Below are 71,697 nucleotides of genomic sequence, written 5' to 3'. Positions count from 1 at the left end.
AAATTTGTAAGCGTTGAGGAGCAAGTGTCTATGCTCTTAAGCATCCTCGCTCATCACAAAAAGAATCGGATAATAGGGTTTGAGTATTTGCGATCCGGACAGACTATTTCTCGATATATTCATGAGGTGTTAAGAGGGGTGATTGGTCTTCATGAGGTATTCATGGCTAAACCCACGCCCGTGGACGACGATTGCGACGACCCCCGGTGGAAATGGTTCAAGGTATTTTCATCAAAACGTCACTGAATTTATTTTCCAGAAATGCATTTCATAACTAAATTTAGATTGACTTGGCTGTTCGTATTTTATTAGGGTTGTCTAGGGGCATTGGATGGAACATATATCGATGTCCGTGTTAATGTTGGTGATGCACCACGGTATAGAACACGAAAGGGCCACATCGCTACTAATACTTTGGCTGTCTGTGATCGTTTTATGCGATTTGTCTACGTCCTAACTGGTTGGGAGGGATCAGCAGGTGACTCTCGTGTTCTACGCGATGCTGTCACACGGGAAGTTGACAAACTACGAGTCCCTAAAGGTACGACATCTATGCTGCACTCTGCGATCTTTATGCGGTAATGGACAATTGTTAGTAACTGATATCTCTCATTTTTTCACGCGCAGGCTGTTATTACTTGTGTGATAATGGATATGCAAACAGCGAAGGATTCCTCACACCATTCAAAGGGGTGCGGTATCACTTGAAGGAGTGGGGACCTTCTGCGCATAAGTCCCAAAACCCTACAGAAATGTTTAACATGAGGCACACCATGGCGCGGAATATCATCGAACGTGCTTTTGCAGTATTGAAGATGAGGTGGGGGATATTACGCAGTGCCAGCTTCTACCCGATCACAATACAAACGCGTCTCATAATGGCATGCTTCATTCTGCACAATTTCATTCGGAGCCAAATGCAAGTTGATCCAGTTGAGTTGGAACTTAGTGATGCAAATGTGAACCTTGAAGACCTTGAAGATATAAATGGGGACATTTCAGCAGGGGCGGAAGGAGATGCCGTGGAGTATGTAGATGCAGTTGAATCTACTCCATCGTGGAACCAGACCAGGACAGAGATAGCCGAGTTTATGTGGAATAATGCGTAGCTTAGCTAGTAGTTTAGTACTCTGCAAGGTTGTGCAATTTGTTTTATCTTCAAACCATTAGTACTTGGTAATCGCTGATTACGAGCTTTCATTTCATTATTTTATAAATGACTTTGATGAACCATGTCCATCATTTTCTTGCCTATGTTATTTTTATTTTGATCACTAAAATATAATTATATATAGTTGGAAGTGTTATGCAAATAAGATATACTACCAAAACAGATCTACTTACAGTGTAATAATGGAAAATTATAGTTAAAATTATAGTTGATGATGTGTATAAGATGTAAGGCAAAAATTAAATTCAAGAAGCTTGATGTTTCATAGAGTTAGTTACTTTGTTAGATGAATGTTAATACAAACTTTGAAATTTTTTTAGGGAATGGATGAAAGAATCATTATATATTTTCTGGACATATTGATGAGTGGATCGTACATGTAAGCATAAATTGTAAAGCTATTGAATAGATTTACTACTTTAAAATAAGTAATCTACATAATAAATAATAATATATATAATGCAAAATAAGTAATACCATATCTAAACTCACGGCTAATCAAATCAAATAATAAAATAAACTAAAACTACAACTAACACAAAATATTATAAGCTGAAAGAAATAGCATATAAGCTGAAAAATGATACTTTAACGTGACAAAATGACATAAAACTGATAAAATGATACTTTTGCCCGATAAAATGATACTTTCAGCCTATAGAATGATACTTTCAGCCGATAGAATTGTAACAACCCGCTAAACCAATTTTATTAGAAATAATATTATTAGCTTGATTATCTATATAAGTAACTTTTATGCGATTAAATCCGAGCTACGATAGATTTTCGGCGTTGTTTGTTTTGATGTTAGGCAAGTAAATAGAACACGTAAATATATTACACCTATATGAAGATAATAAATTTAAATAAATAAATAAAGTCCCGTAATCAAAATTTTAATGTCCGATACATCCAACAAAAGTCCAACAAAATTTAATTTACACAGCGTATGTTTTAAGAAAACGAGTACTTTAACGCGGACAGTCACGAGCTGGAATCGAGTTCCTTCCTGCACCAAATTAAATAATAAATATACAAATAATATAACAAAAGAGATTAAACATAAAGAAAGGATTAGATAAACTCGATCAGATTTTTTTCGACAGCAGCAATTAATGCTGCATTAAGTGAGATGTCAGGGTAATCTTCATTTTCTCTCACAAAAGAATATTTGGGTGATTTTGTCAGACCACTTGTTATACTCCTATACACACACACGTATTTACCAACCAACCATCACTGTCAAACATCTCAAAATTTCTCTTCACACACACACACATATTTCGAATGGGAGATTAGGAGCGAGAGATGGGATATTGCAGTGCAGATAATTATAGAGAGTCCAACCCAACAATCCATCACCACTTTATTCCCAAGGTAAAAGTAAAGCCTTTCTTTTCCTTCGTATAGGTACAAGCATGCATGTATAATTTGAAAATAGAAAGCCTAATTGAAATTAACATCAAACAAAAGTTCAACATGATTTTACCATCAAATCTTTTTAGTAGCTAGACAATTGTTCAAATTCATCTAATTCATAAAATAGATAATATAAGCTCTACAACTATAGTAAGCACAAGTTAGGAACTTATCTCAAGAATGTGAATTTGCAAGAATTCCGGCGTCTGGTTTCGGCACGCCGTCGCCAACGGCGACAGCCCCACACCCCATGTGCGTCACTAATTTATCACCTTCACAAATCTACATGTTTGAAACACCATAACTTCTAAATCAAAAAAAAAATTAAATCTTAGAAAATAAAACAAACAGGAAATAGAAAAAAAAGAAGAGAAAGAAATTTAAATTTTTACCTTCCGGGAGTTCGGCGAGGAGGCGGAGGCCGGGGCTGGAGTGGCGCCGAGAAACTGCTCCGGCGGCTCGAGGCGTGGAGGAGGCCGAAGCCACCGCCTGTGCATGCACAGTGGCGGCGGCGGCGGAGGCAGATCCGAGAGAGAAAGAGGGAGCCGAGGGAGAGAAAGAAGGAAGAGGAGAGGAAGGAGGCAACGGAGGCAGATCCGCGGCGGCGGCGGATCGGGAGAGAGAGGGCGGCAGATCGGTAGAGAGAGGGCTAGAGAGAGGGAGAGAAGGGAGAAAGAGAGAAGGAGGAGGAGGAGGAGGAGGAGGAGGAGGAGGAAGGACCACCGCCAGAGGCGACGGCGGCGCGACGGCGGCACCGGATGAGGCTGGCAGCGGCGACAATGTGTGAGGGGGGGGGAGAGTGTTCATTTTGGTGAATGGGGGAGGAAGAAGAAGACTTGGGTATTATAACATAGGTTTTCTTTAAATGGGCTTAATGGTTGGGCTAGTGTTTTTATTTACTTATGCTAATTTTCATACTTGGGCTAGGGAGTGAGGAAATAAGATAAGCCCAAATTTGTTAATTCATGAAGGCTGTTTTAATAGAGGGAAGCCCAATTCCGAAATTATTTATGTTTGGGCTGAAAATAAAAGAGGGCCTTCATCTAGTAGAAAATAATATCTTTTGGGAGCAAATCTAGTATTTTTTAGCCATAGTTTTAAAATAAGATTTCATTAATGTTTACTTTAATTATTGTTTTATGATTTCTTCAAATGATGTAATTAAACTAAAATAATGGATCTTGGAATTAATTTTCAAAGTAAAAGATAAATAGATCCAATTTAGTCGATGCCCGAAAATAGTGGATGAACACGCATTAATTAATATGTGAGTTTGTGAAATTTCTTAAAGATAAGTGAAGTAAGAAAAATGAGATTTATTATGAGGCATGCATTCTAATTTAAGTAGTTTTGTCCTTGAGTCTAATTAGTGTATTATTATATTATGAACTTTTCAAAAAGGTTACCTTCGCAAGTAAAGTCGGAACAAAAGATTCAAGTTAAGGAAAACTAAACGATCAAGGTGAGCTTTCTTATACGAAAAATACAAATTGTATTTTGTGATAACACGAACACATGTTCGTGATTTTTTTTAAGATGTTGTCTTGCCATAAATGTTTTGTGTATGATGCCTATCTGTTTGGCTAAGGCCAAGTGACTTATGAATGATGATATATGTGAATCGATTCGATTTTGAGTCCTGGTAGGGTGGTGTCCCTACTGGGAACCTCTGACCGTGAACGGCAGAGAAGGTGACCGAGGAAGGTGGCCACCTTCCCGGCACATGGAATCCTCTGACATGATGGGCAGAGAAGGTGACCGTGCGAGAACACCATCTCGACGGCACAATGTGAGCAGATATGGCTAAGTACAGGAAAAAGGGCCCAATATGAATCTTTTTAGTAAGCTCGGGCCTTTTCAATAAACACCCCCGAGTGTTACTGTGATGATGGTTTGACAATATTTTCAAATGTATACTTGTATTTTCGGCAATGTGTTCACTGAGTACTTTTGTACTCAGCCCTGCATATATTTCTAAATATGCAGGTTGAGCAGCGAAGTGGTGGGGGAAGTGCTATTGAGACAAGACATTTAATTCGGTCAGATTTTGACTCTCGGAGGTTCATGTCTTCATACATGGAACCGCGTTCATTTGCTTCCGTTGTGCATCTTAAAAGACTCAAGTCTATTTTGTTCAAAACTCTGATTTTATTTCGAGCTTTTTCCCATTTGTTTGGAGCTATGGTCGAGTTGTGTTGCTTTTCCCCTTTCTTCCCCGCTTCTTTAAATCCTCCCCTAGTCGCGATCAACCGTGTTTTCTATCCTTAGAAAATGCGGTCGTGACAGAGTGGTATCAGAGCATTCTTTCTCGCTCTGAACCCGAGAGTCTTCTTTGAAAATCTTTGGTCTAGCCTTGTTCCACTAGACTGTCTAATCGATGAAAATGCTCTTAGCACTCCCACCAATCGCGCTCAACGAGGAAAAAGGTAACTTTTTTTTCAAAAGAAAGTCAAGATGTTTGAAAGTTTGAAATGGAGAAATAACTCATGCAGTTAATTTGAGTGAAAAGATGAAAATACGAGTTTAAAGAAAGAGTTGATGTTTCTTGATTTGGTAGTGTGCTTAAAGAAAGAGTTAGTATGTCTTTTCTTGGCTAAAGACTGTGAATGTATGAATAAAAGAAGTAACTTTCCTTAATGGAAAAATGTATTGAAATATGAAAGTATAGAGTATATGAGTCTGGTACCAATTGTTGAAAGGATGTCTCTTTTTGAGTTTGTGAAATGATATCTCTTTTTGAGTTAGGCATTGAATCATGTTGCTAGTATGAGGAAATCGAAAGTTCCAAGAACTTAGAATACTTAGTTATGCGTTCCTTTTAGAACACAATATGAACTCAAACTTAGAAGTACAGTATGAACATTTCTCGCTTTCCCGAGCGACGAAAAGAAAGCACGCGATAAGAAAGAAATTTCGTTACGAGAAAAGTAATCCAACATAGAACGAAACGATGTTTCTAGAAAAATGATAGAGGTTGGATGCCATTTTCTACGACCCAATGACGCAAATAATCTGGGTTAGCCATTGTCTTTCCTGACAATCCTATCACTCCAAATGATCATACCTTTGATCCAACTAAGCAATGTACACATACATAGTAAGAGAATATGATTACAATGTAAACAAACAATCTAGCTTTACAGGAGAAGTAAACAGAAACGACGTGTTACGAGGATGAGCGTTATGACGAACAGGGAGTACCAAAGAGTCATAATCCCCACATATGGTCATCTGATGTGATCATAAGGTGCAAGTAGCTTGTGACCAAAGTTTCCCATAACCCATTTACCATTCTCTATAAATAGTTAAACAAGGGAGTATCACCGTTGTAGTTAACCAAGAAGATTCATCAGCAGCGCTTACTTGGGTTCCTATGAATTCCATTTCCTCGCATCCCCCTGATCAAAATAGTTTTTGTTGAATTAAGATATTAAATGACTTCTTTTGCAAGGTAATGTGTCATTATTTTCCCTCTTCTATGTCAAGGTTGTGAATCACTTTCAGTTTTGAGCTTGCTCCCTCATGTTTTCTGATAACCTCCAGTGACTACGGTCCTTCTTTACTCATTCTGTTGACTCTCTGAATTCTTGCCACCAAACTCATATACTCGGAGCGGCTTTATTTATAGCCTTCAGAATGAACATGTTTCCCTGAATTATTATCTCTTCAATGATAATATTCTTCAAAGATCATTAGTAGACCTTTAGTGTTTTCAAATGTTCTTGCTGACACTCATTAATTTATAAAGAATAGTCACATCTTCTTAATCCCACTATAATTATTTCATCATGCTTTAAGCTCTTTAGCAACGTCAAGTCTAAAGTAATTTGCTCTCTCCCTGAACTAGTTGCTCTGATTGTCTTCTCTATTAGTTAATTTCTGTGATTTGGTTGTAAACTTTGTGAATTCGTTAACGTGATATAGTATCACGATATTGTTGACCCAAAAGGGTAGTTGCTTGTTATTCCTCTTCTCAAATCCACTTGAGACCAATCATTTTCAGTCTCATTATATTTGAGCAGCCATCTGGTGAGACCTTAAACCTTTGAATTTGACATTTTGTGTTTTCAGACATACTTATTGACAAGCTCTTTGTTTTACATGAGTACTCTCATCTTCTGAATTCAAATATGATTGTTGTCTCTTGATTGGAGCTTTTATGCAAACTCCGTGTTAAAGCTGGCACATTGCTTCTCCCTTGGCTAGTTTCCTCTTGTTGCCCTCTTTATTAGTTAGTTTCCCTGAACTGCTTATAAACTCTAAAAATTTCGTTGATATGATCTTTTATCACAGTGTTGTCGAGCAAATTGCAATTGTTTGTTTTTCCTATTCTTTTCAAATCCATTTGGAACCAACCATCTCAGGTCTTCCTATTATCATCTGAGGATACTTGAAACTTTTCTACTTCACTGTTTATTTTGATTATATTATTGGCAACCTATTATTGACATCTACATTCTATTCATCATACCCTCACTTTCACAATTGATTCCCACAATAAAATTCCCAAGCTCTATGGATATAGCTCAACCCCTTTGAAGTTGCATCTTTTCTTTTCTGGGAGTAAGCATAATGAGCCCAATTGAGCTTAGTTTTTGCACTTCATGAAAACCTTTGTTGCAAGCTACTGGTGAAAGTTTGTGGTGAACCAAACACTCACATAATTGAAATAATTATAATTCATGGTTACCTTGGAGCCTACCCAAAGCAAGAATGATTCGAATACTTCTCTTGGAATCCCAAATTCAGTTCCTATCAAAGGAAGAGGCAACATGGGATATAGAAGACAAAACGAAGGAGAAATATCCCAAGCTTTTTATCTAAATACTTCCTAAATTTCGGGACGAAATTTCTTTTAAGATGGGTAGTATGTAACAACCCGCTAAACCAATTTTATTAGAAATAATATTATTAGCTTGATTATCTATATAAGTAACTTTTATGCGATTAAATCCGAGCTACGATAGATTTTCGGCGTTGTTCGTTTTGATGTTAGGCAAGTAAATAGAACACGTAAATATATTACACCTATTTGAAGATAATAAATTTAAATAAATAAATAAAGTCCCGTAATCAAAATTTTAATGTCCGATACATCCAACAAAAGTCCAACAAAATTTAATTTACACAGCGTATGTTTTAAGAAAACGAGTACTTTAACGCGGACAGTCACGAGCTGGAATCGAGTTCCTTCCTGCACCAAATTAAATAATAAATATACAAATAATATAACAAAAGAGATTAAACATAAAGAAAGGATTAGATAAACTCGATCAGATTTTTTTCGACAGCGGCAATTAATGCTGCATTAAGTGAGATGTCAGGGTAATCTTCATTTTCTCTCACAGAAGAATATTTGGGTGATTTTGTCAGACCACTTGTTATACTCCTATACACACACACATATTTACCAACCAACCATCACTGTCAAACATCTCAAAATTTCTCTTCACACACACACACATATTTCGAATGGGAGATTAGGAGCGAGAGATGGGATATTGCAGTGCAGATAATTATAGAGAGTCCAACCCAACAATCCATCACCACTTTATTCCCAAGGTAAAAGTAAAGCCTTTCTTTTCCTTCGTATAGGTACAAGCATGCATGTATAATTTGAAAATAGAAAGCCTAATTGAAATTAACATCAAACAAAAGTTCAACATGATTTTACCATCAAATCTTTTTAGTAGCTAGACAACTGTTCAAATTCATCTAATTCATAAAATAGATAATATAAGCTCTACAACTATAGTAAGCACAAGTTAGGAACTTATCTCAAGAATATGAATTTGCAAGAATTCCGGCGTCTGGTTTCGGCACGCCGTCGCCAACTGCGACAGCCCCACACCCCCTGTGCGTCACTGATTTATCACCTTCACAAATCTACATGTTTGAAACACCATAACTTCTAAATCAAAAAAAAATTAAATCTTAGAAAATAAAACAAACAGGAAATAGAAAAAAAAAAGAGAAAGAAATTTAAATTTTTACCTTCCGGGAGTTCGGCGAGGAGGCGGAGGCCGGGGCTGGAGTGGAGCCGAGAAACTGCTCCGGCGGCTCGAGGCGTGGAGGAGGCCGAAGCCACCGCCTGTGCATGCACAGTGGCGGCGGCGGCGGTGGCAGATCCGAGAGAGAAAGAGGGAGCCGAGGGAGAGAAAGAAGGAAGAGGAGAGGAAGGAGGCAACGGAGGCAGATCCGCGGCGGCGGCGGATCGGGAGAGAGAGGGCGGCAGATCGGTAGAGAGAGGGCTAGAGAGAGGGAGAGAAGGGAGAAAGAGAGAAGGAGGAGGAGGAGGAGGAGGAGGAGGAGGAGGAAGGACCACCGCCAGAGGCGACGGCGGCGTGACGGCGGCACCGGATGAGGCTGGCAGCGGCGACAATGTGTGAGGGGGGGGGGAGAGTGTTCATTTTGGTGAATGGGGGAGGAAGAAGAAGACTTGGGTATTATAACATAGGTTTTCTTTAAATGGGCTTAATGGTTGGGCTAGTGTTTTTATTTACTTATGCTAATTTTCATACTTGGGCTAGGGAGTGAGGAAATAAGATAAGCCCAAATTTGTTAATTCATGAAGGCTGTTTTAATAGAGGGAAGCCCAATTCCGAAATTATTTATATTTGGGCTGAAAATGAAAGAGGGCCTTCATCTAGTAGAAAATAATATCTTTTGGGAGCAAATCTAGTATTTTTTAGCCATAGTTTTAAAATAAGATTTAATTAATGTTTACTTTAATTATTGTTTTATGATTTCTTCAAATGATGTAATTAAACTAAAATAATGGATCTTGGAATTAATTTTCAAAGTAAAAGATAAATAGATCCAATTTAGTCGATGCCCGAAAATAGTGGATGAACACGCATTAATTAATATGTGAGTTTATGAAATTTCTTAAAGATAAGTGAAGTAAGAAAAATGAGATTTATTATGAGGCATGCATTCTAATTTAAGTAGTTTTGTCCTTGAGTCTAATTAGTGTATTATTATATTATGAACTTTTCAAAAAGGTTACCTTCGCAAGTAAAGTCGGAACAAAAGATTCAAGTTAAGGAAAACCAAACGATCAAGGTGAGCTTTCTTATACGAAAAATACAAATTGTATTTTGTGATAACACGAACACATGTTCGTGATTTTTTTTAAGATGTTGTCTTGCCATAAATGTTTTGTGTATGATGCCTATCTGTTTGGCTATGGCCAAGTGACTTATGAATGATGATATATGTGAATCGATTCGATTTTGAGTCCTGGTAGGGTGGTGTCCCTACTGGGAACCTCTGACCGTGAACAGCAGAGAAGGTGACCGAGGAAGGTGGCCACCTTCCCGGCACATGGAATCCTCTGACATGATGGGCAGAGAAGGTGACCGGGCGAGAACACCATCTCGACGGCACAATGTGAGCAGATATGGCTAAGTACAGGAAAAATGGCCCAATATGAATCTTTTTAGTAAGCTCGGGCCTTTTCAATAAACACCCCCGAGTGTTACTGTGATGATGGTTTGACAATATTTTCAAATGTATACTTGTATTTTCGGCAATGTGTTCACTGAGTACTTTTGTACTCTGCCCTGCATATATTTCTAAATGTGCAGGTTGAGCAGCGAAGTGGTGGGGGAAGTGCTATTGAGACAAGACATTTAATTCGGTCAGATTTTGACTCTCGGAGGTTCATGTCTTCATACATGGAACCGCGTTCATTTGCTTCCGTTGTGCATCTTAAAAGACTCAAGTCTATTTTGTTCAAAACTCTGATTTTATTTCGAGCTTTTTCCCATTTGTTTGGAGCTATGGTCGAGTTGTGTTGCTTTTCCCCTTTCTTCCCCGCTTCTTTAAATCCTCCCCTAGTCACGATCAACCGTGTTTTCTATCCTTAGAAAATGCGGTCGTGACAAGAATGATACTTTCAGCCGATAGAATGATAGATATTTTTTGTGTATAAAATGACATTTTGTTTAATAAAATGATACTTTTACCTTATAAAATAATAATCTAAGCGGATAAAATGACAGTTAGCTTATAAAAATGATAGTTTAGCTGGAGAAATTGCATATAAGCTGAAAAATGATACTTTAACGTGACAAAATGACATAAAACTGATAAAATGATACTTTTGCCCGATAGAATGATACTTTCAGCCTATAGAATGATACTTTCAGCCGATAGAATGATACTTTCAGCCGATAGAATGATAGGTATTTTTGGTGTATAAAATGACCTTTTTGTTTAATAAAATGATACTTTTACCTTATAAAATGATAATCTAAGCGGATAAAATGACAGTTAGCTTATAAAAATGATAATTTAGCTGGAGAAATTGCATATAAGCTGAAAAATGATACTTTAACGTGACAAAATGACAAAAAACTGATAAAATGATACTTTTGCCCGATAGAATGATACTTTCAGCCTATAAAATGATACTTTCAGCAGATAGAATGATACTTTCAGCCGATAGAATGATTGATATTTTTGGTGTATAAAATGACATTTTTGTTTAATAAAATGATACTTTTACCTTATAAAATGATAATCTAAGCGGATAAAATGACAGTTAGCTTATAAAAATGATAATTTAGCTGGAGAAATTGCATATAAGACGAAAAATGATACTTTAACGTGACAAAATGACATAAAACTGATAAAATGATACTTTTGTCAGCCTATAGAATGACACTTTCAGCCGATAGAATGATACTTTCAGCAGATAGAATGATTGGTATTTTTGGTGTATAAAATGATATTTTTGTTTAATAAAATGATACTTTTACCTTATAAAATGATAATCTAAGCGGATAAAATGACAGTTAGCTTATAAAAATTTGAGTTTAGCTGGAGAAATTGCATATAAGCTGAAAAATGATACTTTAACGTGACAAAATGACATAAAACTGATAAAATGATACTTTTGCCCGATATAATGATACTTTCAGCCTATAGAATGATACTTTCAGCCGATAGAATGATACTTTCAACCGATAGAATGATAGGTATTTTTGGTGTATAAAATGACATTTTTGTTTAATAAAATGAAACTTTTACCTTATAAAATGATAATCTAAGCGGATAAAATGACAGTTAGCTTATAAAAATGATAGTTTAGCTGGAGAAATTGCATATAAGCTGAAAAATGATACTTTAACGTGAAAAATGACATAAAACTGATAAAATGATACTTTTGCCCGATAGAATGATACTTTCAGCCGATAGAATGATATTTTCAGCCGATAGAATGATAGGTATTTTTGGTGTATAAAATGACATTTTTGTTTAATAAAATGATACTTTTACCTTATAAAATGATAATCTAAGCGGATAAAATGACAGTTAGCTTATAAAAATGATAATTTAGCTGGAGAAATTGCATATAAGCTGAAAAATGATACTTTAACGTGACAAAATGACATAAAACTGATAAAATGATACTTTTGCCCGATAGAATGATACTTTCAGCCGATAGAATGATACTTTCAGCCGATAGAATGATAGGTATTTTTGGTGTATAAAATGACATTTTTGTTTAATAAAATGATACTTTTACCTTATAAAATGATAATCTAAGCGGATAAAATGACAGTTAGCTTATAAAAATGATAGTTTAGCTGGAGAAATTGCATATAAGCTGGAAAAATGATACTTTAACGTGACAAAATGACATAAAACTGATAAAATGATAATTTTGCCCGAAAGAATGATACTTTCAGCCTATAAAATGATACTTTCAGCCGATAGAATGATACTTTCAGCCGATAGAATGATAGGTATTTTTGGTGTATAAAATGACATTTTTGTTTAATAAAATGATACTTTTACCTTATAAAATAATAATCTAAGCGGATAAAATGACAGTTAGCTTATAAAAATGATAGTTTAGCTGGAGAAATTGCATATAAGCTGAAAAATGATACTTTAACGTGACAAAATGATATAAAACTGATAAAATGATACTTTTGCCCGATAGAATGATACTTTCAGCCTATAGAATGATACTTTCAGCCGATAGAGTGATACTTTCAGCCGATAGAATGATTGGTATTTTTGGTGTATAAAATGACATTTTTGTTTAATAAAATGATACTTTTACCTTATAAAATGATAATCTAAGCGGATAAAATGACAGTTAGCTTATAAAAATGATAATTTAGCTGGAGAAATTGCGTATAAGCTGAAAAATGATACTTTAACGTGACAAAATGACATAAAACTGATAAAATGATACTTTTGCCCCGATAGAATGATACTTTCAGCCTATAGAATGATACTTTCAGCCGATAGAATGATACTTTCAGCCGATAGAATGATATGTATTTTTGGTGTATAAAATGACATTTTTGTTTAATAAAATGAAACTTTTACCTTATAAAATGATAATCTAAGCGGATAAAATGACAGTTAGCTTATAAAAATGATAGTTTAGCTGGAGAAATTGCATATAAGCTGAAAAATGATACTTTAACGTGAAAAATGACATAAAACTGATAAAATGATACTTTTGCCCGATAGAATGATACTTTCAGCCGATAGAATGATATTTTCAGCCGATAGAATGATAGGTATTTTTGGTGTATAAAATGACATTTTTGTTTAATAAAATGATACTTTTACCTTATAAAATGATAATCTAAGCGGATAAAATCACAGTTAGCTTATAAAAATGATAATTTAGCTGGAGAAATTGCATATAAGCTGAAAAATGATACTTTAACGTGACAAAATGACATAAAACTGATAAAATGATACTTTTGCCCGATAGAATGATACTTTCAGCCTATAGAATGATACTTTCAGCCGATAGAATGATATTTTTAGCCCATAGAATGATAGGTATTTTTGGTGTATAAAATGACATTTTTGTTTAATAAAATGATACTTTTACCTTATAAAATGATAATCTAAACGGATAAAATCACAGTTAGCTTATAAAAATGATAATTTAGCTGGAGAAATTGCATATAAGCTGAAAAATGATACTTTAACGTGACAAAATGACATAAAACTGATAAAATGATACTTTTGCCCGATAGAATGATACTTTCAGCCTATAGAATGATACTTTCAGCCGATAGAATGATAGGTATTTTTGGTGTATAAAATGACATTTTTGTTTAATAAAATGATACTTTTACCTTATAAAATGATAATCTAAGCGGATAAAATGACAGTTAGCTTATAAAAATGATAGTTTAGCTGGAGAAATTGCATATAAGCTGGAAAAATGATACTTTAACGTGACAAAATGACATAAAACTGATAAAATGATACTTTTGCCCGATAGAATGATACTTTCAGCCTATAGAATGATACTTTCAGCCGATAGAATGATACTTTCAGCCGATAGAATGATAGGTATTTTTGGTGTATAAAATGACATTTTTGTTTAATAAAATGATACTTTTACCTTATAAAATAATAATCTAAGCGGATAAAATGACAGTTAGCTTATAAAAATGATAGTTTAGCTGGAGAAATTGCATATAAGCTGAAAAATGATACTTTAACGTGACAAAATGATATAAAACTGATAAAATGATACTTTTGCCCGATAGAATGATACTTTCAGCCTATAGAATGATACTTTCAGCCGATAGAGTGATACTTTCAGCCGATAGAATGATTGGTATTTTTGGTGTATAAAATGACATTTTTGTTTAATAAAATGATACTTTTACCTTATAAAATGATAATCTAAGCGGATAAAATGACAGTTAGCTTATAAAAATGATAATTTAGCTGGAGAAATTGCGTATAAGCTGAAAAATGATACTTTAACGTGACAAAATGACATAAAACTGATAAAATGATACTTTTGCCCCGATAGAATGATACTTTCAGCCTATAGAATGATACTTTCAGCCGATAGAATGATACTTTCAGCCGATAGAATGATATGTATTTTTGGTGTATAAAATGACATTTTTGTTTAATAAAATGATACTTTTACCTTATAAAATGATAATCTAAGCGGATAAATAGCTTTTTTCATCCTAAACTTCGATTAAAAATGATTTGACAAGTCATACATTACATACAATTAAGTTTCATACATTTCGCCAAAATATCAATGGACTTAGCCATTCAAATGTACTAATTCAGATCATAGTCATACATTACCACAAAAGCAGCTAAAACATGGCAACCTGTTCCTCGATTCCTAAACATCTCCCGATGTGAAGGCCACCCCATTCGACTTTTGCCATCCAATTCCTGATGCGGTTTTCGATGACATTTCAATTAGCACCATTTTGTCAATAAATGCTATTGCCTTATTTACGGAGTGAACAGTGCGGGCCTTAATAAAATGCAGGGCCATCCTCATTTATATCAAGACTAGTGAACACCCAAATATGAACATAAATGAAGCATAAACTGTCTATCTCTAAAGTAGTGAACACGTCCTTAGGACGGAGGGTGGAGGACCAAACCCACGGCCATACAAAAAATACAGACACCCCCTTGCCTATAGTTCTATTAGTCTGACATACATGCCTGATCAAAAGAGTAATATGAGTATCCAATAACAAAAGCTAGAGATCGAGGCTATTGCCGAGAGGTTCAGTTATAAGGCTTTTACATACAACCACTTAAATCAATGGATACTTGGAGCTACTAGGCTTTGGAAGTCAACCAAAACCATGTCGTCCCTTTGGTGTGTGATCACTTACCATTTTTTTCCTCAAGGATATGCATGAGGTAGTCGGCCTTCTCATCATCGTCGTATCCCATAAAAAGGTCAAGCCTCTCGGGCTCCTTCACAAGTATGTCGCTAGCAAGGAATTTTTGCTTTCTATCCAAACCTGGGACGGTGCGCAGCAGTGTTGAGACTTCAGTGCGCTTAGCACTTAGGTCAAACTCGTACCCGATACGGGTTGTTAAAGTGTCTAGACGCTGGTTCGTGTCTTCGTTCATCTTTGACATCGCCTCTAAGATTGATTCCAATGCAGACCCTGCCTTCCTTTTACGGTTAGGTTTGTTCGATGTAGTGTGGCTTTTGTAAGAGCTTTCACATCCGGTATCCGGATTGAGGCTTTCTTGGATCTCCTCTTGGGTGTACAAATCCTCCAGATTGACATTGTACACATCAGGATGAGGCTCACGCATGGGAGAAGGATCACCACCAGTTGGTGAAGAGACACCACCAGACGGAGAAGGGGCAGCTCCCATTTTAGCAAAAGCTTGAGTCATGCCCTCGCATCGCAAACCGGCTGCACGATCCTTCCCGTAGATGTACTTCCAGTCATTGTAAAATGGCCAAGACTTATACCTCATGTAGCGTGCATTAGAGTCAGCCTACAAGGTAAAACAACAACTTCAAATTAAAATAGAAAGTGATGGTCAACAATATGTAGAAGAGTTGGGGGGATGGGATCGATTAAACCTTAACGATTTGGGCCCACTGGTCGTCGTTGCATTCTATCTTCCAGTCGCCGTCTGAGTTGAACCCAACACCGCTACGGTCAAGCATCATATTCAATGAATTGTAGAATTTCTTCCAAGTGTTGATCTTGGAGGAAATATGAGGTTGGGCTCTCACAGTTGTTGTAGGGATTTCTCGACGGACAAATTCTTCAACGCGAGTGAGGAATCCTGCTCGGAACCCATTATCGGCCTTCCAACGGTTAGTCACAAGGTCCTTCAATGCTAGTATGAGGACTTCCTCCTCACGAGGAGACCATGAGCGCCTAGACCTGTCGGGCTTCAGTCCACCAGATTTACCACAAATAACACCACCTTCACAACAATAAAAGGTTCATCAATTACTAATCCTTAAAGTTCATGTTAATTGCAGTGCATAAACTAACCATTTGGGTTGTGGCTTTTTGATTCCGGCAGTATGTGAGAGTCAGACATCATTCACACAAGAATATTTGATCTAAGACTACAAAATCTCCAACAAAAAACAAAAATAATGTGACAAAATTGAAGTAATAGCAGAGGGAGCACAAGGTAATCAGTAGTCGACAATGAATCATAAACGACTTTGGAAGGCGTGACGATTTATGAACATACGCCGGAGCCGACGATGACTGATTAAGCAATACAAAAATGCAACGAGAATTAGTAAGCAAATTTACCTTGGTTGTGTGCCCAGTCAAAGACGTCGGCTTGTGCTCGACGGTAATTATTTGTCGGCCAAGAGGTGTTGGGCGTCTCCTTTTGGCGGGACTGCTAAGCAGATATTAGAGAAGGCGGTAGTGAAAAATTTGGGGTAGATCCAAATTATAAATGCTACTTTTGATAAAGGGCAAATTGGAAATTAATGTAATGTGTGAGGGATAAATATGTCATGCAAACCAATAAAACATGCTTCCAACTAATCCAACCAAACACTGATGTTGCCCACATGTTCCAACACAACTCAACGAACCAAACTCCATTATGCATAATATACACTACCACAAACATTAAGTTAGCAACACAACCCTTCAAAAATTTGTATTTGCTACTCATCTAATCAAACGAACCCTAAATTGCGTGGTGGGACAAAAGAAGTACTAGTACTTATATTTTTTTAATTAATGCTTCTATAAGTCCATTTTTAGAGAATAAAACTCGAGGATTATATGATTTTCGGACAACGTCATAAAGTCCGCGTTATCTTAAATGAATATTGATGTAATAAATTACATTTAATAATTCAAAATCTTTTAGGATAAGATTAGGACAACCCAATTAACTTATCGTTATTTCCAAGACATACTATGTCATGATAGATTGGTATCCTTGATTTATGGTAAATTGAGAACAAAGAAAATAATTTAAAGTTTGCAATATCTAATGATTAGTGTATTTAAATTAACAAACACAAAAGCGAATGTTGAGTAGCATTGACGCCATGTATGAACGTCGTCTCGTCGAGTTTGAGCTTAGTTTCATTCATATACAATTTTAATTTGTGTTAGATATAAGCGAAAAGATATGAATTAAAGGTGTTAAATTGAGTTCAAAAGTTGTTTAAGAGCTTATAAATTAACGTTTTAAATTTCATCTCCCATATGTTAATTTTATCTCCAACATTCATTTCTTCTTTCTTATTTAAAATTATCTTGAAAGCACAATCATCTAAATACTTGTGCAACTTATAAGCTCTCAAAACGTTACATCTTATAAGCTCTAAAATCATTTTATAAGCTCCTCCAAGAGTTTATAAATTCTCTAAAATAAGCTTAGTCAAACATCCATTATTAATAAAATAATTTAACTTAATTAAATATTTGATTTTCATGATTTAGCTGATCCTTGACATCATGAATTAGATGATCAGTACCTTTCAAAATTCAATCAAAATATCAAGAATCAACTTCTTAATTAAAACCAAATTAAAATTAGAATAAGATGTGAGATCTATATATAGTATGACCATGAAACGAATTCAATTTCAAGCTATAGATATATATATTTATCTCTTCGCAGCCAAAAGGTAAATTAAGTAAAATAGAAAGTGTAGCTTAAATATCAGTTTTATAAGGTCATACCCCTATTATTTTGTTCGAGGCAGGTAATCCTATGATATTGTAGATTTTGAACTAGGCAGAGCACATGGAATATAACTAGATTTTTTGACTCTTTTCCTACTATCGAAATTATCGATACATATCATGGCACCTTGCCCTTATTCATATACTAATATCAACTTTCCATAATTATTGCACTGACCCAACTACAACTTTTTTCGTAAAGAAATTCAGTAATTATTTTTCTCTTGCAAGATCTAGATTTTATTTATTTATGTAGATCAAGGATTTGAATTATTTATAGAATACGGAGTGAGGGCATATCACCATACGGTATAAGATAGCTACTCCTTTTCATTCAAGAAGATATATGCTTTCGTCTTAATCTTATTAATTATGTACATAGTCAAAATGAAATTTGTGTGATAATATTAAACAAAACAAGATCTACAATATATAATCCCTTCTCATCATATATAGTAATGATATTGATTTTTAGTTCTTCGAACCTAACTACTTTGCACTTTAAATAATTCCCGATTCACAATAATTTTTCTCTTTTTTGAGAGGATTCAATTCACTCAATTTGAATAAGTTGTTTTACTTTATCAAGACATTATTGAGTTTTCGAGGTATAGAACGTTGAATATGAACCAAGAGATGTTGGATTCTAGGGATTACAAGAGATAAAAGCCGGGCGTAATACAACCCAAAAGAAGGAATACAAAAGAGGAAACTGAACTAGAATGAGATTACAAATGTAAAAACGAAACAGTAACCGTGAATAAAGTTTGAGCCGAGTCGAGGAGGCCTCTTCCCGCAAGACGAGATACGCCCCGGTAGTGCTCTTCGGTTTGGCGTGTCGTCCCCAAAGGTAAAACGGCTACGTCACTATTGATGCAGCACCGCAATCAGTAGAGCTCCGGCGAACTGGATGTAGGAGAGGGCAGAGCTTCGACAGAAAGACAATGCAGAGAGGGAGAGAGCTTATGCTGTAATGCTTGTGAATGATGTTGTGTAATGCATGGAGTGGCTAGCCTATTTATAGGCTCAGTCCACTGCTGTGGGTCAACAGCCATGAAGGCTCATCATGGCAGATTTGTAACCGCCGACGGTTACGAGCGTGTGGCAGGAGTGTGTCATCCGTGTGTGGAGCGTGTGGATTTCTCACGTGGCAGCCGTGACTGTGCCTCGCTTGACGACGTGTCAAGCCACTTGGATTGCTGACTCGGCGGTGGTCCAAAAAGAATAGTTTGGGCCAAGCCCCAAGCCCAAAGACCACCCAAAGACCAATTGTCAAGATCCAAGTCCAAGTCCAAGATCAAGATCGAGATCGAGATCGGGATCGGGATCGGGCCCGAGGCCCGCGGCCGGCGAGCGCGAGCTCGGGCTCGGGCGGGCGGCGGCGCGCGCGTGTGCGCGCGTGTGGGCTCTTTCACCCATCTTGGTCCACTATAATTATTAAATAACATAAAGTCACTTAATTTATACACATTAAAAGATGTGTTAATCCTCCAATGTGGGATAATTAACACTAGTTAATTATTCCCTAAGCTCCAACTCCAAGCTTTAATAAAAGCTAATTATGCCCAACTTTAATCCACTATTTCTCACTCACCGGAAATCGGATTTGAGAAAGTGAATATACTACATTTATCTACGTAAAATGTAGATCGACGCGATGTCATTTAATTTCACAAAATTAAATGTCTCGTCACATTTATTATTTGGTCAAAATCCATTGACCGGGCATATTTAATACCATGATTTCTACAATCCCCCACATGAGTGGAAATAGCCGAATGCATATGCATGCAGATACAAGCTCAACCCTCGAGAGGTATATAAGCATAAGGATAGGTAGTTGTTGACTTTGAACCCTCCATAGTCGACACCATCGGATACACAGGCGGCTTAGTAGCGCGATGCTTTGAACTAATCCCCCACGGCGTGCACCGAGACAATGGTGTTAACGCTTAAACACCTCAACCTCATCCGTTCTCACGTTTTGTGTCCATTGCGGTCTTGGACACCACTTTGGATTCATAAGTGCGTTTTTTTATGAAGCGACCACACTTCGCACTTACATAGGTGATTCTTAGTCAAGTACCTTGCCATACTTGGTCTCTTTGAGAATTCCATCTCTTTGAGATCCTTAAGAACCATTAAAAGTCATAGACTTAGCCTTTACCACTAGGCAAGCTCTCCAACACTCTATTGCTCTCTAGGGAATAGATATAGTTGAGTGTTTCTCATGAACTCTCATAGCTTAGTTGTCCCTTTGAACCAAGTTCTTGGGATCTCCAGTCATCATGGTTGGGTTACCACTATGATAATTCTTTAGTTTGTGAATTTCAAACCCATTCCCTCTAGCAACTTATTCATTTGATCACGGTTTAACCCTTTGGTTAGCGGATCCGCTAGATTATCTATTGACTTCACATAGTCAATTGTAATCACCCCTGTTGTGATCAAATGTCTCACGGTGTTATGTCGTCGACGTATATGTCGAGACTTACCGTTATAGAAGCCATTGTTTGCCCTTCCAATAGCTGCTTGGCTATCGCAGTGGATCAACACTGGTGGCACTGGCTTAGACCAACATGGAATGTCTTCAAGGAAGTTCTTAAGCCACTCGGCTTCCTCACCAGCCTTATCCAAGGCAATGAACTCCGATTCCATTGTTGATCGGGCTATACAGGTCTGTTTTGTGGATTTCCACGATACAGCACCACCCCCAATAGTAAAGACATATCCACTTGTTGAAAGTGAGTCTCTATTATCGGATATCCAATTGGCATCACAGTACCCTTCAAGTACCGGGGGGTATCTCGAGAAGTGTAGCCCAAGATTTTGAGTGTGTTTTAAATATCTCAAAACCCTCACAAGAGCTCTCCAATGCTCTTTGCTTGGATTGCTCGTGTAACGACTCAACTTGTTCACAGCACAAGCAATGTCAGGTCGAGTGCAATTAGTCAAGTACATAATGCACCCGATGACCCGTGCATACTCTTCTTGTGCAACGGGCTCGCCTTTGTTTTTGCTCAAGTGAACGTCGAGTTCAATTGGAGTCTTAACCGGCGCGCCATCATAGGCTTTGAATTTATTCAATATCTTCTCAACATAATGTGATTGTGTTAAGATGATTCCATCATTCGTTCTTAGAATCTTCATTCCAAGAATTACATCGGCTAGACCCATGTCTTTCATGTCAAAGTTTCTCTTTAACATGGCCTTTGTATCGTTAATTACTTGAGTGTTGCTACCCAAGATTAACATATCATCAACGTAGAGACACACTATAACATGACCGTTATTAGTGCTCTTGATGTAGACACATTTGTCGCACTCGTTGATTTTAAACCCATTTGATAACATCACATTATCAAACTTCAAGTGCCATTGCAATGGCGCTTGTTTCAATCCATATAGGGACTTTACGAGCTTGCATACCTTTTTCTCTTGTCCAGGTACTACAAACCCTTCGGGTTGTTCCATATAGATTTCATCTTCTAGTTCACCATTTAGAAACGCGGTCTTTACATCCATTTGATGAATCTCAAGATTGTGCAATGCAGCAATAGCGAGAAGCACTCGTATAGATGTAATCCTTGTTACAGGTGAATAGGTATCGAAGAAGTCATGTCCTTCCTTTTGTTTAAAACCCTTTACTAATAATCGGGCTTTATACTTATCAACTGTTCCATCGGCCTTAAACTTTCTTTTAAGAACCCATTTGCATCCTAAAGGTTTAGCACCTTCGGGCAAATCAACCAACACCCATGTGTGGTTTAGCAAAATTGAATCAATTTCGCTTTGAACAGCGTCTCTCCAATGCAGCCCGTCTGGGCCAACAAAGGCTACTTTTATCGATGTTGGTTCTTCATCCAACATGAAAGCAATGTAGTCAGGACCAAAAGTTTTTGGTGTTCTGACTCTATTACCACGTCTTAGTACTGTATCTTTTGGATCGTTCCTTGCACGCTTGCGCGATTCAGGTTCCGCATCTGCTGATTTAGAACTAGTGGCTTCTTCTTCCACTTGTTTAGAACTAGTGGCTTCTTCAATTCTTGTCTCAGAATTGGTTGAGACTTTTTCCGAGAAATACAGCATTCCTCGACTCAATTGTTGTTCCTACTGTGATAGTCGATATTTCAGACTTGTGAACAACAAATCGATATGCACTACTGTTAAGTGCATACCCAATGAAGATGCAATCAACCGTCTTAGGTCCGATTGTAACTTTTTTGGGCGGAGGAACCATCATCTTTGCCAAACACCCCCACACTTTGAGGTATTTGTAGGATGGCTTCCTTCCCTTCCACAACTCATAAGGAGTGACATCTTTTCCTTTGAGAGGGATCTTATTCAAGATATAGTTGGCTGTCAAAACAGCTTCCCCCCACATGTTATGTGGTAATCCTGAAGTTAGAAGCAGTGCATTCATCATCTCTTTTAGAGTTCGATTTTTGCGTTCTGCAACACCATTAGATTGTGGTGAATATGGAGCAGTTGTTTGATGAATTATACCACTTCCGTTGCATAACTCCTCAAACGGGGCTACATATTCGCCTCCTCTATCGCTTCGAATCATTTTGATTTTACAACCAAGTTGATTCTCAACCTCGTTCTTATAATTTTTGAACGCTTCTATTGCTTCATCTTTACTTCTTAAAAGATAAATGTAGCAATACATTGTGCAATCATCTATGAAAGTGATAAAGTACTTTTTACCACCTCTTGTTTGCACCATCTTTAAATCACATACATCCGTGTGAATTAATTCAAGGGGTTTTGTGCTTCGTTCAACCGAGTGAAACGGCAACTTAGTCATTTTTGCTTCAAGACAAATTTCACATTTATCTTGGATATCCAATTCATTAGCCTTTAGTAAGCCTAAATTTACTAATATTTTAATGGCTTTTGAATTTACATGTCCCAATCTACAATGCCACAAATTTGAAGACTCGGTCAAATAAGAGGAAGTAGATGCTTTATTATTATTAGCCAATGGCTTTGCAACACTGCGAGTTGCTACACTAAGCTTGAAAAGCTCATCGGTTACATAACCTTTTACGAGGGATTTTCCAAACTTATACAAGACAAACCTATCAGACTCAAATACAAGTTTAAACCCCTTATTAACTAGTATTGATCCTGACACTAGGTTCTTGCGGATGTCCGGGATATGCAGCACATCCTTCAAAGTGATTGTGACGCCAGACGTCATCATGAGAATCACGTTGCCAACGCCGAGGATTTCAGACGATGCTTGATTCCCCATGTTGATTTTCCTTCCTTCAACAGCCGTGTAGGAGGCAAACTTGCTCCTGTCGGAGCAAACATGAGCAGTAGCGCCGGTGTCGATGTACCAGCCTCCCTTGTTATCAACAAGGTTAACCTCTTCAGTGACCACTGCAATGAGGTCGTTCTCATCCCAGTCCTTGAACTCCTTCTCAACGACGTGGGCTGCCGGCTTCTTCTTCTTGCTGCTGCAGTCTTTGGCAAAGTGGCCCGGTTTGCCACATTTGTAGCAGTCGCCTTCAAACTTCTTTGAAGGCTGCTTTCCCTTCCCTTTGTCGTTTGGACGGTTTGGGCGAGGGCGTTTGTTGGAGGGACCGCCCCGCTCCAACAGGTTGGCTTTGGCTTCATTTGGGGTGAAGCCCTTAGCCTTTTGATCACTTTTGCGCACGTCGGCCTCAATGCGCAACTTCACGATCAAGTCTTCAAGGGTCATCTGCTTTCGCTTGTGCTTGAGATAACTCTTGAAGTCCTTCCAACTTGGAGGGAGCTTGTCAATGATCGTGCACCTTAGGAACTTATCGGGCAAGGTCATCCCTTCAGCCACTAAGGAGTGGATGATCATTTGGAGCTCTTGGACTTGCTCCATGATGGGTCGAGAGTCGACCATCTTGTAGTCCATAAACTTGGATGCTACAACCTGTTCAGTCCCTGCAGCATTGTCTATGCTATATTTCTTCTCTAGGCTTTCCCACATTTGTTTAGATGTGGTTACATTGGAGTATACATTATAGAGGCTATCATCTAATGCACTTAAAATAAAGTTTTTACATATATAATCCCCTTTTCTCCAAGCCTCATAGTCCGCCATGACTTCGAGCCTAGTCTCTTGGTCGCTTGGCGCGGGCGGCTCGTTCTCCGTGAGGAAGTTGGCGACGCCCAATGTTGTCAAGTAGAACAACATCTTTTGGTACCACCTCTTGAAGTCTGATCCTCCAAACTTGGGTGGTTTCTCGGCCGGTGGCATCATTCTTGGTGCCAAAGGTGCCGCAGTTGGTCCTTGGAAAGAACCAATTCTGTTGCCCCCGAAGGAGCCAACAACGTGGTTGGGCATAGAGCCCCCACCATTCACGTTAGGCATAGAGCCCGCCATGAACGTACTATCCCCGAAGGGACTAGCACTCGCATGAGACCCGAAGGCCCCAGCATTCGTGTGAGGCCCGAAAGCCCCAACACTCGATCCATTAAAGGATCCGAAGGAACCACTAAAAGTGGAACCAACCGATCCACTCGAGGTGGATCCACCAGTGAGCCCAAGGGGGTTAACGAACTCCCAAGGGGTTGTTGATGAAGAGGGGTAGCGCCCGGGAGTGGGCATCATCGTCGGAATTGACGACGTATTGACCGGTCCAGTGGTCGCCATGGTGGAGGGAATGGCGGCGGTGGTGGCGGCAGCAGTGGTGTTAGATTCAGTCGACATCTCCAGCAAAGGTTTTAATTGTTTCGAAAGTTTTAGTTCAGTTTAGGAGGTCCAAATCCCTTCAAAGGCAAGTTATCTCGTCTTGCGATTGTTGGATTCTGGGGATTACAAGAGATAAAAGCCGGGCGTAATACAACCCAAAAGAAGGAATACAAAAGAGGAAACTGAACTAGAATGAGATTACAAATGTAAAAACGAAACAGTAACCGTGAATAAAGTTTGAGCCGAGTTGAGGAAGCCTCTTCCCGCAAGACGAGATACGCCCCGGTAGTGCTCTTCGGTTTGGCGTGTCGTCCCCAAAGGTAAAACGGCTACGTCACTATTGATGCAGCACCGCAATCAGTAGAGCTCCGGCGAACTGGATGTAGGAGAGGGCAGAGCTTCGACAGAAAGACAATGCAGAGAGGGAGAGAGCTTATGCTGTAATGCTTGTGAATGATGTTGTGTAATGCATGGAGTGGCTAGCCTATTTATAGGCTCAGTCCACTGCTGTGGGTCAACAGCCATGAAGGCTCATCATGGCAGATTTGTAACCGCCGACGGTTACGAGCGTGTGGCAGGAGTGTGCCACCCGTGTGTGGAGCGTGTGGATTTCTCACGAGGCAGCCGTGACTGTGCCTCGCTTGACGACGTGTCAAGCCACTTGGATTGCTGACTCGGCGGTGGTCCAAAAAGAATAGTTTGGGCCAAGCCCCAAGTCCAAGTCCAAGTCCAAGTCCAAGTCCAAGATCAAGATCGGGATCGGGCCCGAGGCCAGAGGCCCGCGAGCGCGGGCTCGGGCGGGCGGCGGCGGCGGCGCGCGTGTGTGCGCGCGTGTGGGCTATTTCACCCATTTTGGTCCACTATAATTATTAAGTAACATAAAGTCACTTAATTTATACACATTAAAATATGTGTTAATCCTCCAATGTGGGATAATTAACACTAGTTAATTATTCCCTAAGCTCCAACTCCAAGCTTTAATAAATGCTAATTATGCCCAACTTTAATCCACTATTTCTCACTCACCGGAAATCGGATTTGAGAAAGTGAATATACTACATTTATCTACGTAAAATGTAGATCGACGCTATGTCATTTAATTTCACAAAATTAAATGTCTTGTCACATTTATTATTTGGTCAAAATCCATTGACCGGACATATTTAATACCATGATTTCTACAAGAGATTCATTTTTTAATTTATAGAGCGACAATGTGTAATTTAAAGATGGGCGATCGAAAAATGATTGTTAAAAATCAAAAGAAAAAAGGGTACAATTTTCGAGGGCTTTTAGTGTTCTTCCGTAGTGTTGTAGTCTTCCATCAAAAAGAAAAGGGGCCAAAGGTGTTTTTTTCCTGCAATTCTTATCATCATCATTCACGAATCATGCTTCATCTTTTTCTTTTACCATTTGGGTCTTACTCTCTTTGCAATTTAGGTTAGTGTAATAATTATACTAGTTCTTGATTAGATGAGTTGAACCAGGCAAACTCTTTTAGATACCAAGGCAAATATTAATTTTTAACTTAACAATGTAGACTTATTACTAATTTTTCCAAAATCTATATCAAATTGATACCTACCTTATTGACTTGCATAAATCTAACATTACATAGTTTTAGACTCTTAGAGCATGTTTGATAGAGTAGATAATTCATCTATTGATGGAATTTTTTCATAAAATTTCATCCATAAATGAATTATCTAACCCTACCAAACATGCTCGTATGTAACGCAAGAATGAACCAGGATTCTAACTCTAGCCTAAACTATATAATCATATCAATTTTAATTAGGTGTTTGAAATATGGTAGGATATTGAAGTTGGCACAAGCCAAATATGTTATATATCAAATGATCAATGAGTTTGGGAGGATTTTGATTACAAGTCCAAAGATTAGAGTTGTAATTTTCCTATATAAATTAATGTACTTTGTATAACAATACTTTTTATATTATTGAGATTATGATTTCTTTGATGACAGAGCTTATGTACACACTGACACGCACATACGATTAAGTATACTATTTAATCATCTAAGTGCATATAAACCTTAAAAGCGTGTATACACACAACACACATGTTGCATCCAAGTACAAGCCATGCGTGTACATTTCTAGTTTTCTACATTGATTATATTTTGTTATATTACTCCATTTTGTTTGGGGTTCGTGTGTCAGTGTGTGAGGGCACCCGCAACGCGTGCCGCCGGTGTTCCGCGTGCCGTTCCGCCGGAACGGTTTCACCGCGGAACGCGTTGCAGCGCACCGTTCCGCTCCCATTCCGTTCCCATTCCGTTCCGCGTGCCGACTGCACGGAACGCGGCACAGCTTGTGCCGCCACGCGCTCGGGCGACGTGGCGCTCCCAGCTTCGTGCGTGCTTCCCACTCGCCGGCCCGCGAGTGGGACACGTCAGCGATGACGCAATAATTAATTTTTTTTTAAATATATTTTTATAAATTTTTTTTTAAACGGTCATATTACCGTTTTTTTAACTTTTTTTAAATTATTTTTATTTTTATTTTTATTTTCTTATTCTATAAATACACCTAATTTATTACATTTCACACACAACTACACATCTACTCTTCCTAAACCAACATCAATTCCTCTCCAATTTTCTATTTCAATCTCCTTCACAAAATGTCCGGCGACGGGAATTACGGCGGTGGTGGCTCCGGTGGGTGGGATCTCAACGCGTTCGGCGATTGGGAGACCATGTACAACACACTAGGTGGTTCCGGGTCGTCGACGCCGGGCACCCAGGGGTCGGCGACGCCGGGTGGGTACCAACCACCCACTTTCGATGTGGATGCCTACGCTCGACCACCCGGCTCGCGGCTTTCTCAGGGTTTGTCCCAGATTCGGGAGGATATCCCCGTAGAACCCACCCAGGGAGGAAGCCGAGGCGGTGGAAGCTCTAGGGCTGCATCTGAGGCACCCGAGGAGGAGGAGGAGGATCTGGGCCGGCATCCGTACAACAACGAAGAAACTAAGGCGGTGTACACCGCCTGGCTCACCGTCTCGTACGATCCCATCGTCGAGAACCAACAAGCCGCCAAGTGCTTCTGGGAAAAGGTCCGTGATGTCTACCACCAGACTAAGCCGAAAGGGGCCCGGAAGCGCAAATATACAATGCTCCGTGCTCACTTTGGCCGAGTCGACGCACAGGTCAAAGAATTTTGCGGCATCTACTCGGCCGAAGCGGCGAACTACCAAAGCGGAGCTGCGGGCGCCGACATTCTGAGGGCGGCTTTGCGCGTCTTCTACCAGGACACCGGTCTACAGTTCAAATATGTTGATATTTGGCAGCTCGTCAAGGACGAGGAAATGTGGGCCGGCGGTGTCCGCTCGAGCTCGGGCTCAACCTCAAAGCGCACGAAGCACACGGCGAGCGGCCACTACTCGTCTGGTGACACCGGTGAGGCCAGCGAGGGTACACCGCAGGTGTTTGGGGGTACTGGGGATCCAACGCCCGACGAATACGGGGGATCCAGCCGTGGGCGCCGTCGGCCGCAAGGGACGAAGGCGGCGAAGACGGCTAGAGCGAGGAAGGGCCGAGGCGAATCAAGCCAGTCGGCCTCGGGATCGGGCTCGCGGGGAGGCTCGGACACACTTACGGTGGCGTACATGACCGCCACAATGGCGGACACTTCCCGCTTCTCGTACGCCCAATTCACGGCCTGGTGGAACGGAATTGTGTATATGGCAGCACAACTTGGCCTTCCGACTCCCCCTCAACCTCGACCGCCTCCGGAGGATGATTCGCCGGCGGAGTAGTTTTTTTATTTTCCCACGTTTAATTGTGTGTTTTTTATTTTGTGTTTTTTATGTTTTTAGGATTTTAATTGTGTGCTTTTTTTATTTTTTTAAGTTTAAGTTTAATTTTTTTTAATGTTGTGTATTTTTTAATAAAGTGTGTTTGTTTTTTATTAAAGTGTGTTTATTTAAATTGAATTGGGTTGGAAATAAAAAAAATGAAATTGAATGAATAGTAATTTAAGGAACGATTAAGGAACGGTTAAGGAACGAAGGGTTGCAGGTTCCGTTCCTTAGTTAAGGAATAGAGTAAAAAAGTACAGTGGGGCCCTCAAATAGTGGTTTAAGGAACGGTATAGGAACAGCGTTGTGGATGGCCTGACTAGTGTAGCAAACACATGTCACATCCATGTACATTGTACAAGTCATGTGGGTACATTTCCATATGGATTATATCAAGAGAAAAAGAAAATCCTAAAAAAATCATAAAAGGCACAAATAACAAATTAGAGGTAGAGTTATACATCAACAACTCACGCCTCTTGCCATCCCACAACTCTCCGCCACGTCATTATTCTCCTCATTTTCTGCATCAGGCCATTACTCACATAGTGCGATGCCTCTCTCCACGCCTCTCACGTTAATTTACACTATTTAATATTTAAGTTGTAAAATTAAAATACGATGAACAAATATATAAAGAAAAATTCATTCATTCATTACAAAATTTAATAATTACAAATACGAAAAATTAAAATCCTATAAAAACACTAGTTCTTAGTAGATGAAATCTATTCAAAATGAATTAATATAGATTTTGAAATTGAAAAGAAGACATGAAGATATAGCAGTATTTAATAGATTTTCGAATTAAAAAAAATGCTTGCGTCGCGTCACCGTGCGCCACATCATCGGAGCATCTGTGCCGCACTGGGACACCCCGGCGGTGCGGCACCGCAATCCCCTTGTTGGTTGTGGATGCTCTTATGGTAAGCCACAATTTTTTGGCGTGTATATAAGGGTGTAATAAATACCTATCCCGCCCTAATTCTTGTTAGAACTCTAATGAATCAAGTGCCCTTGCTACAATGCGTTTGCCTTTTGGATTTTGTACATATGTAATGTAAATTCGATTATATATAGATTAAGCTATCATAGTTTTACTCCCCTTCTATAAAATTGAATTGATAAAATTACCTAAATGTATTCTCTTACCATAATTTATTTTTATAATTGATAATATAGCATGTTTAACAAAATATAATATTAATACCTTACATTAAAATAGATATGTTACTCAAAGAATTAAGCCATACCGCGTAAGAAGCGGTAGTACACCATTTTGTCATCGTAAGATTATTTCTTAAGAAAATAAGTTATAATTAAAGATAAATTTACACAAATATACACGTGCATAATCCCCTTGTATTTTGAATTAAAATTTATATACGTTAAATTATTATTAATAGTAATAAAAAAACAAGTTATTTTTATATATTTCACGTTTTTCCTACCGAAAGATATGTTGTGTTCATTGCAAAGTTTGATACGCGGATCGTGAAATGCATTAAATTAGTATCAGTAAAATACAATTTCTTTCTAAACCGACGATTTGTAGCCAACTCTTATTGACCAATGCAAAGAAATTACACAATAATAAAGGCATTAGGTTATACACTTTTGTGGAGTTTGTATTGACTTCCCACTAACTCCATCTTCTCTCTCTAAATGAAAACTTTTTTCTCTTTTCATAAATAAAATTAAAATATAGAGGTATGTATTGAATACTCCAAATTTCAATGATTGCCACTCTTTCTGTGGGAGCCCAGAATCTTGAAGCTTCCCCACCTTAATATTAGTAATTAATTGTGGATGTTAATTAATTAATCCCCTTTTCCAAAATAAATCTTTGCTTGATTGGACTAGCTTCCACCTCCATTACTTTATATATTTCTCAATCTACAACCATATAATGATTTCCACAAAAGACATTAGTGAAATAAGATCAGGATCCACTTAAAACAAGGAAAGAACAATCTAACACATAATCAAAACGTAAAACACGCCAAACTTTAAAAAGAGAGATCTGTATAAATTATTTAAAATCTAATATGAAAGAAAAGTTTATAGTACTATATAGCAATGGATTATTTAACTTAATTTTTTTGGGAGGTAATTGCAAAGTATATAACCAACTTACATTCTTTTTACAATTTCAATTTGATTTTCAAACCATTAGATATACTTGGAACCCAATTGCAAAAATTAAAAGTTATACTTCATTTGCATAGGTTTGAAAAGTGATGGTTTGGCGAATTTTTGATGGTGATGAATGCAGGAAAATACAGATCACGATACAGAGATTTACGTGGTTCGATTTACTGAGGTAAATCTACGTCCACGGGAAAAAGAGAGGGCAGAGTTGTATTGCTTGATCTGTTTTCTACAGCTTACAATACAGACTTGCTATTTGATCTTTGATCTCTAGAGAACTTCTTTAGAACTTAACCTTTTTCTATCTGATCTAAGTTCTATTTATACATTGAACTAAGATCGTGGCTTGCATCACCACTAATGATGGTTGTGGATGTCGTGGAGGTCATGGAGATCCTGCATGGGTCCACTATCTTGCATGAGATCCTGCATGAGTCCACTATCTCTGTACTTGGTCCACTATCCTGCATGTGATCCTGCATGAGTTGACTATCTTCCAGTTCGGTCGAATACTGAGACCGAACTGCTGAACTATTGCCGAGCAGCTTTAGCCGATCTGAGAGTAGAGCTTGACTGGTCGGCTTTTACCGAGCTGTAGGCTGGGGCCGAACTCTTTGGTAATGCCGAACTGATACTCTTCCTTGGGCTTTGGGCTGATGGGCCGTCACTGCTGTTGGGCTTGTTTAGTCCGTACCCCATCACTACCCCCCCCCCGAAAAACGAAGTGAATCACTTCGGCGAAGCGAGTCACTTCGGCATTCTGGATAAAGGTACGGGGTAAGTTGATGTTTGTCCTCGGTCTTATGAAGTAAACTCTTCTTTGACCGGACTTGGTTTGTGTCCTAATTTGGCGAGTTTTATCGCTCGGATCGGACTTTCCGTTGTCCTAATTTGGGGATCGGACTTTCCCTTGTCCTAATTCGGCGAGTTTTATCGCGTGGATCGGACTTTCCCTTGTCCTAATTCAAGCAAGTTTTATCGCGTGAATCGGACTTTTGTTGCAGTTCGTTTCAGACGAAGTGCTTGATTCTTAAGCTGAATTGTGGTCTTGTATCCTCTTTAGAAGCTTGGACTTCACAATCGTTGGCTTATTGCAGTTCGTTTCAGACGAACTGCTTGTTTAAGCTGAATTGTGGTCTTGTATCCTCTTTAGAAGCTTTGACTCACAATCGTTGGCTTGTATATGTTCTAAGAAGGGGATCAGCCTTCGAAGAACAAGATACCTCAGTAACATTTGTAAGAGACGACACGCACAGAGACAGACAAAACACACAGACAAAACGCACAGAGACAAACAAAGACCAAGCAAACCAAAGAAAGCACATTGACCGAACAGGACTCAAGACTGACTGACCGGACTGTCTCTTACAAATGGAACTTCTTGAGGTTGGAAATGTGCCATGTTCGGGGTACCTGTTCTCCTGACATGTAAGCCAATTTGTAAGACCCTTTGCCGAGGACTTCTGACACCCGATACGGACCTTCCCATGTGGGTTCGAGCTTGCCCAGCTTTTCTGCTCGGCTTACTTCGTTGTTTCTCAAGACGAGATCTCCCACTTGAAATTGCAGCTTCTTCACCCTTTGGTTGTAATACCGGGCTACTTGCTCCTTGTACTTGGCTGCTTTTATGCATGCCAATTCTCTTCTTTCTTCGGCAAGATCTAGCTCGGCTCTCAGTCCGTCGTCATTCATTTCTGCTGAGAAATTTAGAGTTCGGGGACTGGGTATGCCGATCTCCACCGGAATCACGGCTTCAGTGCCGTACACAAGACTGTACGGAGTTTCACCGTTGGAGGTTGTGGGTGTAGTTCGGTAGGACCATAGGACTTGAGGGAGATTTTCTACCCATTGTCCTTTGGCTTGTTCTAACCGAGCTTTTAACCCTTTCACCAGGATACGATTTGTTACCTCCGTTTGTCCGTTTGCTTGTGGATGAGAGACCGAAGTGAACCGCTGTTGAATATTCAGCTCTTGGCACCAATTCTTGAACGTCTTGTCGGTGAACTGAGTCCCGTTATCCGAGATGAGGATGTGGGGTATGCCAAATCGGCACACTATGTTCTTCCAGACGAAATCCAATGCCTTCGAGCTCGTTATCGTAGCTAATGGTTCAGCTTCCACCCACTTCGTAAAGTAGTCCACGGCAACGATTAGGAATTTTATTTGCCGAGGAGCTTGTGGTAGTGGTCCTACTATGTCTATACCCCATTGCATAAAAGGCCAAGGGCTTTGCATAGTGGATAGATCGGTCTGCGGCATCCTTGGGATATTTGCATGGATTTGGCACTTCGGGCATGTCTTGACGAGCTGCACTGCTTCTTGTACCAAGGTTGGCCAATAATATCCCCATCTTAGAACTTTTTTAGCTAAAGCTCTAGCTCCGATGTGGCTGCCGCACGATCCTTCATGAACTTCTCTGAGGATGTAGTCCGTCTCTTCTGGCCCTATACATCGTAATAACGGCTGAAGGTAGGACTTTCTGTATAAGACTCCTCCATGAAGTTCGTACCGAAGTGCTCGGCATGTGATTTTCCGAGCTTCTCTCTTATCCTCGGGCAGTTGTCCTTGATCTAGATACTGTAAGATCGGCGTCATCCAGTTCGGCGAGCTGGTTACTGAATGTACCTCAGCTTCATCAATGCTTCGATGCATCAATTCCTCCACCTTTGAGCTTGGACATGCGGCTAACTTACTTAAAGTATCTGCTCGGCTGTTTTCTGCTCTGGGAATGCGGATTATCCGAAAATAAGAGAAACTTCGGCTAATGCTTTGCGCTTTGTCTAAATATTTCCTCATCCTCTCATCACGGGCTTCACTTGTACCCAACATGTGATTCACTATGACTTGTGAATCACAATGGATTTTGAGAGACTTGATACATAGACTTTGCGCTAGCTGGAGTCCGGCAATGAGGGCTTCGTATTCGGCTTCGTTATTAGTGGTTGGGAATGAGAACCGAAGTGAATAGGTTACCTCGTGTCCATCGGGAGCGATAAGCAGAATACCAGCTCCACTTCCCGTTTTATTCGAAGCTCCATCTACGAATCCGCTCCAGCAGTCCGGCGGCTCTTCTTCGGATTCCAAGGGCTGTGCTAGTTCGGCATTGGCAGAATTTTTCTGTTCGGCAATGACAGGGATTGCTTGATCGAACTTGGCCTCTGCAAGAAAATCTGCCAAGGCTTGTCCCTTGATGGCTTTCCGAGGTAGGTACTCGATTGAGTGTTCTCCCAGCTCTATGGCCCATTTGGCGATTCTGCCTGATGCTTCTGGCTTGGTCAAAACTTGCCGAAGAGGCAGATCGGTTAAGACGCATACCTTGTGAGCATAGAAGTATGGCCGCAGTCTCCTTGCTGCATTTACTAACGCCAGAGCAATTTTTTCCAGAGGTTGATACCTTGTTTCTGGACCTCTTAATGCTCGGCTTGTAAAGTAGATGGGAAACTGCTTTAGGCCTTCTTCTCGTACAAGCACCGCGCTAATGGTTTGATCGGATGCCGCTAAGTATAAGAAAATCACTTCGGCATCTGTTGGAGCAGAGAGAATTGGAAGCTCGGCTAAATAACTTTTGAGCTCGTCAAAAGCCTTTTTCTGCTCGGCTCCCCACTCAAACTTTGGTGCCTTTTTTAACACTTTGAAGAACGGCAGTTGCTTTTCGGCTGCTTGGGAAAGGAATCTATTCAATGCGGCTAGACATCCAGTTAGTCTTTGCACATCGTGTATGGACTTCGGCATCGCCATGTTCTGAATAACTTGAACTTTTGAGGGATTTGCCTTGAGTCCGTCCTTTGAAACCCAACAACCCAGAAATTTTCCCGAATCTACCAAAAAGGTACATTTTTGGGGGTTGAGTTTGAGGTTGGCTTTTCGGAGCACGTCGAGAGTGGATTTGAGGTTGTCTTCGTACTCCGAAGTGCTTTTGCTTTTGACAACTATGTCGTCGACATACACTTCAACCTGTTTTCCGATTAGGTGCCGAAAAAGCTTGTCTACCATCCTTTGATAAGTGGCTCCGGCATTCTTTAAACCGAATGGCATCTTTTTATAAGCGAAAATGCCGAAATCGGTAATGAAAGCTGTTTTCGGAGCGTCACTCTCATCCATCAACACTTGGTGATATCCTTTGTATAAATCAAGAAAACAGAAAATTTCGAAGCCGATCAAAGCTTCTACTTTTTTATCTATATTCTGAAGGGGATAGCAATCTTTAGGACAGTGCTTGTTTAGATCGGTAAAATCTATGCACATCCGCCATCCTCCTTCTTTTTTCTTGATCATCACAGGATTGGCCACCCAAGAAGGATATTTCACCTCGAATAGTACATCCGCTTTTAGTAATTGGCGGACTTCGTCATGGATGACTTGGCTTCTTTCTGCCGCAAAGAGTCTTTGCTTCTGTTTTACTGGCCGGATTGAAGGATCAATATTTAACCGATGAGTGATTACCTCGGGGGGCACTCCGGTCATGTCCAACGGAGACCATGCAAAGACATCTTTGTACTCCTTGAGGAGCTGAATGGTCTTTTCCCGGAGTAGAGGCGTTCCTGCGAAGCCGATCTTGACCGTTCTGGATGGATCATCTTCGTATAACTGAACGGTCATTGAGTTCGGCTCTGAAGTGACTTCGGTCATCTCGCTTGCCTCTGACTCCGGTTGCTGTGATTGCTATGCTTGATGGTGCCGAACTGATTGCTCGGCACTTTTAAGCGCAATCTGCAGACATTCTTTTGCTCTCTTTTGATCACCTCGGATGACCGCTATCCCACCTTTAGTGGGGATCTTGATGGTGAGGTGATAAGTAGAGCAAACGGCCCGAACTGTGTTGAGCCAGTCTCTCCCCAGGATGATGTTGTACGGGGACCGAGCTTTCACCACAAAGAACTCGATCATCGTATTGGAGCTTGTAGGCGCTTTTCCCACCGTGATCGGAAGGCTGATAATACCTTCAGGGCGGGTGTCCTCCTGGGCGAAACTTTTCAGAGGAAGTGGAGCCGGACTGAGCCGAGCTGGATCCACTTCCATTTTATCGAAACATTCTTTAAAAAGAATGCTGACTGACGCTCCTGTATCCACAAATACTCTGTGGATCAGTTTGTTTGCCACTCCGGCTTGAATGACAATAGCGTCTTGGTGAGGAGAGATGGCTGGGACGGGATCGGCATCTGAAAATGTAATCACTTCGTCTTTCTTCAGCCTTTTATGTGTTGGCTCCTCTTGATTGGAACCTCTGCGTTCTGCTTTTAGGGACGACTTAGTCTTCCCGGCAGGGAGAGCATCAATAGTCTGGATTACTCCATCATATTGCGGCTCGTCGTCGTCTTCGGGATCCTCATGCCTTTTCGGATCCTGAGGATTGCAGTTCGCACCTCTCTGCCTTTTGTTCTTTTTCGGCTGCTTGCTTTGGTATTTTTTTAACGTTCCTGTTTTCACAAGAACATCAATACCTGCAGCCAAATTTCGGCACTCCTCGGTATCGTGACCGTGGGCTTGATGGAAGGAGCAATATTGATCCTGAGGTCGCCGCGCGGCTGATTTCGTCATCCGCTTTGGTTTTTCGAACATATCGGAATGTAGTTCGAAAATTTCCGCTCTTGACTTGTTTAATGGTACGAACTGAGCGGGCGGCTTCTCAGGATTGAGACGTGGCCCCAATCTGCCTTGTACCGGTGCCCTTTGAATTCTTTCAAAAGGAGTTCGGCGAGGAAGCACCTGGCCGCTTTGATCGGGCTTCTTTTTCTCTTCTCGGGATGAGCTGTCTAAAGACCGTTTTCGACGGTCTGCCTCATCCGCACGGGAAAACTGGTCCGCAATGTCCCACATTTCTTGAGCTGTTTGCGGACCGCACTCCACGAGCTTTCTGTAGAGAGCTCCGGGCAGGATTCCATTTTGGAATGCCGAAATGACAAGTAGATCATTGAGATTATCTACTTGTAGGCATTCCTTATGGAATCTCGTCAGGAAGTCGCTGATCTTTTCGTCGCGACCTTGACGTATAGAAAGCAGCTGAGCCGAAGTAATTCGGGCTTCCGCTTTCTGAAAGAACCTCCTGTGGAAAGCATCCATTAGATCTCGGTAGGATCTAATGCTGCCTTGAGGAAGGCTGTCGAACCACCTTCTGGCGTTCCCGATGAGCAGCTCGGGGAACAGCTTGCACATATGGACCTCATTGAGACCCTGGTTCGCCATATTATATTGATAGCATCCCAAGAAGTCATGAGGATCCACTAGCCCGTCATAAGTCATTGACGGTGTCCGGTAGTTCCGCGGCAAAGGAGTTCGGGTGATATCGTCCGAGAACGGAGTCTTTAATGCTCCGTACATGGCGAACCCGACATCTCTTCGGTACGGAGGAGATGGAGTTCTCCTGTGGTTCCGGTACCGAGGAGGAACAGGAACATGTCGGGGTTGAGGATTCTTTCTCCTGGAAGACACGTCACTACTGCGGTAGTGACTTTCATGTCTGGATGAGGAGGGAGAATCCGCCGTTGTCTTCTCCGGCTGTTGGCTCTTCTGCAGGAAGGTTAAGAACTCCTCCTGCTTCTCGGCCAAGAACAGCTTGACAGCTTCATTTAAATCGGGCTGCTGGGAAGACTCGGTGCGGTCTCTCCTGGAGTGGCTTGTTCCTTCTTCGTGAGAACCGGAGGTAGATGTCTCCCGAGGCCGTTTTTCAGACCTGCGAGCTGGACTAGCTTCCTCACGGTTATCACGAACGGTATTATGGGTGTTATGTGATCTGGTATGCATTTTTTTTTTTTTTTTTGGGGTGGAAAAAGGGTCAAAAATTCGCTTTATCACAGATTTGGTTCTCTGTTTCCCACAGACGGCGCCAGTGATGGTTTGGCGAATTTTTGATGGTGATGAATGCAGGAAAATACAGATCACGATACAGAGATTTACGTGGTTCGATTTACTGAGGTAAATCTACGTCCACGGGAAAAAGAGAGGGCAGAGTTGTATTGCTTGATCTGTTTTCTACAGCTTACAATACAGACTTGCTATTTGATCTTTGATCTCTAGAGAACTTCTTTAGAACTTAACCTTTTTCTATCTGATCTAAGTTCTATTTATACATTGAACTAAGATCGTGGCTTGCATCACCACTAATGATGGTTGTGGATGTCGTGGAGGTCATGGAGATCCTGCATGGGTCCACTATCTTGCATGAGATCCTGCATGAGTCCACTATCTCTGTACTTGGTCCACTATCCTGCATGTGATCCTGCATGAGTTGACTATCTTCCAGTTCGGTCGAATACTGAGACCGAACTGCTGAACTATTGCCGAGCAGCTTTAGCCGATCTGAGAGTAGAGCTTGACTGGTCGGCTTTTACCGAGCTGTAGGCTGGGGCCGAACTCTTTGGTAATGCCGAACTGATACTCTTCCTTGGGCTTTGGGCTGATGGGCCGTCACTGCTGTTGGGCTTGTTTAGTCCGTACCCCATCAAAAAGTAAGATCAAAATTACAAAGAGGTAATTTATTTTCAACCACCCATTTTTTAAGTAAGTAATTTTGTAGTAATATTTCGTTAATAATTTGTCATTTTCCTATCATTACAGGCTTCCTCTAATACCAGAAAGACCAACTCTTCAATAATGGGGGTGATGATTGTCCTATGTATGTTGCAACTTGCAAGAAAGATATAATTATGATACAATTAGCATAATTATATTGGTAAATTAACTTGCATATGATATCACTAATTCATTTCATATACACCAAAAAAAGTTAGTTTAAAATGCTACTGATCTCCAAAACTTTAGGCTTTTTTTGTGTGTTATTAAAGGTGCATGACTTCCACTAATGAAATGACCCACCACCAAACACACCCAACTTAAGAAAGATGGTAGATTGAATCAAACTCTCATACTTATTAAATGGGGTGATCTCCAGTTTGATGTCATGAATCCACAAACCTATAGCATATACTAGAGTTAATCTTTTGAATGGCTGATTTTAGGGTGTAAAAAATTAGTAAAAGTTTTGTCATTTCATTAGGTTGATGTGGACTCAAGACTTAAACTAAAAGGACAACTAACTCCACTCCCTTTGGAGCATAATTAGGTATTCACTTTAGTAGTCTTCACTTCTCTCACTCAATCTTGAGCAAATCCAAAATTTGTGTCTTCTTCTTCAAACATTATCTATTGTCTCCACACACACACACTAACTTAGTGAGTGTGGGTAACTAACAATGCAATACTATTATTAATGCATGTTGTCATAGAGGCTTCTTATTTGGCAATCACAATGGCATCTTGTATCTAGCCTTTTTTTTCTTTTCAGAAATCATAAATAATATAATTAATTTGTTGCCTCAATTATTGTTCATTGACCTCTAACAAAGCCAGGTGTTTTTATTTTAACTAGCTTATTTAGGTTGTATATGACCATTATACAATCCATTAGAAGGGTATCTCATTTTTTTTGGTATTGATAACTTTGATAATTGTCTCAGAATGTGGCTTGAGCTGTCGCATGATCATTTGGACTGGCACCACCGCTTCAAGATTTGGCACCATAAAAATCTCTCTCTGCATAATAAAATGTTGAAATTTTTATGTGAGTGAGGCTTGGAACTGGTTTAGCCAACTATCAAAATATGCATTATTTGTATTTCAATACATATGTACTCATGCTGGATTAAATTAGTTTAGATTCTTTAGTCTGTATGTAATTCTCAATTAGAGGGGGAAAATATCACCTACTAAATGCATAATCGATATTCAAAACACAGATTGGGACATCAAATCACAAAACAATCGTAAATCAGCTAAAGAAGAAAGTCTAATATGTGTACTTAGCTGAATGTGATAATATAAAATTAATTTTGATGACATTGGCTTCGAATTCATTAGAATAAGACAATATATAAAATATTACTAACAAAGATTTCCATTATATCATGTTAATTATATAAAAGGGGTTACAATCTCTAGAAAAAAAATAGAAAGTGAGGACAATACTTGGTGGGTTTTAAGCTTAAACTGTCTTCAAATGGGTCTTGATTTTGAATTCAAGCCCACCACCATTACTTAAAATTTCATATGATTATCTATCATTTCATTCTTATTAAGATTAAATAGCCATGTGCTATTGAAATCGTCAATCCATGAAAACGTGTATGGTAGGTAACTATTTCATGTTCAATGCTGTAACGATTAAATAGAATGATCATGTTTTAACAAAGTTGTAGAATGCCCACTCCCAGCTAAACACAGTCGTTTTACCTTTTGAGAGCTTTTTTTATTCATATAAAGAGTTATAATTCCTTTTACCCAAATTATGATCCCTCCCCTAATAACTTACAAATAAATTAACTCAATTTCCACAAGAGTACTATGAGGATGTTTGATTGAGCTTACAATTTTTTTAAGCTATTTTAAAAAATAATCTTACAAACAACACTCATTTATAATTTATAAAATACTATTGGTAGGTATATGTTACAAGTTTCAAAATGATTACACACGTGTGATTTCTTATGATAAGCATTTATGAGACGTGATTGTAATGGCGGTCACATTGTATTAAATATCAATAGCATACACTATAGTAAACTTCTATTCAATTATGGTGACAGACACTATAACCTTTTACATCTACAATATCCATCACTTTTCACTGTTCATTTCGGTCCATGCATTGTGAAGCCGCACGTTGCATATTCTTCTTTTTACCGCTTTCATTTTCAGCATTATAAATGGATTATTTATTAGTACTAGTATTTAGATTATAAATTTTTCATTACGCAACATATCGTTTGAAATATATTGGTCAAATTGCTCACTAACTCACTCCTACGTAAGAAAAGTTATCTTCATTCTTCTCCTCATATATAGAAAATTTATTTATAGTAAAAAACAATTTTATTATATTCAGAATAACAAAAGGTCCATTAATGTATGCAGAATTATCTCTAACAATCCATGGATATATCTGTGTTCAAAGAAATAAAAAACCCATTAAAAAGTGGCCGAAAAAGACCTTGGAATAGAAGAACTAAAAAAGGCAAAGAGATTTGGAAGGTGACCCTCAAGAATTGATGCATACTACTATTTTGTGGAAGACAAGACAAGCTCCTCAGTTGTCCCTTCATCTCTACATTACCACTAACATGCAAGAGCAGTTCAGCAATTGGAACGATATAGTACAACTCTAGACTTCATCATCGGAGCAGCCATTATCAACCGCGCAAAAAAAGACCTTAACAAACACAATGCTAAAACAGGGATACTCTGCTAAGACTCGACAAGAAGGGTTCATGATCCTCGAGTGAGTTTTTTAATAAAAGCCTCCATAATTATGCGTAAAATGTGCTAACTAAGTTTGACATTGACCAACACAATGACAAATATTACAAAGACTGTTGCTGAGCATTTACCTTGAATGATGCCTGTGCTGATAGAGGAGCCAATCCAATCCAATCGCCTCAAGTAGTCGGCGAGGTGTGAACTGTGTAAGAGAATTGTTTTAGTCAAGGATTATACACAAGCCAAATAAATAGAAGCGACCCAAAATGAAAAAAAGGCGAGGAGGCAGCATACCACGAAAGCAGGCTCATTCGACACATTGCAAAATCCCCCTCTTGAAAGCAGGAAACAAGGCCCCTAATTCACTGCACAAAAGTGAGGCTTCTAACAGTCTTTGAACTTTCAACACAATAAAAACCAATTTTCCAAGATAAGTGTTAGTAAATTCTAAATTCCACCATAATAACAACTCAACTCCTCCACTGGTAAACCTTACTATGAAAGCAGATATATCAATGGGGAAGCCAGTCCCATACAGGCAAAGGAAGAGCAGCAGAATCTATGTCCCAAGATGCGAAGCTCTCAAGGAGCAAAGGGCGAGGCTCTACATTATACGCCGTTGCCTCTACATGCTAATCTGTTGGAGGGAAAACGATGACTAGGCAAGCAGATCCAAGCAAGTGGCTATTAAGGTTATTAGATTCATATAAGTTTTATAGGTAAACATCTCTAGATTATGATTAATGCTATTGTTTTAGTTTAGCATTTACCAAAGCATTTAAACTTATGTGAAGTTGCAAGTAGGGCATCTATTGAGTGCCATTGTGTCTGTAAATATTCCCAGAATGTAGATTGTGATAGTGATTACTAAATCTCAACCAGTTTATTCTCCTAAACAGCATGTAAAATGATCGAGTAACTCAAGCAATCCGATTCATTGGTGTTTTTCACAGAGAGTAAATTATAGCATAATCACAAAGCTAAATTTGCCTCCAAATTACTCAATTATGCACAAAAGAAAAAGTTCAGTGCAGATAAGTAATCATAGTTAGTTATTCCAAATAATGTGAAGACGAACATTCCTCCCTCGACAATGCAACAAATCTTTAGGTGTCTCGGTGATGTGCAAAACGTTAAGCTCAATCTCTGCACAATTATAGGAAAAGAGCTTCAAAAGTGGAGTTTAATTCGAACTTATCAGCATTTTACATATAAGCAGATGTACAAACACATTCATCTGGGAAACAACAGCTACATACCAAAATCAGCAGCAAAACAGCATTTAAGAAATTAGCACAACAACTATTACTGAATCAAATACTTCTTCAAACTAATCTACATCAACATCCGCGAGCCAATTCCCGAGGCACACATCCAACCAGTCATCCGTTGCAATTCATGGACATTAGTAGCATTGAAATTTACTCTCTCAAAAAAAAAACACCTAAAACTAAATGATTTTACTTTGGTGGAGATCAATTGTTAAATGGGGCAGATAATGATACAAATAATTCGATAAATAAATGGAATCAACAAATATAATAAAAAAAAGTGGAACGCGAACGAACATTCCAGAAACCGCAGTTTACACAGAAGGATCAAATAGTAAGTAGTAAAACCTAAGCCCTGGTTAGGTGTATATATATGTTTTTAATAAATCTAATTATATATCGAGCGCATCTCTGGTGTACTGACCAGGGTTCGATTCCCTGGATGCGTTTTTGGTTCTCTATAATTTGTGATGACTTAAATGATGAGATCCTCTCACAAACAAAATATGACATTTCCTCTCAGTTACACTATAGAAAATAACTTCACATATATTGTTTTGGCTTAACCAACCATGCTAGAACATCAAAAGCAAATTCATAAGAAGTTCAACCAAAAAATAAGGAACTGTATCTCTAGCTAGCTATCCATTTCCTTATTAGCCAACATTCATTTTTGAATCACAATTCTTTTTCATAGTTAAATGCATAATAATTACTATAAAATAGTAATTATTATTTAAGCATAATTATTAGTCCAATAAATAAAGACAGCACTATCCAACTTATACTATTAATCACAATCATTTTCCGTAGTCAATTTATCGTTCAACAGAAGTTAGAATCGTAAATTATAACTATAGCAGTTGTTAGGAAAACAAATACTACCTCTTCTTTAATTAATTATTATTAGCCCGTTACCTAAGGGCCATCGTTCTCGGGCGCGCCATTGTGGGCGACACGGACAATGACATGCATTTTACTTAAAAAAATGCATTTGCCGGGGGTCGAACCCAGGTTTATTACTTAGAAGACAATAATCCTAACCGTTGGACTACAAACACTAGTTGAGATATCTTGAAAATTAAATTGTTTTATACATTTATTAAGATGGTAATGTGATAAAAAATGATAATTTATGATTAAAAAGTAGAATTCGGTGAAACGAGAATTTGCTTCTTCGAGTTATTAAGATGATTATGTTCTGTGATTGAAATGAAGGTTTTTTTATAAATGTATTAATTTTTATAAATGTATTAATTTTTAATTCGTATTGTAATGTATTAATTTTATAAATGTATTAATTTTTATAAATGTATTAATTTTTAATTCGTATTGTAAGGTATTAATTTTTATAAATGAAATGAAGTTTTTTCTCAATTTTTGTATTTATTTAAATATTCAAATAAATAAAAATATATAGGGCATGCCATAGGCGTCTTAGGGCGCCACATTGCAGATGGGGCAGGAGGATAAAACTGATGACGTGGCGCTCGTCCCATTGGTAATGGCCTAAAGATTTGTAACGTATATATGAATTTAATACTACAATGAGTATTTTTCTGGACAAAGTAGAACCAGACATAATCAGATGTTTCTCGTCCCACCCTATCTCTATGAACCCCCAACGGCCATCTCTCTCTCTCCCACAGTCTCACCAGCAAGCGAGCAAGTCATGGAAATGGTGGCCTGTATTAATCCCTAATTAACTCTCTTAATTAAACCTCCCTATTAAATTACTTCCCTCCATTCCCACTCTCGCTGACCTCATCCCCAATTTCCACGCTTCAATTCAGTTATGCCTGGTTTAGTCTCCGTCAAGACGCCGCCGGACGCGCCGCCGCTTCGAATCACCGTCCCCGACGAGGCTCCCCACACTCCGATCCGAGCTCAAACCATCAGATCCGAGCCCAAATCCAACTCCCCAGCCACGCGCCGCCCGCCCTCCCCTTCCCCCTCCACCTCACGCGCCAAACCCTCGCCGGATCGGGGCTCCGCCAGGAAGAAATCCCCGCCAGAGAAGAACCTCCTCAATGAATCCTCCCTCGACAACCCGGATCTCGGCCCCTTCCTGCTCAAATTGGCTCGGGACACGATCGCGTCGGGCGAGGGCCCCAGCAAAGCCCTGGACTACGCGCTGCGAGCGTCGAAGAGCTTCGAGAAATGCGCCGTCGACGGCGAGCCGAGCCTGGATTTGGCTATGAGTCTGCACGTGGTGGCGGCGATCTACTGCAGTTTGGGGAAATTCGAGGAGGCGGTGCCGGTGTTGGAGCGGGCGATTAAGGTGCCGGAGGTGGCGAAGGGTGCGGATCACGCGCTGGCGGCGTTTTCGGGGTATATGCAGCTGGGGGATACGCATTCCATGCTTGGACAGCTGGATCGGTCGATTGAGTGCTACAAGGAAGGCCTCAAAATTCAGATGGAGGCATTGGGTGATAATGATCCCAGAGTTGCAGAGACCTGCAGGTAGGTTTCACTTCTTTCTTCTTTTGCCACTCTTTGAATTTATTTGGAGCTAACGCTGGGAAGATGTGATATTCAAATTAGAGGGGAATAGTTGGTTGCTTATCTGAATTGTGTTATGCTAGCTCGATTTATCGCAAATACATATGGCTTACTTTGTTCATTCTATGAGGAGAATTCAAGTCTAAACTACGTACACGCCTAGACTCACCACTCACACTTTCCTCAGCTTTTTAGATTTTCTTTTTACTTAATTACCGAATTAACCTACTGTGTGGAGAGCTCTTTAACTTCCCCTCTTCCTTTGAACTGAAATTTGAAGGTTGGATAGAAAATGTACTGCAACTTATCTAAACTAAAATTTCAAGGATGGAGAGAAATTGTAGTGCAACTTGTGAATGCATTATCTTATATTCAGCTTTTGGGCTGGCTGCTCCGTCAAGATGTGGCATTTAGACCTATGCAACATGCCGGATTTTTTTGGTGAACTAATCAGCCCTCCAGGCTAACTCAAAAACTGAAGGTTTAGTGTTAGGGTTAAGAATTCCCATATCAATTTTTGTTGAACAATTGACTCAACTCGAGTAGCCGGAAAGTCTTATATGGTCTAGCCTTAAATTTGAGTGGGTTTGATCCAAGTTGAAACCTAATTGTTTTGATGCCCTTATATTTACTCACAAATCGTGACTAAAATTGATTAAGTAAGATAGGATTGTTCATACAGTGCAAATTTCTTCATCTATTTTCCATTTTTCTCAATTTTTTGTGGTCCTTGCTCTTCTTCTTAACAACTTTTCCTCCCACCACCTTCACTTTCCCCTTTTTACCTTTTTTCTCCTATCTCGTTTCTTCTTCCAACATCCACCTTCCTCAATCTCTTGGTCTCTTTTTTTCATGCTTTCTATTGTTCTTCTCCTTTCTTTTACAGCTTTATGCTTTCTTTCTCCTTTATCTATTCATTAGGAGTACTACCATTTTTCCCCTTTTCCCCCTCTCAATTAATCTTGGTTCAGTGCAGTTCGTCTGGTTCTTTGTTTGATAAACTCACTCAATGAGATGGGTTCCTATTATCTTATGTTCTCATCTAAGTTTTCATTTTAATGTACAAGGCTTGTTCAGCACCTAAGTAACACTTGCAACCTCAGCCAAACCCCTATTTGACTTTATTTTTCATAGTTCATGAATTTATCATGGCACATTCCTGATTCCTCACTGTCAGGCCACATGTTTTCCATTCCGAAATAAGTTGTCGATTATCCAATCAGGGAGGATAATTTAAGACATAGAAATAAGAGAAATTTAAAGAAGAATAGAAAAAATACGAAGAAATCTATAGAAGAAATTATGAGAAGATTAAAGGATAGGAAGTAAAAGCAAAATAGGGAAAGACATTAAAAATGGGAGTATTGAAATTATTAGGGATATCATGAAGCAAATAAATGATATGCAGTAAATACATAAATCATATTTCACTGCCAAATTTTGATTGTTTCTATAATCAATTGCGATTACTGAATCTTGCAGATACTTGGCGGAGGCCCATGTTCAAGCCATGCAATTTGTTGAAGCTGATAATTTGTGCAAAAAAACTCTTGAAATTCATAGAGTGCACAGCCCACCGGCATCTCTAGAGGAAGCAGCGGACCGTCGATTGATGGCTCTCATATGCGAGGCTAAAGGAGACTATGAAGCAGCCTTGGAACACCTTGTACTTGCCAGCATGGCTATGATTGCCAATGGACAAGAAAATGAAGTTGCTGCTATCGATGTTAGCATTGGCAATATCTATTCATCTCATGAGGCAGTTTTCTCCTACCAGAAGGCACTCACTGTCTTCAAATCTTCAAAAGGTGATAACCACCCTTCGGTGGCCTCGGTCTTTGTCCGGCTTGCTGACCTGTACTACAAGACAGGAAAATTAAGAGAGTCGCGATCATATTGTGAAAATGCTCTAAGAATATATGCGAAACCTGTTCCCGGAACAACTTCAGAAGAGATTGCTAGTGGGATGACAGAAATTTCAGCTATTTATGAGTTGTTCAATGAACCTGAGGAAGCTTTGAAACTCTTACAGAAGGCCCTGAAACTATTGGAGGATAAACCAGGACAACACAGTACGGTAGCTGGGATTGAAGCACGAATGGGGGTGATGTATTACATGGTTGGAAGGTATGAGGTATCACGCAGCTCCTTTGAAAGTGCTGTAGCCAAACTTAGAGCCAGTGGTGAGAGGAAATCAGCTTTCTTTGGTGTTGTGCTGAACCAAATGGGTCTGGCTTGCGTTCAGTTGTTTAAGATTGATGAGGCTGCAGAATTATTTGAGGAAGCTAGAGAAATACTGGAACAGGAGTGTGGCCCATGTCATCAGGATACTCTCGGTGTATATAGCAATCTCGCAGCAACCTATGATGCTATGGGAAGGTAACATAATTTCATTGACTATCCTCGTTATACTTCTTTTTTCTTCTTTAACTTCAGTGTTTTTAAATTTCTGTGTCTAATTGAATCTTGGTTTATATGTACAGAATTGAAGATGCGATAGAGATTCTGGAGTATGTTCTTAAACTGCGAGAAGAGAAACTTGGAACAGCCAATCCAGATTTTGACGATGAAAAGAAAAGACTAGCAGAGCTGTTGAAAGAAGCCGGGAGGTCTAGAAACAAGAAGGCGAAATCCCTTGAAAACCTGATTGATCCTAATTCCAAAAGGACAAAGAAAGAGACGTCCAAGAAATGGTCTGCATTCGGGTTTAGAAGTTGAGTGTGAATTTTATTTTCTCACAGGTTATAATAATTCTTATTGTTTTATAAGGTAGAAGATTGTGAATGGTGTTAAGTTGTAATTTGGTGAGGCTCCTTTGTTTTCCATGGCGTTTGATTTGCTATTGTGTTTATTTCTTTTTTCCCCTTTTTCTTCTATTGTTTTATTGTTGTCCATTTGTTAAGTTGGAATTGTGGGAAAGAAATGTCACTTATTATGTTGAAGGTGTTCAGGCAACCTGGAATTTTGTCCCCTTTAGATGCAAAATATCACTTACTTATGTAGCAATGTAGCTCTTTCTTTTTATCTAGCTACTTTATATGTTTATTATCTTGTAAAATATGAAACCATATTAATAGGAAGAGAAATGAGAAAATGAAGAAATATACAAATACTAATGAAAGATGTTTTGAATATTGTTAAAAGACGATAATTTTGTGCATAAATGGGACAATTTGGAAAAACTGAAACTTCGTGATTTAGTATTTCAATTTCAAAGTTTATGGAATAGATTAGAATTTGACCAAACTTGCTATTAACATATTGAATTAGGTAGTATTTGATCATATGTACGGTAAAGATTTATTTGTTCACTTGATGTAGGCAATTATGTTATTCAGAGATGATACACTTAATTATGTTTTGATATTTTCACACATTCTGAACTCTAATGGATTAATGGGTGTCAAACTCTTACTACTTACTACTTACTACTTACTTTGATGTCTATTTATCCTCCATAGTTTATTTAATTGTAATTAAAAGTAAAAAAATTTCTAATGTTTTAGCTTTTTCTAAATTTCTAATATATAATAAAATAGACATAAGACAAATAGTTAAATAGACACTACTTAATTTTAAAATAAAGAATTTTTTGATATAAATTGAAACATAAAAGAGATTAAATAAATTTACCCTAGATTTACCCTACAGGCCTATGGCCCTATACTAAATAAAAATATTTATCTCAAATACATAATTAATCGGGTATTAGTCGGGTACCCTAATACGGGTTTCGGGTACCCTAAATCCGAAAAATTCTAATATTAACTATCCAAACCCGTACCCGAACCCATAATTTCGGGTTTTGGGTACCCAAAACCCGTCGGGTATTGGGTCGAAGTCGGGTATACCCGAAACCCGCAGATTAAATTTGCAGGTCTACCTAAAATGATAAACAACCAATTTAGGAACGTAGAAAATATACTAAAATTAATATTTAATCAAATCAAATCTAACTACTAAAAACATGTAAAATTTGTGTGCATCAGACGTCAACTAAAACCATATCACATTATAGACAACAAAATATCATTATCTAAATTAAATATTTTAATTGTTGTACACTCTTCCTTCTCATATTTTGTTTCTCGTTTATTCATTCCATTTCGTCTTCCCTAGTAGTACGAATCTTAATTCAACAAGCCCCCTTTCTTTTTTTAGATAAAGATTTAGTAACTACCAAAATGTTATATTAATGGACATTCAAAATCATTGGATGCACCGAAAGGTGTATAGTAAGGCAACAGAAAATGCATGCCACTTTCACATTTTCACGTTATTACCATGAGAAACCTTCCACTAAACACGATTTTCTCCCTACCCTTCTTTAACTTATTACATACATGTCACATTGAATAATATCCACAATACTCAAAATCACTCCCTAAATTTACTAAATACCATTGATTACCAACGGGTACTACCCAATCCACATAATTAATAGTGTACAACCTCCTCAAATTTAGTAACACTAGTCTTAAACTCTTAGCCACCAATAGTTCATTAACTACCTATTTTTTATTGATGTCCACAAGCTATAATACAATTCATATAAATACAGACATAGTATTCTCAGCAAAAATTTAATTCTTCCAATTAGATAAAGAGACGGCAAGAATTTCATCAACTATCTAACATAGATTGTTGAAAAGAGAAAACGGAACACTTGTTTATGAAGAACATACAAGAAAAGCATCCCATTGCGCCTCTCATGCACACACCAACCTCTATTTGTCCTAGACCTCGACAAACTTTCTCATTTCTGTTTCGATTTAGGAAAATAATTTCGTCGTCGTCCTCCATGAAAAGCTAACAAATAAGGAACCGGAGGTACGTCTCGTTTAAGCCGAAGATCCGGCCGCGTTTTGCTCATTATCCTTACGCATTAAGGTTTACAGCGTCGATCATTATCATGCATTGCATATATATCGCGACAGATATACATAAAAACGCGATACCCGATGTGAAACTTGTCGTTCTCGTATTGTTTATGTATAATATGGTTAACATCAAAGAAAGTTTGTTATGCATGCTAGCCTATGTAGTTTAATTAACCGGTTAATTAATTTGATTTTTCCCAGGGTTATACTATATCTTTTAGTAACAAAGTGAAAGGATTATGTATTTGTATGTTCATTTTCATATTTGTTCTTGTAAGGATACTCCAAATTGTTCAATTAAGTGCAACAGAAATCTACATGCATTTATTAACAAAAACATATTGGCAGACATGTATCCAATTTACATTCATTGTTCTAAATTGTGAAAAAAGGTCAACCTGCATTTTACTCATTGCCAACTCAGCAACCTTAATGGATAAGGATAAAGTTTAGCTCGAAGTCAGTGTATGTAATAAACTTTTATTATTATTTATGTAAAAAAGCCGCTAAAAATGAAATCTCGGTCCAGAATTTACTAACAATGCATTTTTCAGAAAATAATTAATATTTTGGCACTGGTCTGAGAGCTTAGAATATTGTGCCACATTAATTCTGTTTTTTTTATATATTTATTTTTCAAGAAAATGATAATTCCATGTTTTATTCCAAATGCCGCAGCCAATACATGTCATGCAGGTGACAGAACAAAATTTGGTTGTGTAATAATACACAAACAAACACCAAACTCAACCTCTTCATCGTTTCCTGTCTATATACACAATCCCTATCTCTAATTCAACATGCATTTGATCTCCCTCTCCCTTCCATCCCCAAACACCATCTCCTCTCAATCAAATTTTAGGGTTTTTTCTTCATTAATTTCTATCTTCTTGTTTCAGCCATGATTTCTAAAGAAGATGCTCGTACTCTCGTTGGCATTCTAGGTAAGATGGTGACAATTCTCTACCAATAAAAGATAAATAAATAGAATTTCAAATGTTTAGCTTATTTTCTGATATCTATTTGTTTATTTTCAGGGAATATCATATCCGTCTCACTATTTCTCTCCCCTTTGTAAGTTTGAACATTTTCCCATTTTTAATACTTCTTCACCAATACATGTCCCATTTTTTATTGACTCCGATGTTTGAAAATTGTTAAGACTTTGGAAAAGAAAGCGGTAGAAAAAATTACTTTAAGATAAGTCATACTTTTTTTTATCTAGTACCATTAGTTTTATACTCTTTCCATCCCTTAAATTTTGTCAAATTTTGATCAGACAAGAATTTTAGAAAATATAATGGAAAGTGAGATGAAAAATTGGTAGAATGTTGGTCCTACTTTTGAATATTACTCCTTCCGTCCGTGAATTGTTGTCCAATTTTGCCATTTTGGTCCGTCCATGAAAAATTGTCCACTTTATTTTTTTTTCCATTTTTGGTAAATGGTCTCCACTTTTCACTAACTCTTTACACTCTCATTCTATTATAAAACTAAAATACAAATGTGGGGACCCTCATTCCATTAACTTTTTCAACTCAATTTTCTTCACATTTCTTAAATCTCGTACCGAGTCAAACTTGGAAAATATTTCATTGACGAAGGGAGTAGTTTAATAATAAAACGGGATTAAGAATGAGTTAGTGAAATGTGACAAATTTTGTGAGATGGACGATAATGAAAATATGTGATAAATTTTTAGGGACAGAGAGAATAATAAAATATGAATAAAATAAGTAAGTGAAATAAATCATTATTAACTAAAAATAAAAAATGAGGCATTTAATGATCGAAAGAGTATTTTGATTTTGATGGGAAAAGGCCAACATTTTACAAAATATGGAAGAAAAAGGCGGTGGAGGAATACTCAGCATTACCATACCTAGCGACCTTCTTTAACTGCGGGCTTTGGATACTATACGGCCTGCCTATGGTCAAACCCAACAGCACGCTGGTTCTGACCGTTAACGGCACCGGATTTGCGATCGAGATCGTCTACTTGTCTCTCTTCCTCATCTACTCCATCCCCATGAAGCGTCTTCGCTTGGTGGCGGTGGTGGTGGCCGAGTGCTTCTTCCTGGCCGCCCTCGCCCTCTGCGTCCTCCTCCTCGTCAAAAAGCCCAAGTCCCGCTCCGACATCGTCGGCAGCATCTGCATGGCCGGCAACATCATGATGTACGCCGCCCCTTTATCCATAATGGTAAATCACTTTCACCGGAATACTAATGGACTACTATGGGTTACACACAGTAATTTTTTATTTATTTTTTGGCAGAAACTCGTGATCACGACTAAGAGCGTGGAGTTCATGCCCTTCTTCATCTCGTTCTTCTCCTTCATCAACGGCTTGTGCTGGACGACTTACGCACTTTTGAAATTCGATGCTTTCATTCTTGTATGTATATTTCTCTACATTCAAAATGCTGCTTCTGCTTCTGCTTCTGGTTAATTTCTGTGTTTTGTTCGTTGTAACAATGGAATTGGAATTGGAATTGGAATTGAAGGTGCCGAATTCGATAGGATCGGCGTTGGGATTTGCGCAGCTGGTGATATACGCGACCTTCTACAAATCGACGCAGAGGATTTTGGCGCAGAGGAAAGCGCAGGGAGGGGATGTGAACTTGGCCAAAATTGATGCTGAGCGGAACCCGAACGGCGACGTTTTGAATGGAGTTTGAATTCATTTTATTTGAATATCGTCGTCATGACGTCATCCATTTTCTATTTTTATTTCTTTCGTTTCTGTTTTTGCTCTATGTCGCAACCGTGATATGCTATTGTATCGATTTCGAAGTTGTGTGCTCATTTTATTTTACATTGTTGTCGACTCTCATGCTTTGCGTAAATAAAATGTATATATGGTGATATTATAATGTCTTTATTTTGTCTTATTACTAAATTTTCTCATTACGCTTTTATTAGGATGATATTATAAAAATTACAATGTTGCGCAATTATACATTTTACTCAAAATATTTACTCACTTTTCAATGCATGTTAATATGCATCGAATTTGTAGGATTCTTTTATTTTTAAAAAATTTGTTTGAGGATAAAATGCTACTTATAGCAAATCTATGGCTATTAGAGTCCAATTTAGGAAATACTTATAATCATCACAAGTTTACTGAGTGGTTGAAAAGATTTGTTAAGAAATCAATCTCCTATTTATGAGAATAAATATATTTGGGATCTTGCGAAATGGTCTTCTGAGTATGAGTAATGATGGACTCGGTTTGCCTGATGAGATAAAACAATTAAAGAGTGATCCTTATACCGGATTTGTTGTTAATTATTGATTGTTAAATAAGCTTAGTTTATTAATTATCACTAATATTTGAATGTTATAAGAAGTTATTGGTGCATTCTTCAATGTCATTAGAGATTACTGTGACATTCAAGTGCGTTCGACATGTAACTAATTTTGACCGGCCATTGGCACCAAAGAAAATAAAATAAATGACTACTTTGAAGAATTTCGAGTAAGTATTTACTTTTATTGCATAAAATTTATTTTGATAAAGCTGGTATTCCACTCTTTCATTTCTTCTACATAATCAATTTTCTAGCTTGTCTGACTGTGAGATGATGTGCGGACCTTTGAGATAAGAGAGCCGCAATTAGATTCTATTGCTCCATTACCGACTTAAAGAAGAGGAAAGAAAGGAAAAATGAAGGGAGATCGGGATACATTTCGAGCTAGACGTACCCGACACATATATAGATTAGTAAGCATTCGAGAAGCATAATTCCTGCCCAGTTATATCTACGGATAAGGTAAGTGTTTTACATAATCATACATTTTAACCTCAAATTTACTCTACCAAGAAAAATGTAGTATTCATTGAATCTGTATACATTATGTTTCCGAATTGGGATAGGATTATTATACTAGGTCCTGTCTGTTTCATGTGTGCCTATTTATATGAGAGTATGACAGAATTGTTATCTTTAGCCACGATTTGAATAAAATCCATTCTCTATTTTCTGCTCGTGGACGTAGCCAACACAACGTTGGTGAACCACGTAAATTATGTGTTTCTTTACGTTATCGTTTGTGTCTCGATTACATAATTGCTCTATTATGTCACAACAAACTGATATCTAGAGCCTTGTTTTCGGACTAGGGTTTTGAATTCTGCATCTGTTAGGGTTTCTGTGTTAATCGATCAAGATGTCTGCTCTGAACGTGAAGGTCGACAAATTCACTGGGAGAAATAGTTTATGTTTATGGCAAATCAAGATGCGATCTCTACTGAAGCAACAGGGGTTGTGGGCGCCGCTAACGGAAAAGGGAAAAGCGAAGAAGGCAGACAGAAAGGATGACGAGTGGGTACCCTTAGATGAAAAGGCTCACTCGACAATCATGTTGTGTCTGTCTGACGATGTTATCATCGAAGTCGCTGATCAGGAAACTGCGGCTGCCCTCTGGACGAAGTTGGAGAGTTTATACATGACGAAGTCTCTAACCAATAAGCTGCTTCTGAAGCAATGCATGTTCCGCTTACACATGCAGAAAGGTATGCCCCTTCGGGATCATCTGAAAAATTTGGACAAAATTTTGCTGGATTTGCGTAGTAGAAGATGAGGATTCTGCTTTAATTTTGTTGGTTTCTTTACATGAGTCGTATGAGAATTTCGTAAAGTCTTTTATGACTGGGAATGAAACTCTGTCTCTGGAAGATGTTCGATCTTCTATGATATCACTGGCAGGTTCATGGGGCAGCCTGGAAAAGAGCACTGGCAGGCTGTAAAGAGGATTTTTCGTTATTTGAGAGGTACATCTGATGTTGGTCTCGTTTATGGAGGTGATACTAATTGTTCTGTGACTGGCTATTCTGATTCTGATTATGCTGGAGATGTTGACGATAGAAGATCTATGATTGGGCTATGTTTTCACTCTTGGTTGTTCCCTTGTTAGTTGGAAGGCAACTTTGCAGGCAGTAGTTACTTTATCTATGACTGAAGCAGAGTATATGGCATTGACAGAAGCTGCTAAAGAGGGAATATGGCTGGAAGGGCTAGTTGGTGATCTTGGTCTACATCAAGAGCAAGTTGTTGTGTTCTGCGATACTCAGAGTGCTATCTGTTTAGCCAAGGATCAAGTCCATCATGAGAGGACCAAACATATTGATGTGAGGTACTATCATTTTCTGAAGAATGAGAAGAGAATTGAGGTGAAGAAAGTAGGTACTACTGATAATTCTGCTGATATGTTCACCAAGCCGGCCCCACATAGCAAGTTTCAACATTGTTTGGACTCACTTAACGTCATGAGTAGTTAGTTGCCCGAGGAGGGCAAATCTGAGGCAAGCTGTTCATCTGGCATTGTAATGATGCATCTGCAAGGGAGAATTCAAGTCAAGGTGGAGATTTGTTAGTATGTCTTGAATCTGTATAGATTATGTTTCCGAACTGGGATAGGATTGTCATACTAGGCCCAGCCTGTCTCATGTGTGCCTATTTATATGGGAGTAGGACACATAATTCTGTAATCTGTAGCCACAATCTGAAAACAATCAGAATACAATTTGTTCTCCGTTTTCTGCACGTAGACGTAGTCAACACAACATTGGTAATCTTTACATTTCTGTTTATCTCGATTACACAATTGTTCTATTATGTCATAACAAAAAATATCACGATTCTAAAACAATTTCTCCGACCAAGCTTACCGGGAAAAATAGAACAGTTGGGACTCGTTCAAGATTCTAAGTTCTAACTATTGACAAATTATAAGAGCAAGTGGTTAGATATTATTTCAAAAGTGATAAACAAACATTCGAGACTTAGTACTAGAATCAATTCATGATTCAACCACCACTCCAACTAACTACATATCTCGAAAAATAAATACGTCTAATAAAACGACAGTTTAATAGGGATAAAGCTGCCAAAAGCATTAGTGTATATGAATGAGAAATAATAATAACTTAAAAGGGCAATTTGCTGATTCTATCAACAGCAAATTTTTTACTTGTACAACTAGAAAGGTGTGACATAAATATTCACAAGCTTTTATCAAAGGATGTGAGCAGAAAGAGTTACTCTCCCAAACCCCACAAGATGTACTACAAAAAATTCTGGCAAACGGAAAAGGCTGCCCAAAATAAACAAAATTTACAATTACACATGAATTCTCCTAACACAACAAGAATTTCTATCATAACTTAACCATACCTGATTGATACGCCTAATTTTCTTGTCATTCGCCTGAGCTTTCGCAAGAGCTCCCCAGATTGGCCATGATGTCATGTACCAATAGCCTGATTATATTGCCACCAGATGATCCTGATACATCGAAGCATTCCAGCAAATCAGCGTCGCATGCGATTAGGACCCACTCATGATCGTCGTCAAGATATTTTATATCAAAAGTACCCAGCTCTAACTTGAACCGCTTTGCCACTTCTTCTTTTAACTTGACGATACCAGAATCTATTGGAAGGCGGAATCTGATGATGTCTTCTCGGTACGTGGCTTTTATGGTAATTGTTTTCACTTCTGGCCTGGCGGAAAACCTTGGCATATGGTCTTCGGCTGGAGCTGCTATGCAGTCCTCGGGCATGGGATCGGGAAGAGTTGGTCTTGTCCAACTGTTCTCTGTGACGTGCTCTTCAAACAGCGGTTCACCAGCTGGGCACAAATTCCTCAGGTCGTGTGAACTTCCTGCATCCTCAACCAGCATTCCTCGGAATGTCCCATCAGGTGGTGGTATAAAATTGCCCGGAATTGAAAATCCAGAAGATAGATTGATATCTCTTGTTTGTTGACACACCCCACCCTGTGAGCCTCCCAGTTTCATGCGGTGTTCATCCATAGGTGAAACAACTGGATCATTTTGGGGGGAGGTCTCATTTCTGAGAGAAGGGCTACCTTGACACGAACCTTGCGAAGTAGGTGTTCCTGTGCTCTCTTCTCTCGATCCACTCCCATCTCTTGATCGGTGTGAACCTTCACCTGCCACAAACCCACCTCCATTAGGAGTGAGTTTCTCATATTTTGCACTCCCATCTCCAATAAAATGATTTGAGGCCTCTGCTTGTTCATCAGCTCCACGGGACTTGGTAGCAACCTCTTTCTTCTCTTCCTGAAATTCACATGGTCCAGAGCCAGGTGAGCTTTGCTGGTTGGTTCCATTCATATTAGGAGCCCAAGAAATTGGACCAACCGTAACAGGACTAGAACTTGTAGCCAAAGAAGTCATACTGAATGTTCCTTCACCACCTTGTACGGATTCAATTACACGCTTTAGCTTTGAAAGAGAACGATTAACCTTATTTATCTTGCGGGAAGGCCAGCGAGAGATTCCATGCTGCCTACAGATACGCTTCATTGTAGTAGGGCAAACTGTAGAGAAACAATGTGTCATGATAAGGTTTGTTGAATTTCGATCAGTACAATTACAAACATACAAGGTATACAATATATATCACAGATAGAAAAGCTCAAAGAAATGTGTTTTAGAGAGAATGTGATACCACCAAGACTCTTTGCAGCATCCTTAAGACTACCAGCAAAATATTGCTGCAGAACTTCTAAGCTTATTGTTTTCTCTGCCTTCCCCCGCTTTCTCTCGGGCTTCTTGCCTACAACTTTTGCTTCAGCAACAGATGCACCATTCTGAAGTCCAGTAGGACTACTGACATTTCCTTTTCCATTTACACCACAGAATTTACCCATCAATAACTGCCCTTTGAAAGCATCAAGATGTCTGCTTTCCCCGTTTTGCACAGGAGGCCTAGGCGGTGATGCGGCAGCAAAATCAGTCCTCATATTAAGCTTTTCATCTATGGAAGCCTTGATGATCTCAATGGACCTCCACTCATTGTCAAGGTCTTTTCCAGAAGCAACCCTCAGGCTCCCAAAATGCTGTTTCACTGTCACTAAAAGGGAGTTCAACAAGGACTGCTGGTCCTCATAGCTTTCAACATTAGGGGGGAGGAAAAATTCTAAAACATAGTCGTCATTTCCAGTATGATTGCTGCGTAGACAAATTGCAAAGCTGCTTTTTAAGCCAAACATGCGTGCATAATGAACTAGTGGGTACTCAGTCTTACAAAACTCAGTTATATCATGACAAAAACATGAGTTAAGGGATTCAAATGCCCTCCCAGCAACACCCTGCCCCTTTTGCAAGTGATGCTCAGCACAAGCGTCACAGAAACCCCACATGTTAGCGTCCACCACATAGAATGCTACATCCGTTGTTGACATGCAAACCTGTCCCATGCAGCTCCCATCAATGCTACTGCAACTTTTCTTAAACCCACCACCGTTTGCTAGTATGCTGCGATGCCTGCATGGAACCCAAGTTTGAGCTAGTGGTAATGTGTGGGTTTCACATACAACTGTAATTATCTCCAGTATTTCTGCTAATGCATTCTGCCGACCTTCATTACATATCTGCTATACAAGAATGACATATGCACACAGGTGTTCAGATAAAGAATTACATGTAATCATCAAGATAATAGCCTGATTTACCTGTGTACTTTGATGATCCAATATCTCCGAGCTTTTTAAATTTACTGCCTGCAGAAGAACTAATTTTGCGTTATGAAGGGATCCATTAACTCATGAGGAAACTTAGGGTAACACACTGAATATTAAGGAAACCAAGAAGTAGAATAACTTCCAGAATCTTGTAGCAGAAATGATGTCTAAGATCTTCAACATGCATTGCCTTAACAGTTTACATCATGAATCACAAAAGAGCCTAGGTTAGCTACTAGCCTAATAATCAGTCAACAAACTTGAAAGTAGAACTACCGCCTATCACTCTTAAGGCCCATGAATGTTGGAACATGCTATCATATTCAAGAGCAGGTGGATCTTCTGTCTAAATAGTTAATAGAATGGCCATCATACATGTAGAATTGGTAGATGTAGATCACTGGATTGTTAAAAAACATATAAGAGAGTCATGTATTATGCAGGGGGGGGGGAGAAACCACAGGAATCAACTCCAGTATTCATATAGAAGCACTAAAGAGGTTCTGTTCTGGTCTCTTGCAGATTTGGAATACCACTCACATAGACGTCCCCAAACCGAACCGAACCGAACCGAACCGAACCGGACGAACCGGCCCGGAACCGTCACCGGCGGTTCCGAACCGGAACCGTCGGCGACGGTTCGAACCGTGACCAGAACCGCCCTTGTCGGTTCAGGTTCCAATTATTTGCAAACCGTAACTGCCGGTTTTGAACCGCCGGTTTCGTCGGAACCGCTGGTTTCGTCGGAACCGCCGGTTCCGAACCGGCGGTTCCGGCAGCTTTTCAGGCCTATTTCCGACCTACATACTAGCCTTTTCAGAAACCGTCAGCGGAACCGCCGGTTTTCGTCAGAAACCGTTGACAAAACCGGCGGTTCCGTCCAAAAAACCGTAGGTTCCGCCGGTTTTTGAAAATTTGAATTTTTGAATTTTTTTTTTATTAATTTAATCACATTTTCCCCCTATAAATACCCCCTTCCTCTTCATTTCTACTCACCACATTCTTGTGTTAACAAGTCTTTCTCTTCTCAATCTCAATTTCTCTATTCCCTATCCTCATTCTCTCTAATTGCTCAAGTTGTTTACGTTATTTGCACTCATAATTTACTCACGTTGTTTACGTTATCATATTCACACAATCACACTACTCTCTATTCTCCACTTTCAATTTCCATCAATATCATGTCTTCATCTCGTCGCAGGCATCTCAACTTAAATTTTAAATTTAAGTTGAGCTCAAGTCCTTTTCCTTTATTTCTTTTTTCTCCCATTTGTTTCGAATATGTAATTTGTAAATTGTAATCAAGACTTTAAGTCTTTTGTAATTTATAACTTTTAAGTTGTAATTTGTAAATTTTAAGTTGTAATTTGTAATTTTAAAGTTGTAATTTGTAATATAGTTGAAATTTGTATCAATAAAATTGCATTTGTACATCGCATTATTCTAATTTTATTTATGCAAGTATATTTACATTTTTTACTTGAATTACAATTTTAACAAAATAAAATAAAATAAACATGAACATGAACATGAACCGCCGAACCGGCCAGGAACCGGCGGTTCCGGACCTTGACGTGAACCGCCGGTTCACGGTTCAGGAACCGGAACCGTCCAAGCTACGACGGGCCGGTTCAGGTTCAAGAAAATCTTGAACCGGAACCGGCGGTTCTGAACCGTGAACCGCCGGTTCCCGAACCGTGGTGACGTCTACACTCACATGATTGCACCGGATGGGAGCCCCTACCCTAAATAACAACAATGAAATGGAAGCAACTTACAGCAAGCAATATCAACCAAAGAGCAAAAAATATGCCAAATCTCAGGGATCAAAATGATAATCATGGTGGTTGGAGCTTCAAAAAGTATATTCACTAAGGGAGGGGACGCAGACTAACCTCAAGTGCCTTACAGACTTTATCAACCTCTGGAGCATAGTTGATCTTCTGAGATGTCATTATAAGTTCAAGAACACCAACACAAGACTGCCCAGAAGGCTCAAATACAGGTAAAGCTAACGTTCCCCGGACATTGTAATTTAAAGCATGGCTAAGGCGGGGAAATTCTTTGCTGGTGTAATACTGAACATTTGGTGTCCATTCCGGCAACTTTTGCCGAAACACACGCCCGGGAAGTCCGAGGTCTCCATCAGTATCTCCATCCACAGAGAACATATACGACAGAGACACCAACCTATACTGATGGAGTCCGTTACTATTGGGGTCAAGTACAAAAGGTTGGCCTGAAGTAGTTAGAACATATCGGCTACCACTCTTCACCGGCGCCCATACCTGAGCCAAAACATGCTGCTCAGTCAAATCTTTGAAATACCGAAGAGCCTGAGTCATTCTTTGCTTTATTATGCAAGATCCATCCGGATTGTCAATAGGCATCAACCCCATCAATGGAGTAGTCAGCTTTTTCTTGTCATGATTATCAAGTCCACCTTCAGTTGCTGCCACAGGATTGCCTGAATCTGCACAAAAACGCTCGCGATCACCCGCATATACAAAGTAGGTCAATGAACGTAATCATTAACTAAAACATTTCCTAACATAAAACACCTGGTAAGTCAAGCAATCCTACTCTAACTCAAAAATATACAAAGACGGAAATTGAGACTGCAGACTGATACAGTAATCATTTAAAACTTCTCTATATGTGAAATGAAACAGCCTCTCCATCAGTTTTTGAACTATTATTCGCTTCCCAAAAAGTTGGAATAAGTTAGAGTGAGGCTCCAAGCAGAAAAGATGTAGAAAACTAAACTTTAGAATCCAAATGGAACTCAATTTCTCCATTCATAAACCTTTGACTAGAACTTAATCATCTACATCACATGTCACAGCAACTCAAATCTCAAGAAGAAAAGGAATTTTCGCTGCAACACAGCATAGATTCAACAATTACATAAATAAACAATCATGAGAAATTACAAAGTTAGTAAAAAAAAGAAGAAGGATTCAGCAACGTGGAGTTCAAGTGAAACACAAACTTCGTCCAACAGATACTTATGAAAAAAAAACAGAGAGAGGCCGAAATTGGTACAGGAGAAGATCTTGGAGGAGTCGGAGAAGCGGAAAGCGGGGCCTGCGACGAGATTAGCGGTGTTATTATCATCAGAAAAGGCCCAGAGCGGGGAGCAGGGCTGGTCGGAGTTGGCGGCAGCGGCGAAGATCTGATCCAAGGGCCAGGAGGAGTCGAGATCGAGATCCAGGTCCATGAGGAGGTCCGGGGGTGTCGTCCTCGGGTTCGGATGGCATTTAGTGGGTGGGAGAGATGAGTGGAGGAGAGAGAAAGAAGGGAATAATGGTGATTTCCAGCTCCATTTTACAAAAATTGGTGGAATCTAATAGTAGTAGTAAATACAGTTTGTCTACTTGGTGATGAATTGAAGGATAAAGAATAGGGAATTGTTCCTCTGTTCCACGCCCCCACTCTCACCCGTTTAATGCATTAAATTTTTTTTTTCCTATATATACATCCCGTTAAACTTTATTTCATTCGCACCACTTGTATTAACAAGTTTCTCTCTCTAAATTTCTTTTATATATTCATAATAGCCGGTAGTGGTAGTGGTAGTGGTGGTGGTGGTGGTGATGGGCATTATGAACACATGATGCAGATGATACACGCACGTGTGCGGGAGGCCGCTGAGAGGGAGGAACAAGCGGCCGCTGCGCCGGCGGTGCCTCGACCCATCCATCGTCGCACTATAGTCTCCCGGGATCACCTCGCTGCCCACAGGCGGTTGTACGAAGATTACTTTGCGCCGGAGCCACGGTTTGGGGAGAACCTATTCCGGCGACGGTTTAGGATGCATCGACCGCTCTTTATGCGTATCGTGGGCGCTTTGGAGCGTCGATACGGGTATTTTAGGATGCGGGAGGATGCGGCTGGTAAACCCGGCCACACGCCAATTTAGAAGTGCACTGCCGCAATTAGGCAGTTGGCATACGGAGGTTCGGCCGACATGTTCGACGACTACCTCCACATCGGCGAGACGACTGCGGGCGACTGCCTGAAGTATTTTTATCATGGCGGTAGAGAGATTTTCGGGGATAGGTATCTTTAGAAGCCTAACCCCGAAGATTGTCAGGCTCTGCTGGATATGCACGGGAATCAGTACGGGTTTCCGGGGATGTTAGACAGCATAGATTGTATGCACTGGGAATGGAAGAACTGCCCCGCTGCCAGGAAAGGGATGTACACTACTGGTTTCAAAGCCAAGAATCCCACGATGATCCTTGAAGCGGTAGCTGACTACCGGTTGTGGATTTGGCATGTCTATTTTGGAGTAGCCGTGTCGAACAACAAAATCAACGTCCTCCAGTCGTCGCCCATTTTCAACGACCAGTGCATGGGCGTCGGTCCGGCCGTCAACTTCGTCGCCAACGGCAACCAGCACAACATGGGCTATTATTTGGAGGATGGGATATACCCGATGTGGCCCGTCTTTGTGAAGACGATCAGATGCCCAGCAGATGAAAAGAAAATATACTCTGTGCAACGTCAGGAGGCAGCGCGCAATGATGTGGAGCGGGCATTCGGAGTGCTACAGGGTCGATGGGCGGCAGTGAAGGGTCACGCATGACTGTGCTATGTTGACAGCATCGCCGACATCATGTACGCATGTATTATCATGCACAACATGATTGTCGAAGATGAAGGTCCAGCACTGACTGAGTGGACTAACGAGGACGCTGATGCTGCGAGTCCAAGCCACGGCGTGGCCACTGGCAATGTCCGCATGGGGATACCCCACGACAATGTTGATCGAGTCCGTGCATTCCCCGACATGCGCCTAAAACAAGCCAATGTTCGACTCCAGAACGATATTATTGAAGAAGTATGGCAGCGGAGGGGTCGTCGTTGATGTGGGGGTGAAGCATTATTGAAATGTATTTTTTTAATTTGGTGAAATGTACATTTTTTTATTAATGGAATATTTTTCCCTATTTGTGTCGACTATTTAATTCCGTAAATTTCTTACTTCCGGAAATTGTTTAATTTGTGAATTTGTGAATTTTTTTAATTGTGGGAATTCCTTCGGGAATTCCGCCACAGTGCAGTGGGAATTCCTTATGACGTGGCAGTGCAGTGGGAATTCCTTTTGACGTGGCAGGAGGTGTTTTTGGGAATTCTGCACCACTGTGGATGCTCTAATTGTCTCCCTTATTGTTTGTTTTTGTTTATGGTACGGAAAAGCTCGTTTCTTCAATTTTTCTAGATTAAGTATTTAATTATCTGAGTTACGAATCAAATCCGAATTATCATAACACTTTTTTATACACTCAAGCGCAGGCGTACACGATTTCAACCATCCAACTCGTAACTTTTATCTTGAAATCTCATTCCATTTTTGTACTAGAGAGATGAGTAATGAGATAGAAATAATTACTAATGATATGGAAACTAGAGGAGTTCGGGAGTAAAATGGAAAATAATAGGTGGAGAATTTTTTTTAAATGTGATAAATGATTTTTCAAAGATCGGTGATGATACTTTTTTTCTAATTCAATGATTTAGAGCATGCGAACCTCATTTTTCAGAGATCAATTTTGAAGTTCACTATTATATAGCACGTAGTAATACCTATATTGTTTGCTCAATAATTCGTGTCGAATATTTTGACCACCTATAAATGGCATGGATCAAAGTTTGTCAAAAATTCGAATCACGTTTTTTAATTTGGGTTTAAAGTCATTGAGTAGTTCGAGCCATATATAATAATGACTCAATACTTATAATGCAATTTTAACCTAAATATAAATTAATGATTTGTATTGCATTTTGCAAAAACAGTTTTTCCATTATTGTTAGTATTACTATTATTAAACATCTACCTTTATAAATATTTCTCTCTCAACAGATCTCTCCAATGTGTGAAAGCATACGTAAATTGTAACTTAAAAAATCAATCAAGGCACAGTTGCTTCAGAAACAAAGCACAGTATATGGCAACAAATATATGATCTTAGAATTGATGACGAGCAATAATCTAAAAAATATAGAATGTCAAGATCCAAATGTGAATCAAATAAACTATTTTATTCGGGAAATGGATTACTTCATTTACTAAAAAATAAAATGACTGTGGTATTATTCTTAGTGGGAGGCTGCGTAGGTGAGTCTCTGCTTTGCTTCCTTGTTTTTATCTGAGTAATAATAATTCAATCAACTGTACATTTATAAAGTCTTATCATATACTACTATAGCAAGTGGCTTGAAAAAGCGAAAAATTATAAGCGCTTTATTATGTTATTTTTTGTTAATGTATATAGGAAACTTCGTGTGCTTGACAAAATTAATAAATAAATTAAAGCTTAAACCTACTTTAATCATGCTCATTAATTTACACAAATTGATGGTGATTTGTGCGCTAATAAATACACATTGATAACCCTGTGGCAACCTGGTGCTCACAATGATCACTGCAAATTGTGTAGTGCCAATGCAAATAGTAGTATTAAAATAATATTGCTATAAAAGAGAAACTACATTTACCATTAAATATATAAGATATTATTTGGAATTTTATTGTTTTAACTGTGAAGCGACGAAACGAATCCAACGTCGGCCGCTTTCAAAAAATTAAAATAGTAAATAAAATAAAAAGAAAAAGCATTAGGCGCAGCTTTCAAACTTCCAATTCCAACCACTACTCAATGGATTTTTTTTTAATTTTGGGATGAGCTAGCTGCATGACATCAGCAATGGATCTCGCCGTGCGCATTGCGCAGTATAGGAATAGCTGGCGAGTCAGCTCGCCACGTGCTCACGCACCTTCGTAGCCAAGGAGAGGAGTGTGTATCCAACTTGCTCTTAGTTGGGTTTCGTTTAGCTAAGTTTTCAGTGAACCATCAACTTACATTAGATATGTTTTATACCTTTAGGGGCCTTTTGGTTGGCATGTTAATACGTCATGTCTAAGCTTATTTTTCTTGCTCGGTTACATTTTTTATACAAGCTCGGTCCGTGATAATCTATCTTGACCAATTTCCATAATGTCAATGTTATATTACTCATATCTCATGATTATTCATTTCATTTTTACCGCTAAAACTAATTTATTCCTATATATTTAACTTATGTCACTATTATCTTATCTTGAGAGTCACCTTGTGTAATACTAGTAAGAAACAATGCTTTAATGCGGTAGACTATAGCTATACCCATCAACACCAAAGCAAGAGTTTAATTTTGATGCTTCGATAGATTAATATAAAATAATCATAATTATTTTTATTATATGAAGATTATGATATAAAATAAGACGGGATGTTACGGATTAATAAATACTTAATCAGTTTTTTAAAACTTTCTTTTAATTTCAAGTATGCATATATACATGAATAATTTCTAGCGTACACAAACAAATATCGGTGAAAATTTTTGCGTACTTTTGGTTGAATGTATTTATATATTTTCACAATTTTTATCTAATTAGATTGTGCTGGTAGTTTATTCGAATATTTGTATGTTTTGATATATATATAGACATCATGTACATATAAAAATTTTAATATCATACCACGCATGAGTCGGATTGAATGAGTGATTCAGTGATCCAATAAAAATTCACTGGATCGATGTCTCATTTTCCATATCCCAATTTGACAGTATTGATAAAAAAGAGTTCAAAAAAATTCTTTAAATAGTAAGACAAATGGCGGATCTACGGGAGAGCGGGGGCGACCGCCGCCTCCGTGCGACTAATTTCCTCTTATCCAGACGTTAAATTGTCATGTCTACCCCCTCCATTTGTCCCGATGTCGCCCCAAAGATTGAAAAAATTGTCATTTCCGCCCTAAACCAAGCTAGTACTAATATAAATTCCGCTCCCTCCGTTTGCCAATCCTGGATCCGCTGGGACATTTTGGGATAAAGATACTACGTATTTCCTTTCAATGTCCCTAATTCCTACCTTATGGATAAAGCTGTTTCCGGTTTCTGCGTTTCTACTTTGGCATTAATCCAGAGTAATTATTAATTGTACGAAGATTAATAAAGTGGATACAATTTTCATATAGAGTAGTTAAATATTCATATATACAATAGAAATTTTTTAGGTTTTTTACAATTAAAATAAATTAATAATAGGAAAGGAAACGATTAACCTTTAAATATATACAAATTTATGAAAAAGTTAACCTTTATTGATAAACAAAATTATTTTCAAATTAGACTTCAAATCATGTGTAATTAATCATACAGTTTCAAATAAAACTGTTTGTAGTGATATATTAGAAAATACAATAGACATAATTTAGCACGAAATTATATAGTAAAAATAAAATTGATTTAGTTCGATTTAAATCAAGAACTAAGTAATAAACCTCTAAAGGAAGATACGAGGTTCCCTGTTACGGACGTTCTCCGTAACGGCTCCGAGATCTTCCTTCTCGATGTGTGGCGAGCAATTCCCACGACAACCTCGCGGACTTGCTCGTGAATTCGGCTGGATTTGTGGACGTCTTCCACGCAGCAGCCAAGAGAACGAAATAAATTACTTGCGGCACAAGATTTGTGTAGGGAAAATATTTCATTCATAAAAATAATGTGTTGATGAAATACCCTATTTTATACTAAAAACCCTAGGGCGGTTCGACGTAACCTAATTCATCCGGGAAAGAACCGCAAAGAAAACCCGAACTGGGCTTATAAATCAGGCCCGACTCAACAGTAAGTAAACTAAAGTTTCCAAAAATAGTAAAACATAAAAGGAAGGAAATAATCAAAAAGAACAAAGTGAATCGGCTAGTTCGTGAACTTGTTCGGCGCCTTGAGCTTGTCTCTCGGCCTCAAGGATCTCTTCGACACAACTAGTTCTTCACTTCGGTTACTCCCGCACTGCGGCGGGCTGCTCGGCTGCGTCGTGCTGCTCGGCTTCGGGAGCGCTGCGTCGTGATGCTCGGCTGTCGTTGCCTCCAGCTCTGCATGCTCCAGCTCGGCATGCTCCAGCTCGGCATGCTCCCGCTCGGCATGCTCCAGCTCGGCATGCTCCAGCTCGGCCTGCCGCTCTGCCGTTGGTGGGGGTCCCGTATCAACCCCCCCTCCGTTACGAATCGCCTTGTCCTCAAGGCGAACCTCCGGGAATTGCCTCGCAATCGCCTCGATCGGTTCCCACGTTGGCGTGGATGCATCATCCTCCCACTGTACCAGGCACTGCTTTTCCGGTCGGCCCGCACGCCAGCTTACGCGCTCTTCCAACACGGCCACCGGCCGGACCACTGGCCTATCGCCAACAAACTCCGGCGGGAGTTTCACCCCGTCGACATCACCGTCTCCCGCCACAAACTCTCGTAATAAGCTAACGTGAAACACATTGTGGACTCTACTTCCCTCTGGGAGGCGCAATTTGTAGGCCACGGGCCCAATCCGCTCCAACACTTCGAAGGGGCCATAGAACCTCGGGGCCAGCTTAGCCGATAGCGGCTTCGCTATTGAATGCTGCCGATAAGGTTGCAGCTTTAGCCAGACGACATCCCCGACTTCAAACTCGACGTGGCGACGGTGTCGGTTCGCCACATCCGCCATCCGCTGTTGTGCTCGCAAAAGGTTACGCCGAAGGGTTACCAATAATTCCCCTCGCTGCCTGATAATATCTGCCACGTTGGGCGGCGTCTTCGCCGATGGCGGGGCCGCCACAAGTGAAGGAGGCTCTCTCCCGTACAAGGCACGATAAGGTGACGTGCCCAACGCGGAATGGTGAAAACAATTGAGAGCTAGCTCCGCCCACGGGAGAAAATTCGTCCATCTCGAGGGCTTATCCGATGCAAACGCGCGCAAATATTGCTCCAATCCCCGATTACGGACCTCCGTCTGTCCATCCGACTGCGGATGATAAGCCGTAGAGAAGTGAAGTTTGGTTCCACTCAATCGCATCATTTCCTCCCATGTTGCGTTTAGGAACACCGAATCTCTATCCGAGACCAATGTTTTAGGAAAACCATGGTGCCGAACCACCGTATTAACAAAAAGCTGCGCCACTCGAAGGGCGTCGAACTTGGTGGGGAGGGGGGCAAAGTGAGCATACTTTGAAAGCCTGTCCACCACCACCATGATGACCGTGTAACCGCGTGATTGTGGGAGCCCGGTGATGAAGTCCATCGAGACATCCTCCCACACCTGCCAGGGGACCGGGAGCGGTTGCAATAACCCCGCCGGTTTCCGCGTCGAGTACTTTGTGGACTGACACACCACACATTTATTCACAAATGTCACCACGTCTTTGCGCATGTTTGGCCAATAAAAACCTGCCGCCAAAAGGCGGAACGTACGTTCGTGGCCAGGGTGACCCGCGGACGGCGAACAGTGGTGTTCCTGTAGTAATGCTTTCTTGGTACTGGACTCCGCGCTCACGAGCACCCTGCGATGATAATATATGAGGCCAGCTGCCCACGTCAAATGTGCTGGGGCGTCACCCGACTGAATTTTAGACGCTAATTCAATCAAATCCGGTAGTGAAGCGGTCTCCTCCCGGAGCACCCGCATTACCTCCGGCACTGGTCGGTCCACGGATACGAGCAGCTGGTCGTCGGTCCCTGGCATGGGGTCGTCGGTCTGCACCCCTGACGCGTCGTGTTGACGGGATAAGGCGTCTGCTGCCTTATTTGTGATTCCACGTTTATATTCGATCACAAATTTGTATCCCATAAGCTTCCGGACATAAAGCTGTTGGTCCGGAGTCTGGACCACCTGTTGCAACAAGTCCTTTAGGCTCCTCTGATCCGTGCGAATAATGAACTCGCGCCCCAATAAATATTGACGCCACTTTTGCACGGCCTCCACAATAGCGTATAATTCCTTATGATACGTCGATGCTACCCTCCGACGAGGACCCAATTTCTTACTGAAGAACGCAATCGGGTGATTACGCTGCATTAGCACAGCCCCGATTCCCACATCGCAGGCGTCCGTTTCCACACAGAACTGCACGCTAAAATCTGGGAGCTGTAACACCGGGGCCGAAGTCATTGCTGACTTAAGCTCTGTAAAAGCGGTCTCGGCCTCAGTGGACCATACGAATGCCTCCTTTTTTAACAAATCGGTGAGGGGAGCCGCGATCGTGGCATAGTGCTTGACGAACCGACGATAGTAACCTGTCAGCCCCAAGAAACCCCTCAACTGCTTCACTGTATTCGGCCTCGGCCAGGCTGTCATTGCCTCCAATTTCGCGGGGTCCGCTTTGAGCTGGCCCCCGGAAAGTATGTGGCCTAAGTATTCGACTGTCAAACTGCAAAAGGAACACTTCGAAAGCTTGACAAAGAATCGATTCTCGCTAAGCAGCTTTAGAACCGCTGATAAGTGTTGCCCGTGCGACTCGAGTGTTGGGCTGTAGATTAGAATGTCATCGAAGAAAACGATGACACATTGTCGGAGCAACGGCTGGAAAATAGCATTCATGGCCGCTTGAAAGGTGGAAGGCGCGTTCGTGAGGCCGAATGGCATCACGAGGAACTCAAAGTGGCCATCATGAGTACGGAAGGCGGTTTTGAATATGTCGGCCTCACTCATACGGATTTGATGGTATCCTGAACGAAGATCCAGCTTTGTAAAATACTTGGCCTTGCCCAATTCGTCAAATAATTCATCTGCGGTCGGAATTGGAAAGTGATCCGGAACAGTAGCTTTATTGAGGGCCCGGTAATCGATACAGAAACGGAAACTTCCGTCTTTCTTTCGGATAAGAAGCACGGGAGACGAAAAAGGGCTGTGGCTGTGCCGGATGATGCCTTGCTCCATCATATCGCGTACCTGTTTCTCGATTTCTGCCTTTTGAAAATATGGGTACCTATATGGTCTCACATTGACCGGCTTCGTGTTGGGCAGAAGATGAATCCGATGGTCAAAAACGCGCGGCGGGGGCATGCCGCGTGGCTGCTCAAAAACGGAACGGTGCTCATTCAACACCTCCACGATATCCCCTGGGAGGTCCGCGGGGAACTCCTCCTGCGTGCTGGGGTCGGCAAGGCCCACATCACTGTGGAGAGGTACAATCTCATATAACTCGTGGCCGGCCCCCTGTGCCGTCAACATAGATAAGGAGTGTAAGGAAATCTGCTTAGGACTTGGCACCATGCCACGTAGGAACACCGCCTTTCCCTCTTGGGTAAACTCTAACGTCTTCCTGACAAAATCCGCAGAAACTTTCCCCAATGATTCTAACCACTTCATTCCCAAAATAACGTCCGGCCCATGGTGGGCGAGGATATGCAGATCCACCAAAAATAAGGTACCCTGCAGAGTCAATTTTGTAGAGCGGGCAATGTGGGTACAGAGTAGTGAAGCGCCGTTGCCGACTAGGACCCGGAATGGGCGAATCGGTGTCAACTCCAATTGGAGTCTCTCCGCAATCCGCGGATGGAGGAAGTCGAGAGTCGCTCCTGTGTCAATCAAAACTCGTACTGTAGTATCCCCCAACGTCCCCTGGACCATAAACGGTTTGGAGCTGCCCCGGCCATCCAAGGCGTGAAGGTGTGATAGGTCTGCTGTAATTAATTCCTCCCCGGGTACTTGGTCACCCGCATCTGCCTCTTGCGGGTCGTCTCCCTCGTCATCCATATAACAAAGCAACTTGACCTTACAAACGTGGCCTGCAACCCACCTTTCGGGGCAATGATAACAGAGACCTCGGCGTGCGCGCTCCGATTTTTCAGCATTCGACACCCGAACCGGGTATACCCGTGTCTTGTCCCCTTCTCGAACTAGCGAGTCCTGTTGGTGGGACCCGGCTGCTTGGGTCGCAACAGGGGCCGGAACGGCCCGCTGCTCCTTGCCAGGCCACGGACGGCGCTGGTATGATTGCGGCTGTTGCTGGCGTTCCTCGTGTGTTGCGGCCAAACGCAAGGCTAAAGCCATTGCCTCTGCCAACGACTCCGGGTACTGCAACTCTACTTTTTCTTGCAGAGGTTGTTTTAGTCCTTGAATAAAAATTGGAATCAAGGCTGATTCCGATAAATCAGTAACCCGATTAAGATATCGTTCGAACGTCGCGTGATAGTCAGCCACGGTAGTCGTCTGAACTAGCTTCGCGATCAACCCCGTGTAGTTCCTGAAGCTTTGGGGGTCAAATCGATGCCTGACGTCGGCCAAAAATTCTGGCCAAGTAACGACGCCATTCGTCTCCCGGTAATTAAATATCCACTCTGAAGCGGGCGGGTCGAAAAGCATTACTACATAATGCAAGCGCTCCGCCTCCGGAACTCGCTTGTGATCAAAATAGTACTGCACGCGAGAGATCCAGTTTGGCGCGTCTGCCCCATTAAAGTGGGGCGCATCCATCTTTATGCCGGAAGAATAATCCGACCCCTGTCGGTTAAAACGTTCTCGACTTTGGGGCGGATCCCAGCAGGTTACCCCGCGCTCCTCGAACGTCTCATCATCCCAATCCTCGTGGCGTTGCGGTAGGTCCCAATTATCCCGACGGCGACCCGTTCTATTCCCCGCGTCGCCACGGTGCTGACCAGGGCGGCTTCCCCGGCCCGGGAGTAAGCCCTCCCCAAAACGATCCCCACGGCCACCCCGATAAGGGCGACCACGGCCCCGACCCAGATGACCGCTCCGACCATTCCCGCGGTACTCCT

General features: G+C 40.0%; 4 protein-coding genes and 1 long non-coding RNA gene across 11 annotated transcripts in view; 3 read left to right on the top strand and 2 right to left on the bottom strand.

Moving 5' to 3' along the window:
- The window catches only part of LOC121754349, a 1,427-nt gene extending 318 nt beyond the window's left edge, over nt 1-1,109 (top strand). Inside the window, exons 1-3 of the mRNA XM_042149725.1 lie at nt 1-222; nt 313-541; nt 628-1,109. The exon at nt 1-222 is cut by the window's left edge and continues 318 nt beyond it. Of these exons, the coding sequence (XP_042005659.1) occupies nt 1-222; nt 313-541; nt 628-1,109 (933 nt within the window). The remainder of the gene's footprint in view (nt 223-312; nt 542-627) is intronic.
- A 37,881-nt stretch (nt 1,110-38,990) lies between these two features.
- LOC121753809 lies at nt 38,991-41,610 on the bottom strand. Of its 2 annotated transcripts, none has more exons than XR_006040502.1 (3): nt 41,258-41,610; nt 41,095-41,165; nt 38,991-39,244 (listed from the first exon to the last, which is right to left on the bottom strand). It is a non-coding gene; the product is annotated as an uncharacterized LOC121753809 (long non-coding RNA). The 2 variants fall into 2 exon arrangements; XR_006040503.1 differs by lacking the exon at nt 38,991-39,244 and adding an exon at nt 40,382-40,649.
- A 2,198-nt stretch (nt 41,611-43,808) lies between these two features.
- On the top strand, nt 43,809-47,691 carry LOC121756313 (protein KINESIN LIGHT CHAIN-RELATED 1-like). Its single transcript, XM_042151820.1, has 3 exons — nt 43,809-44,697; nt 46,219-47,115; nt 47,220-47,691. Exons 1-3 carry the CDS (start codon nt 44,030-44,032, stop codon nt 47,452-47,454), a joined length of 1,800 nt encoding a protein of 599 aa, XP_042007754.1. The 5' UTR covers nt 43,809-44,029; the 3' UTR covers nt 47,455-47,691.
- A 1,664-nt stretch (nt 47,692-49,355) lies between these two features.
- LOC121755041 (bidirectional sugar transporter SWEET4-like) lies at nt 49,356-52,471 on the top strand. 3 transcript variants are annotated; one of them, XM_042150324.1, is made up of 6 exons: nt 49,356-49,566; nt 50,516-50,560; nt 50,654-50,690; nt 51,438-51,816; nt 51,892-52,011; nt 52,121-52,471. In XM_042150324.1, exons 2-6 carry the CDS (start codon nt 50,518-50,520, stop codon nt 52,292-52,294), a joined length of 753 nt encoding a protein of 250 aa, XP_042006258.1. In that variant the 5' UTR covers nt 49,356-49,566; nt 50,516-50,517; the 3' UTR covers nt 52,295-52,471. The 3 variants fall into 3 exon arrangements, with proteins under 3 accessions (XP_042006258.1, XP_042006256.1, XP_042006259.1); XM_042150322.1 differs by lacking the exon at nt 49,356-49,566 and having other exon boundaries at nt 50,427-50,560; XM_042150325.1 differs by lacking the exon at nt 49,356-49,566 and having other exon boundaries at nt 50,427-50,560; nt 52,137-52,267.
- A 3,073-nt stretch (nt 52,472-55,544) lies between these two features.
- On the bottom strand, nt 55,545-61,524 carry LOC121755555 (protein NLP6-like). Of its 4 annotated transcripts, none has more exons than XM_042150869.1 (6): nt 61,157-61,524; nt 60,007-60,584; nt 58,103-58,150; nt 57,097-58,024; nt 55,796-56,965; nt 55,545-55,715 (listed from the first exon to the last, which is right to left on the bottom strand). In XM_042150869.1, exons 1-5 carry the CDS (start codon nt 61,329-61,331, stop codon nt 55,821-55,823), a joined length of 2,874 nt encoding a protein of 957 aa, XP_042006803.1. In that variant the 5' UTR covers nt 61,332-61,524; the 3' UTR covers nt 55,545-55,715; nt 55,796-55,820. The 4 variants fall into 4 exon arrangements, with proteins under 4 accessions (XP_042006803.1, XP_042006805.1, XP_042006802.1 ...); XM_042150871.1 differs by having other exon boundaries at nt 55,545-56,705; nt 56,787-56,965; nt 61,157-61,523; XM_042150868.1 differs by having other exon boundaries at nt 55,545-56,965.
- Nucleotides 61,525-71,697: the final 10,173 nt, after the last annotated feature.

The sequence above is a fragment of the Salvia splendens genome, chromosome 11 (assembly GCF_004379255.2).
Source record: "Salvia splendens isolate huo1 chromosome 11, SspV2, whole genome shotgun sequence".
NCBI lineage: Eukaryota > Viridiplantae > Streptophyta > Magnoliopsida > Lamiales > Lamiaceae > Salvia > Salvia splendens.
Note: the sequence above shows the minus strand (reverse complement) of the source record. Positions and strands in the feature narration are given on the sequence as shown.

What these genes read in the sequence shown, in the direction of transcription:
- LOC121756313 (XM_042151820.1), top strand. Translation starts at nt 44,030, where the DNA reads ATGCCTGGTTTAGTCTCCGTCAAGACGCCGCCGGACGCGCCGCCGCTT. An exon ending in AGAGTTGCAGAGACCTGCAG is followed by an intron (nt 44,698 to 46,218) that starts GTAGGTTTCACT and finishes TGAATCTTGCAG; the next exon opens with ATACTTGGCGGAGGCCCATG. An exon ending in ACCTATGATGCTATGGGAAG is followed by an intron (nt 47,116 to 47,219) that starts GTAACATAATTT and finishes TTATATGTACAG; the next exon opens with AATTGAAGATGCGATAGAGA.
- LOC121755041 (XM_042150324.1), top strand. Translation starts at nt 50,518, where the DNA reads ATGATTTCTAAAGAAGATGCTCGTACTCTCGTTGGCATTCTAG. An exon ending in TCACTATTTCTCTCCCCTTT is followed by an intron (nt 50,691 to 51,437) that starts GTAAGTTTGAAC and finishes TGATGGGAAAAG; the next exon opens with GCCAACATTTTACAAAATAT. An exon ending in CCGCCCCTTTATCCATAATG is followed by an intron (nt 51,817 to 51,891) that starts GTAAATCACTTT and finishes ATTTTTTGGCAG; the next exon opens with AAACTCGTGATCACGACTAA.
- LOC121755555 (XM_042150868.1), bottom strand. Translation starts at nt 61,331, where the DNA reads ATGGACCTGGATCTCGATCTCGACTCCTCCTGGCCCTTGGATCAGATC. An exon ending in CTCCTCCAAGATCTTCTCCT is followed by an intron (nt 60,585 to 61,156) that starts GTACCAATTTCG and finishes GTTTTTGTGCAG; the next exon opens with ATTCAGGCAATCCTGTGGCA. An exon ending in TGGATCATCAAAGTACACAG is followed by an intron (nt 58,025 to 58,102) that starts GTAAATCAGGCT and finishes ATTCTTGTATAG; the next exon opens with CAGATATGTAATGAAGGTCG.